This window comes from Glycine soja, chromosome 17 (assembly GCF_004193775.1).
Source record: "Glycine soja cultivar W05 chromosome 17, ASM419377v2, whole genome shotgun sequence".
Taxonomy (NCBI): Eukaryota; Viridiplantae; Streptophyta; class Magnoliopsida; order Fabales; family Fabaceae; genus Glycine; species Glycine soja.
In genome coordinates, this window is record NC_041018.1 from 27,286,207 (window position 1) to 27,358,295 (window position 72,089).

Here is a 72,089-nt window from a genome sequence, read left to right on the forward strand (position 1 = left end):
ATGTACATGCTTTAATCAATCGCAATACACACACACATATGTATGCATACATGTTCCTTCTTTCCCAAAGAAAAAATATATTGAGATATTTTATCAACTTAGAAACTAAATTTAATGACACATATTCCACAATATTTATTATTTAAATCCCTCGGGGGGGGGGGGGGGTTCATTTGTCATGCCTAGGAGGGAGTAAGGATACTCTCTCTAATATCTATAATAATTGGTTAATATTGACGGGAAATCAACATTGGTGGACTTTTGACTTCTTATTTTATGATTCTCTTTCTTTATTTAGATTTGATACCTATCAAATTGTGATTTTCAATAAAGCTTTTGAAATTGTGGAGAATATCAGAGAAAGATACTCCCTCTGTTTCATTACAATTGTCGTCTTAAGTTATTTTCATAGACAAAAAAACTAATAAATTGATAAAGAGAATAATAATTTACAAATTACCCTTATCATTATTAATTAATTTTTAACTTTTGTAGCTCATATGATTAATATTTTTTTAAGTGAAAAATTAATTGTTACATTGAAAAACTAAAATGACAATTTTTTTGGGATATTTTTTTGTCTTACATGATGATTGTTACGGGATGAAGGGAGTATCAAATAGAGTATCACAACAATATTGTATTGACATCTTTTTTTGGTCAACAATTGTTGACATAAGTGATAGTGACTTGTGTTGTTTAACCAAGTGGTCTAGGGTTTGATTTCTATTTGATTTTTGGATATGCAATAAATCTTGTTTGGAGGAAAGTATTACATTGTTTGCGCTCATGGTTCTCGATGAAAATTTGTCACTGTTTCGACAGAGACAATTTCATATCAATATCATGCTAAAAAAAAGATAATGAAGAAAAATATTGTTTTGACATATCTTATAGTTTATTTTAAAGATTTTTAATTGTTTAAAAAATATTACATCATAACAAATAGAAAATATTTTGTGATAAATAATTAGAAGATATAACTAGTTTTTAATTTTTTTTACTAACTGAAAAATCTTTTTAACTATTCGATAAACAAATTCTTTTAGTAACTTCATAACAATTTTTAGTGTTTTTTTTACGCTACTTGAACTAATATTTTTTAAAATGTTATTTTTTAATTTTATATTTTATTTCATTTTTATTCTAAATATATTTATTTATTTTTCTTATTATCTTTTTTAAATAAATTATATTTTTTTATTTTTTTATTATTTTGCACTTTTCAATTATTTTAATAATTATTTTTACATAATACCTATAATTAATAAATTAATTTTTTAATTTTACTACTAATTAATTTTGCCAGGATAATCTTACTTTTTTTTTTTGGTTGTTGTCGGGTTGATTAATTTTTGTAAGGCAGGTGGGTCTGCTAGGCTGGCCTATGCAACCTCAGGTGCAGCATCGTTGATTCAAAAGTGGTCGGCAAAAGAACGGCATCAGGGTGCGAATCGCACCTCAGCGGACACGTGGTACCTTCTCATAAGCTCAGTGCTTATATTCCTCTTTCGTCTTTTCCAACTTCAAACTTCCAATTCTAACCCCATTCCAAACCTTTCCCTCAGCAACGGAATCCACCAAACTCTCGCATCAATCTTCGTTTCTTTAGAGAGAGAGAGAGAGAGAGAGAGCGCGGTGTCGGAATCGTGTTCTCCGATTGCACCGGTGGTTCGATTTATGGTCGTCGGAGAATCGCCGATCTCGCTGAGAGTTTCGAATCGCACCGGTGACCGGAGGAGATGGTGAATTCCATGGTGGAACGCGCCACGAGCGACATGCTCATAGGGCCTGATTGGGCCATGAACATCGAGATCTGCGACATGCTCAATCATGACCCTGGGTGCGTTTTCCTTTTTTGCACTCTTTCCTCCAAAACGCACCGTTTTTCTCTAATCCGCCAAACGCGAATCATCTTTTTTTGTTTTTTTATCGTTTTTTCGCTCTTTTGGCGAACCGAAAATTTAAGGTTGCAATTGCGCTTGTTATGGTGGTGTGAATGGATTCCGATCGATGCGTGAGCTGTTGTAGGTTGGAATGGAACAGGAGATTGTAACCGTTTACCGTATGATATGTGCGTGTTTCAAAGTTGGTTTGAGTGATAGTGTTCTTGTTGTATAGAATTTTTTCTGAAACTTTTTGAATTGAGCAACCAGTGATGTTGATGGCTACTGTGGGTTCTCCTCGATTGTGTGTGATTCAGACGTGTGTGCATATGCTAGGTGGCATCTAATTTCCTTGTGATATTCTATGTGGAGTTATATAAATTATAAGCCTTCAGTGATATTTTTTCCTGCTCTGTTATGATTTTAGTTGATACTATAAAAGTTGATTCAGAAAGTGGCATCTTGTGTTGCTTTGGTTATGAAAGTTTTCATTTATACAAATTATTGGTCATTCTAGGGATGAAATTGTTTGCTAGTTGACAAAATGGTAGTGTGAATTTGTTAAAAAGTTGACACTTTTGGGGACTATAACAGTGTTTTATTGTAATGTTGTGTGTCTTGAATCTCATCTTTATTTATAATGGAGAAATCAGAATCAATACTGGTTACATATCAATCAATTACTGATTATTAGGTAATTACATATCAATCAGAATCATATGTTTCTATGTAATAATAAATACAAGATAATGTAAAGATAAATGTAATCTAACACTCCCCCTCAAGCTTAAGCATATATGTCATATGAACCGAACTTGTTACAAATTTGTGGTCAATTAGATAGAAATGAAAGATGGTTTGCTGGAGATGGGTCACGCTTCGTGTGCATGAACTTCACGCGCTAGGGCCCTACGTGGGGTTGTGTGTGGTGGTGTTTTGAGTTGGTTGTGCACATGGACAGCATGTCGGTCTTTGGCAGTTTGGCGATGGGCGACAATGGTTGAAGGTAAGTGCCAACGAAAAGGCGTCCGGAAGTCTGCCAAACAAGGCCATAGCAGCCTTGCGGTACTGTTTACTGCGAAGAGGGCCTGCATGAGAATGTAAAAACAAAGGAAAAACAGATAAAGTGTGAAAAATAAGGCCCGACAAACAAAAATAGTCCCGGAACGACTCAAAGGGATTGGGCTTTGTGCGCCACTCAGTGTGGGGAGCCTGTCACCAGAAATCAGAGGCTGGAAATGTGGCCGGACGAGCCGTCACGTGCCGGTTTGAAGTGCGGACTGGTGGTGTTGGCACAACAAAGATCATACGCGTGGGTGCGCTTGAAAGGAGGCGGTGGCCTGAGAAACGGACAGATCGGCCTTTGAGAAGTTGAATGGCGGGGTCTCTGACTGGAAAGGTCGCTAGAGCTCTGACCACGGACGGCGGCAGTGGCAGCGGTTGCCGGAAACTGTGCCGGAAAAGGTAAAAAAAGTTGCCGAAATGCAAAGCAGATGAAAAGGATTGCCGAAAGAGGAGAAAGGGCCATCATTGGGTAAAAGGGCTCATAGAAATGCTGAAATAGGTTGCCGGAAAGCAGAAAGGTCCTCTGGATGTGGAAATAGGTTGCTGGATAGGATGACTAGCAGAGAGGTCCATCTGGGACAGTAGGTTGTGGAGGACGAATTTTGTTATTCCTCTGTCAAGAATAACCTAAGCTTTGATACCATATAGCAGTGTTTTAGTTTTACTGTAATTTTGTGTCTTAGATGACCACATCTCATCTTTATTTATAATGGAGAAATCAGAATCAATATTGATTACATATCAATCAATTACTGATTATTAGGTAATTACATATCAATCAGAATCATAAGTTTTTGTGTAATAATATATACAAGATCATGTAAAGATAAATGTAATCTAACAGGGACTAATTATACATTGTTAGGGATCATAGCAACATAAATTATCACTTTCAGGTATCTGATTGTATATTAGCTCTTATTGTTTCAAAATTTACACTTCTTTCAAAATTTTGTCTTACATCTTTGGTGTTCTACAAGCTTGTGTCTACACCGTTTTGCACTGGATAACTTTTTCTTTAATTATTTTTTTTATATAGAAGTGTTTAACTGGAATTAGAATATTTGATGTATAATGTTTGGATTTTCTTTGTATAAGTATTGAGAACTCTGTTTGGTTATGATTATCAGGCAAGCAAAGGATGTTGTTAAAGGTATAAAGAAGCGGATTGGAAGTAAAAATTCAAAAGTTCAACTTCTTGCACTAACTGTAAGCAAGAGTGTTGTAATACAACCTTTTTTCTCTTAAACTCTGTTGTTGGCATTGTTCTAAATTCTTTTTGTATTTAAGCATGTTTGCTTCAATTGCACCATTTTGACCTTCTAAACTTTACATTCTTGACTGATTTTTGAATGATGATGGTGTTCATTTTTTTTTTTGGTGAAAGATGATGGTGTTCACTGCAGTAAGTTTTATGAATATTTTTAAGATGCTTTTCTTTCCTGTATAATATAAAAGTAGTAAAGTACCAAATAGTATAGAGAAAAGGACAATCCAACTAGGGAGAAGATATTCTCATACAACAACAGACCTAAAAATTAGAATAAATGTTTATTGTTTCTTCTTGTTTGAAATGGATATTTGGTTTAAACTACTGTGAGCTGATAGATAGTGGATACAAACATAATTCTGTCCCATTTCAAGCTCAAGGTAAAATGGATGCCTTTGAAAATATGGGAATTCCATTCCATCCAAATGTCATCAGATAAGCAAAATTTTGTTAGATGAGAAGGGAACTTAATGTTCGTCTGGTTCTTTGAATATAAAATTTCCAGGTTGATTGATAAATATGGTGGAAGCTTTTGTCAACTTTTATCTGGGGATGATATAATGGAATTCAAAATAGGCAACTGTGTGATATTTTACTTATGGAGTTATAGTAGTATGCAGTGAACTGTAGGAAAAGGTGTTTCCGAAAGAATGAAGAATATTCAAATTACCTTTGTCTTCCTTATGTTGTTTTCTTCTTGGGAAAGAAAGAGAAAGTATCAACTTCTGGATATGTATGTGATTAGCTGGGGTTATACTATTGTTAAAGATGTCCTCCAAATGGGTGAAATTTTTGTTTTATTTTAGACAATACTGCTCACTCCAAAATTTTGCTGTCTTCATTGCCATCAATTTTCTAATAATGGACGATGATATATGATTGATAGATACGCATTAGTTAGTTAGTTCAGTTTATTGGATGAAGAAATAAGGTATATTACTATTGGTTGAAGAAATATGTGCACAACTGAATATTATTAAGTTTAATTTTGAATATTAAGAAATCTGAACTATAATGTTTTATGACCATTAAGCCCATTTATTAAAACCCTTAATTGAAAACAAATCCTAATCCTCAGAAAATGTCCAATTCAAGAAGACAAATAAAATAGGGTTATTAAATTTGGACTATGTACAGTTTTGGCCCCACAAGTTTTTTTGAGCCAATTAAGTCCTATTTTTAAAATCAAATGTGGTCCCTTTGTCAATTTTTTCTATCTAAAACCTTCAAATTCTCATTTTGTATCCATATATTTGGGGGTTTATGATGAACTTAGGATATAAAATGATTTTAAAAGTTTAGAAGTAAAAAAGTTAGTGGGAATTTAATAAATTTGAAGGATTTTATGGGATGTGATCAAAATTAGAGTTTGAAGAGAAAGAATTTTGAGATTTCTTTTTTGGGTGAATTTTGATGTTTTGCTAGGTAAGTTCTGAGTAAATTCTTTTTAAACAATTTAATTGATTGAATTTGTGAGGATTTTGGGTAGGAAATGAGAACTTGAGGGTTTTATTTAGAAGAAAATAGAGGGATCAAAGTTGCTTAAGATTAAAAATAGAAGGATTGAATTGGCTAAATAATACTTGGGGGACCAAATTTGCACATAATCCAAACTAAATAAACTAAAAAAGCACTTAAATTTATAAAATATAAATAACATTGCTACAATACCTATGATTCAGAGTTTGAACAGTGGTTAATGCCACATTAGTGCGAACCATTGTATGCAGTAGCTGAAAGTTGAAACAGAAACCTGACAATTAAGCATAATTTACCCTTGTACCACTGCAGTCAATTTCACGTAGAATGTAATGCACATTTGTGCTGTTATTGTTTGCTAAGTTGCTTTGTGGCTTTTGGGTATTGCTTTCAAATGTAGGATTTCTAAATGAGTGGTTGATTGCAGTCCTTTACAATAGGATGTGCTATGGTGTTTGTGGATTTCATTATCAGGAACATTTGAAATAGTAATTTCCATTACAATTGATAGGCCTTAATTGTTTTTATAATTTTGCCTGATTTGACTTGCAATCAATTGAGACTATGTTTGCAATAAAGAAAAGAATGCAGAATGGTTCTTAAATGGAGTGGTGGAACGGTGTGGAGTAGAAAGGTTTATGTATACAACTCATTATTGGAAGTTTTGGAGGGGGGTTCCTCTCCATTGATTCGAAGTTACAATGTTTTTCTGAAAACATAGAATTGGAGGATGTTTCTCAGAATTTTCATTTTTCAAGCATGAGACTATTACTATACCAGTGCCTTACTGCTCTTAGCAAGCTCCACACAGACCGTATAGGGTTCAAATCAAAACCTTGGCATACTTATAGAGGGGATGTTGCTACTGGTTGGTTGAGTTGTTGGGGAGGGGGTCAATTGCTTCTTGAAATTAAAAGTCACTTTTAGTAATCAAATCACATTGGGCTTCTGTTTTCTTTCATGGCTTGAAATTGTATATACTATATAATCATATAAAAATAAAGAGGGAGAAGTGTTCCATTCCAATCCCCTAAACAATGCTGTTCCATTCCAATCTCCCAAACAATGGATTGAACACATTACTATGCTAATCCATTTATTACCACTCTAATCTGTCCATTCAGTCTTAAAATCTCACATCGTCAACCATTCCTTTTTTTGTATGGTAATAGGCTTCATGAGAAGCCTATCATTACATTTTTGGTGTTCAAATTGAAAGTCTTTTAACTATGCTGGCATGGAATACAAACTAATTTTTGAGTGATAGGAACTCCTATTAGAGAATTCTGTGATTATGTAATGTAAAAGATAAAAGCGGCAATACAATGATAAATATGAGAGCAAAGCTCCCTCAAGTCAGAGAATTAACTCTGGACTCCCAATTCTAGCCAATTTCCTTCGTACCCTCACATCGATCCATCCCCCTACTAATAACAAAACTCTTCCCTACCTTTTCTCTCTCCTCTAACTAACTTCCCTTTCCACTACTTCCTAGCAACGCTGAGGCTAATCTACTGTTTTGTCCTTGGGTCTTTTGGGCCTAGGAGTAAAAACTTTAAGGGGCCTCCCTCCATTGAATCATTTCTTATCAGAGAGTACCTTGGGTGCCTTTTTAAATGATGCTTGTTCAGCTAAGATGCATTCTCTCTGATCTGCATATAATTTACTTGTCTAGATCATTTGATGATTTGAAAAATTCATTTGGTTTTCTGTTGGTCCATTGTATTAAAGTTGTTGGAGACAATCATAAAGAACTGTGGAGATATTGTTCACATGCATGTTGCAGAAAGAGATGTGCTTCATGAGATGGTGAAAATAGTAAAGAAAAAGGTATACATAATTTCTTGAATATTTTTGCAGCTTTCTGATGTTTCTGTTTTCTTCATGTAAAATATGTTGATGTGATTTGTCATGCCAATTGTAGCCTGATTTTCATGTCAAAGAAAAGATACTGGTTCTTGTAGATACTTGGCAAGAAGCTTTTGGAGGCCCAAGGGCAAGATATCCACAATATTATGCTGCATACCAGGAACTGTTGGTAATGTTTATTATAAAGTTTTAAACATAGAGATTTTTGTTGCCAAGTTTTCCTCTTGCCATTGTGAAAATGAAGGAAAGCTGTTCACTAGAGCAATCAATATCTAGCATTTTTGTTTTGGATGCAATGTTCTTATCTGATAGCTTAGGGACAGTTTGGGGTGGTTTCAAGTTTTTGGTTTTCAAATGCAATATTCAAAACAAAACATTTAGCAAAAATGGAGCTCAAATGGTTTTTAACTCAATTTCAAAACACTTTTATATTCATTTTCAAAACCAAGAAAAAAGGATGTGAATTTGGTTTAGTTTTAAATAAAAAAGAACACTCCCTACATTTGACAATGCCCTCCCGCTGCCACCACTACCGCCACCACCACTGTCACAGCCATGCCGCCATCATCGTTGGCACCACGACATCACCACCACTACTGCTGCCGCTGCCGACCACCACCACACCACCCACATCATCACTACTGTCACCGCTGCCACCACCACCACTATCGCCACCACCACCGGCACTGCTATTGTTGCCATTACCGTTATCGGCACTGTCGTTGTCGTTGTCGTTGTCATCACTACAAGAACACACCCTTAAACTCATTGTGATAAGATTAGAAACTTTCAAAATGAGTTTATTTTGAAACTAAAAATTAGAGAAAAAAAAACTACAAAATTTTAGAAAGTAGTTTTTAAAATTTTTGAAACTAAAACTAAAAATTGGTTGTTTTTAAAATTTTGGAAATTTACAACTAAAATCCACCCCAAACAAGCCCTTATATATAGGTTTTGGCATTTGAGTGTGAATTGTTACACTTCGAATATTTACACTAACCATTTTTGAATCTAGCTGTTTTTCCATTTAGTTTATTATATAAAGTATTTGTTTATTTCAGCGTGCTGGGGCAGTATTCCCTCAGAGGTCGGAACAATCTGCACCTGTATTCACACCTCCACAAACACAGCCATTGGCATCTTACCCTCAAAATATACGCGACACAAATGTTGACCAGGACGCAGCTCAGTCCTCTGCAGAGTCTGAGTTTCCAACACTCAAGTATGGATCTAATTCCTTTTCTTTTCTTTTTATATAAAAGGAGGTTAACGTAATTCTTATTGATTCATAAGTTTACTTATGGTTGTGACATGATTTTATACAGTGTGTGTGCATAGTCATAAGTATCGTAAGTACATTACCACATCTATAACAATGGCAGAATTTCTTTGCCCTACAGATTATCACATTTGAAACCATGTTCTTTTTTGTGACTGGCCTAGCCATGTTCTTTTTAATGGATGTTACATAATCTTTCTCCTTATGGAATCAAGCAAAGTTTGGTGGTGTTTGGGGAACCAATGAAAAGTAAAAGAAATATGCAAAATATAGCTTAGAGTAGGAATCAAGTTTTGATCTTAGAACCTTTTTCTTTATTCATCAGTGACTTTTTAACTGTTATGAAATAAGCTGTATGAGTTTCCATGGATTTAAATTTCATTCACTTGGTGCGATGAGCATGTTACATGTATGTATTTGTTTTTTTTTTTTGAAATGCAAAGATAATCTATATTAATAATAAGAAGTACCAGAGGTACTACAAGATATAAAGGGAAGGGATCCTGTACGAGCAGGAACTAAAACAAACAACAAACAACATGCCCCCACCCTGCCCTACAGTGAAAACATTAATTAAATAAAGACTAGAGGCATTGCTGAAGACCAACACTGGAAAGGAACCTTGAAGTCCCTTTCCCATCCCCTCAACCAAGTCCACATGAGGAAAAGAGATGAATCAGCCAGCTTAGGGATATCAAAGGGTTGATTATGAAAAATCAACTCATTTCTGAACTTCCAGATTGTATATGTAACTGCTATCCACCACATCTTCCATCTTCTATTAGACCCCTTTGATCCTGCTAAAGGATGATGTTGGAGGAAGTTATCGATGGGCCTGCAATGGATGACCCTGTCTTCCTTCACCCATGAGAAGAAATCCCACCAGAGAGGCAGAACCTTAGCACATGAGAAGAACAAATGAGAGGCGGATTCAGGTTGGCTATGGCAGAAGGGACAAAGGTCATTGTTAATATGGATTTGTCTCTTAATTAAATTATCCTTAGTAGGGAGGAGTCTATCCCATAGCAATCTCCAAGCAAAAGATAAGGCTCTAGGAGGAATTTTAATCTCCCAAAGTTGCTGGAAACCCAGGTGCTGGCCTTCATAAGACTGCTCAGATTTGATAACTTGGTATGCAGTTTTAGTAGAAAAATTCCCATTAGTTTCAGCTCTCCAGGTCCATGTGTCCTGCAGGTTGATGTTTAGCCTAATTGCTGATAGTTGATCAATAAATTTAGAAGCTGTCTCCATCTCATTATCAAATAGATGTCTTCTCCAAGAAAGGTTCCAGACCCACCCATTTTCAGAGCAAAACCCCACATCTGCCACCCTACAAAGTCTTTGGGAAGAAATTCTGAATAATTCAGGGAATTGGTCTTTTAAGGGAGTCCCCTCATCAACCCAAGGATCTTCCCAAAAGAGGAACTTATCTCCCCTACCCACCTTCCAGCAAATTTGGTTAAGAGCAACATTCATACTCTGGTGTTGGATGATGGCTCTTAGGTCAGCCCACCAAGTAGAGAAATAGTGCTTTTTAGGCCCTTGATCCAATCCCCTCCAACCTTTGTATTTGGAGACCAAAATCCTGTTCCAAAGATGATCAGGCTGGTGGAACAACATCCATTTCCATTTGAATAAAAGAGCCTTATTGAGGACTTTAATGTCTTTAATCCCCAAACCTCCCATATCTCTAGAAGAACAGCAGCGAGTCCAAGATACCCAAGCAATCTTCTTCCCTTCTCGATTACCCCCCCAAAGAAAATGTCTTTGGATGGTAGATAATCTATTGATCACAGCCGAGGGGGCCCTGAAAAAGGACAAGAAAAACAAAGGTAATGCTGTTAAGACAGCATTGATAAGGGTGATTCTACCAGCCATAGAAATATTTTTCTGATTCCATTTGCTTAATTTAGCCTCAAACTTCCTTATAATCGGATCCCAGACCGCTGTTCTCCTCGGGTTGACACCAATTGGAATTCCTAAATAGCAAAAAGGAAGCTGGAGCAGATCACAATTGAGGTATGCAGCAGCAGAGGTGCACCAGTCCCCAGACTGGCCTATGGCTCCAAATTGGCTCTTTGCGAAATTGATCTTCGAACCAGAGACCATCTCAAAGCTTCTAAGAATGACCTTCACAACTCTGACATTCTCCATGTTAGCTTCTCCGAAAAATACTGTATCATCAGCGTACTGGAGAACATTCACAGGCTCCATGCTATTCCCCACCAAGAAACTTCTGAAGCAATTTTTTGAAACTACTTCCCTCATCAAACCAGTCATACCTTCAGCCACTAAATCAAATAGAAGGGGTGCCAACGGGTCCCCTTGTCTCAACCCTCTTTGAGGCCTGAATTCAGAAGTTGGGCTTCCATTAACAAGAATGGATATGGAAGCTGAAGTGAGGCAAGCCCTAATCCACCCAATCCATCTTTCATGAAACCCCATTCTTCTCAGCATGTAGAAAAGAACATGCCAAGACACAGAATCATAGGCCTTCTCAAAATCCACTTTAAAGACCATGCAAGGCTTCTTTGATCTTCTAGTTTCTTCAATCACCTCATTAGCCACCAAAACTCCATGAAGTAGTTGTCTGCCTTTTATAAAGGCTGTCTGCCTTTCATCAATAAGGTAAGGCAAGACCTTTCTCAACCTGTTAGCCAGCAGTTTGGCAATAATTTTGTAGATAAAGCCTATGAGGGAGATTGGTCTGAAATCATTAATAGCTTGGGGGTCCTTTACTTTAGGAATAAGAGCAATGAAGGAAGAATTGCTTCCTTTAGGAAATGAGGCATTAACAAAGAATTCTGCAATGAATCTAAGGAAATCAGGTTTAAGCTCCTTCCAAAAGTGCTTAATAAACCTGAAATTAAATCCATCAGGCCCTGGACTTTTGTCATTTCCACAGCTCCACACAGTGCAAGTCACCTCCTCTTCCTTGAAAGGTTCAACCATGATGTCTCTCTGAGAAGGAGTTAAAGCACTGAAAGATATCCCATCTAGATTAGGTCTATGAGCATGAGGTTCTTGGAATCTGTTCTGAAAGTGCTGCAAAACCTCAGCCTTAACCAAGGAAGGGTCTTCAACCCAAGCTCCATCAATCATCAGACCCCTTAAAGCATTTCTCCTTCTGCTGTAATTGATTAGCTTATGGAAATACGAGCTATTTCTATCACCCTCTTTAATCCATTTACTTCTGGACTTTTGTCTCATGATAGATTCATGAAGATTAGCTTTTTCCCAAAGCTCAGATTGGACTTTCTTCAGCTGTTTAGCTTGCTGCTCCGAAGGCTGAGATGACATTGAATTTTCCAAGTCATTCAGATTCTGCTGAAGTTGCTTTACTTGAGAACATAAATCTGCTGTGTTATCTTTACTCCACACTTTCAGCCTGTGTTTAAGGAGCTTAAGCTTGTTTTTTAAAACGAAACCTCCCCACCCCATGGGCTGAAAGGCAGACCAGCAATCCTTCACCACCCTTTGATACTCCTTGATATTTAACCAACCATCAAAAACCTTAAAAGGCTTAGGACCCCAATCAATATTCTTTGATTTGAGGATGATAGGACAGTGGTCAGAATAGTTCCTCTCAAGGTTGTGTTGAGAGCTATCAGGCCATTTACCTAGCCACCCATCAGAAACCAGCACCCTGTCTAACTTGCTTTTGCAGGTTCCATTTGGCCTCACCCAAGTATAAGGCTTGCCCATGCAAGGAATGTCGTCCACCTCCATAACAGCAAGCCATTCATTGAAATCAGCAATGATGGAAGAGTCTGAGTCGGTTATTCCCCATTCTTTTTAAAGGATTCCTAATACAATTGAAATCCCCAACCAGGCACCAACAAGAGTCTTGAGACTGAGACTTTCTATTAATAAGGTTTTGCCACATCTGTCTTTTCCCAGCAGGATCACAGGAGGCATAAACATTAATCACAACCACCCTTTGCATTTGAGGCAGCCAAACCCCACCCAGCATAATGAAATCCTTATCAGAGAAACGAAAATCAACCTGAAAATTACTATTATTCCAGACACAAAGCAGACCCCCAGCTGCATTAACAGCAGGCTGCCATTCCCAAGCCACATCAGGTTGGCCCCACAGCAATTGACAAGCAGCTTTATCCAAGACTTCCTTTTTAGTTTCCTGAAGACACAGTAAGTCAATGTGAAATTTCCCCACCAAGTTTCTGATAGAAGCCCACTTGATGCCTCTACCCAACCCTCTTATGTTGTAGGACAGAATATTCATCTCTGAATATTCTTATTTCCCATCTTGAATGCTTCTTTCCTGTCCCGAGACTCCATTGTTGCAAAGCTCTGGATACAGTCATGTTGGTCTGCTGTAGATTGAAGGCCTATGATTTTTGCGAGTTGCCATTGTTGCTTGGCCTCTTCCATGACTTCTGAATTGTTATCTGAAGTATTCTTGAGCCCGTCAATTGCTTCTGGTATCATGTTGTTTGGGCCTTTACAAGGAGAATTATATAAAGCACCCGAGCCGCCGTCCTCCATTAACATGCTAGCTTCTTCTATTACAGGCTAAAGAGGGCCAACTTTGGATTTGCCAAATCTCTGCCTAACGTAGACTTTAGGAAGCATAATAGGGCTCCCTTTAAAAGATTGGGCCTGACTTGGGTAGTTTTCCTCTTTACTCCCCTCTGTCTTCATTATTGGGCCCGAGTTAGAGGTTGGCCCAGTAAGCTTTTGAGGCTGAGGAGAAGACATCCCAGGTTGGGATCTCATATCCGTTACGAGCCCGTGACTTTCCCCATAAAAGTTCTCATCCTCTAAAGCTCCTTCTTCACAATTCAAAAACTTTCCTTGCTGATCACTAGTATGCTGTCGAGACCCAGGAGTTACAGAGGCCGAAGTTACCCTTTCTGATGATACACTACTCTGAACCTTCTCTGCAAGGCCAGCCACAAGGTCAACCTTTGCCGAGAAAGGGCCCTGGGTATGCGCCCCTCTGTCGTCTGACTTCTCTGTGCATGCATCGTCAATTTGGTTATTATCCAGCGGACTTTAAAGGGTGGGTGTTTGGAATCGTTGTCCGCTGGGTTTATCGAGAGACCAATGGTTCGAACGACTCATGGTCTTTGTCGAGGATATCTCCGGCGAGTACGACTATGACGAGTCTTCGTCGTCGTGAACGGCGGCATCACCGTCTTCTACAGACGTGATTTCGTCTGTCCACCCTACTGACGAAGGGGTTCTCCTGTTCCTCATACCCACATCGTCTCCAATCTCCTCCACCATCCACACCTTGTGATCAACGTCCCCAGTACGCACAGTGATCTCCTTCGTGATCGCCGGCGGAAGGGGTGTCCGAACGAGCAGTCGAGCACGGTCCAAACGGCGGCGATCGTCTGTGTCTTCGTCGGGTTCAATAACATCACCGATAACAGATATAGCCTTCTTCATGTGGTCGACGTCCCACGCTTCAACCGGGAATCCCCAGAGTTGTATCCAGACAACCCGGTTGTTTGGTCTACACTCCGGCCGCCATTTCTCGAAGGAATAGAACAGAGAGTTTCCACCGTCAACCTCCGTTCTGATAATCTGTTGAGCTTTGTCCTCCGACAGGCCAGTTAGGAGGATCATATCGTCACCGAGGAATTTGGTACTGATATTGTACCCTAGTTCCCACGATATGTGATCCTCCAGTAACTCCATCGCCGTGTGTTTCTTTAGTCTGCCAACCCAGGCCCCCTTGCACCAGTAATCATGACCTTCATGGAGTGTGATCGTGATGACTGGTGTTTCTCCCTCGCAACTCGTCGTTCCAGCTGAAGCTCCTCCCTGAGCCGCGACCTCCGCATAGGATCTCTGCCGTGGTCTGCTGTTATCCTGTGGACTTCTGATAGTGTCTTTATCTGACACCCCTCCCTTACCAACCTTTGGCTGCGCCTCTAACTTCCAGACTGATCTTGCGAACCTAGGGAGGTTGACGAACAGTTTTTGATTATCGATGAAAATATTATCCAGCTTTATCTCCAAGTGCTTTATGTCTGAAACTCCCTTAAACCGCACAAACCCATATCTCCTACCATCCTTGTTACGGCGTTTGGCAATGTACACCTCACGAACGTCCCCCCATAACTTAAACTTCTCCCAGAGCCTCACCTCGTTGACCTCATCTGTGAAATGGGTGAAATAATAGGACGTGATGTCCTCCTTATTTCTCCAGTTATGATGATAGTTTGGAGGATTACCCCACGTATCACACTTATAGGATAATCTCTCCTCTAAGGTACTCTTCTTCCTTTCATTTGCTTTCCTCCTGTTGACCACCGTCGTCCACCCTTCCATGTTACCGTAGCTAGCATCCTTCTCATCATGTTTGTGCTCCCATTGGTCCCTGTTTCTCGTTCTGTTTGCAGTATCGAAAAGGTTCCTTCTGTTCATGTCTCCGTGCCTTCGCTGCCTCGATTTGCTGCCGCGTCTCAGGGAATGTTCTGTCACATATCTCCTGCGGTTGTCTCTCCATATCTCCCTTCCTCTCCCGGTGATTCGCACTCTCTCACTCTCTCTGTCTGTTGCTCTCTCTCTCTCACGAGGTCTCTCTCGCTCAGTCACTCTCTCACGAGGTCTCTCTCTCTCAGTCACTCTCTCTCTAAGTTGTTTCTCTCTCATCTCTCTTCTCTCAAACTCTCTATCCTTAAAAAGAAGATAGCATCAGAGAAATCACCAACACATGTGTGTATTTGTATTTGTATTAGGGTGATGATAATGAGAGTTAAGTTTTGGTACAGATTGTCATATATAGTTATGCAGTATTTTCTTCTAATATCTGATTGATCTTTCTTTTCTAGTTTGACTGAAATTCAGAATGCACGTGGCATCATGGATGTTCTTGCAGAAATGCTCAATGCCTTAGACCCTAGTAACAAAGAAGTAAGTTACTTAATTCAGACATTCAACTTATGATAAAATAAATGTATAAAAATAAATTATTTTGTAATGATTGTGAAGATTATAGGTGTGACATTAAATAAAATACATTCAAATTGTGTTATTGATCTGGTTGAATGTGTATTATATTGTTAATATTGAATTTCATATTCACCAAATTCCATTTTTGTTTGTCAAATATTTGTGTTTTTTCTTGGGATTTCTAAATTCTAAATGATTTATTGAGTAAATCTGATACTCAATTTATTGACTGCTTTTTGTGTTCCCTCTTCCTTCTTTGTCATTATGCTTAAACTGCTGATATGGGTGAGTTATTTATAGGGTGTTGAAAAATGTTTATGGGACAAGGCCAAATAGGTTTTCACTAGTGATGCCGCCGATTATAGGAATGTAAATAAACAAAAAAAATTGGCAGTAAACTAGTAATAATTGAAGTTGACTAAATGAAAATTTGGGGACAGAACTTAAAAATGAAATAAAAACTACAGGGATGAAAGTTGGCCAATTTTCGCTGCATCTTATGACTAATGACCTTTATGGTATTTTGGACATATTATCAGCTTGAAAATATTTACTTTTGTTTAATCATTTTTTGACAATACACTGCAGCGCATTATGTATTTTTAACTGATATACTTATGCAGTTAGTTGGGCGTTTCTTTGTTTCTTTAACCCAAAAGCATGATGTAGGTGTAGGTTATGGAAAGAACAAATTTGACTCACGAAGGTGCAATAAACGTTTTGATGACTGGAAAACAACCTTGTGATGACTTCTTTTGAATCCTTAGGCTATGTTTGACTATCTACTGATTGGTGGAATGAAATGGAAATAAAAGGGATGGAATGGAATAACATTATGTTACCAGTGTTTGGATATTTTGTGATGAAATGGATTAATGTTTCTATTTCATTGTTTGAGAAGAAAATGGAATCAAAAGTTATCGCTCTATTAGAATATCCCATAACCTCTAATTGAGGGAACAGGGTAGAAAATACAGGTATTGGATGCAATAAATTTTATTTGGTTCCATTTGGAATAAACAATCTAATAAATAGTGGCAACCTATAAAGCGCAGATACAAGAACATGAGTGTTAAAAATTCAGAACATGATGCGTCACATGGATTAAAAAACCATATACTTTAAACAAAAAACCATAGTTACAACTTACAACATATCTTTTCATTACCCTTATCAGAATGTATTTCTTCCCCTAGTTTATTACAAAAGTTACATATTTCCCCCCAACCTGTGTTAGCATGTCATAAAAAGCAGTAGCCCTGCCCTATCAATAGAAGTCTTGACTCTACATAATTGTGTATTATTTACTATATAGCTTTAACCTTTAAGGATGGAGGAAAAGATAGTTTATATGGTGACATTTGTTTCAAGGAATAATATTGCATTCTCAGAATGACATTCATAGGAATACTTTCCTAGAATGCTATTCTTGAGTAAATTTAAAAATATGTTCGGTTAGATTTTAATATTCTTAGGAATATTTTTTAAAACTCAAAATAATTAGAATAAAAAGTAAGAGTGAAAATGGAAGTTGCAATTGAGTTAGAAAATAAACTCTCATATTGCTATGGAAATATAACATTCTGACCCCTTACTATGAGGATAAAAATGAAGTATAACAAGGTATTACTACATTCCCGGGTATGAAGTATGAACAATACTTGGGAGTAAATTTTTAAAGCTTATAACAAACATGTGACATTGTAGATTACATTCCCAAGTTCATAGTTGTGGGAATAAATTTTTAAAACCTTGAAACAAACACACCATGTAATTTTCGTCCTATTCAAAGTATCTGAATTCTGAACTGTATGCTAAACGTATTAGTCAATAAAATAAAAAAAATGGGAGTATACTCCATGTATATGTATCTAAGAGTATCTTACATGTATTAGTATGTGGATGTGGATATGATACCAATACTTTGTCCTTTTTGGAGTGTATGGACTTTATAGATGGCAACTAGTGTCATTCCATTTCATTCCCTCCATTCCACCCGTTCCATCAAATCAAAACATAGCCTGCCTGTTGCGGTATATTTGTTTTTATACCCGTTGCCTAAGTCCAATATGTTTTTTCATTTCATTCCTCTCCATTCCATCCTTGCCATCAAATCCAAAATAGCCTCACTGTAGTAGATTTGATTTTAACCTTCTAAATGCCCTACTTATGTTTTGTTTCAACATTTAATTTCAAGTGATCATTGATTATCATGCCGTAAATAACAAACACCTACTTGACATCTCATGGATGACCTTGGTTATTACTTTCAGGGGATTAGACAGGAGGTTATTGTTGATTTGGTGGAGCAGTGTCGAACTTACAAGCAGAGAGTGGTTCACCTTGTCAACTCAACTTCGTAAGGCCTGGAATCCCTTTCCATGATATTATATAATGATGACTGAGTACAATATTTTACTCATTGTTTCGTGTTCATTGTATTTTTAGTAAAATGTATTATTTTTATCCAAACAATATAGTAGTTATTATTATGGTCTTTTCCGTCAATTTTTCCAGGGATGAATCACTGCTATGCCAAGGACTAGCCCTGAATGATGATCTTCAGCGTGTACTGGCCAAGCACGAATCTATTTCTTCTGGAATTTCTACCAAAAACGAAAATCACACTGAGAATTTGAATCCTTCACTTGCACCTGCTGGAGCTCTTGTAGACATTGATGCTCCTTTGGTTGATACTGGAGATACTAGCAAACAAACTGATGGGAGGTAAGCAAGTCTCTTGTTTCTTTCCATTATTGCTTTGCTCATGTATATCATCTGCATTCATTTTAGCATGTTACTAATTACTATTAGTTTTACCGTATTGGAGTCCATGCAATTTATTGTTGATGGCTAATTTTCATGTAAACAAGTTTACTATTAAAAATAATAACTTCCAATAAATGTGGACTCTAGCACCTTGTTATATTATTTCTATTGGAATGATATCTTTGATATTAGGAATATTTTATAAGATTTATAAATTAAAACTGAGTTCAAATTGTTTGCTTTCATTAGAGTTTGATGCTATGCTAAGTTCTTTGCTATTCTTTTTATTTTTGAATAGTTTAATTTTAGTCATTAAAATTTACCAAGTATGGAAGTGTTTTAAGATCTAGGGTATGATACTTGGGACGTGTTATATTAGACCATCAGAAGTCAATTTTTTTTATTTTTTTTGTTTAGTTCACTCATCATAATCAATTGATTGAGTTGTCATTCGTGAGCTAGGTCATAACCTTTGGTTTTGGCTGCAGACCTATATTTGTTATTTTACTCATAAACACTTAGGAATAGATTGATACTTTAAAGTTGATCTGAATCATCTGATGCCTTTGGCTACATTGCTCTCATATCTATTTACTCACATGTATGTGCAGATCCTCTTCTAATGTTGAAGCAGGGTCCCAAACATTGAATCAGTTACTACTTCCTGCACCTCCAACTTCTAATGGTTCAACAATTCCTGCCAAGGTTGATCCCAAATGGGACCTGCTCAGTGGCGATGACTATAACTCACCAAAAGCGGATTCATCAAATGCTCTTGTTCCTCTAGGAGAACAACCAACTGCCAGTCCTGTTTCTCAGCAGAATGCCCTTGTTCTTTTTGATATGTTTTCTAATGGAAATAATGCACCTACATCTGTCAATTCCCAGCCACCCCATCCAGCTAATGTTGCTGGCCAAACCAGTCCATATGCTCCCCAATTTCAACAACAGCAAACAGTCACATCTCAAGGTGGATTTTACCCCAATGGAAATGCCCCAAATGCAGGTTCACCTCAGCAGTATGAGCAATCATTGTATACACAAAATACAGGTCCTGCCTGGAATGGTCAGGTTGCCCAACAGCAACAGCAACAACCACCTTCACCTGTTTATGGTGCATTTAATGTTTTTTCATTGTATTTTATACGTATTTCTATTTGGTTGTAGTCCTTCACAATTACATTTTCTTTCTAGAAAATGGTTTTAAATTGGTTCATGGGGAATGTGTAAGTTGCAACATTTTTCTTTACCCACTGACTGACGGTGATATGCTGGGTACTTGGGTTGGTTCCTGGATGGATTGAGAATGTAAATGTATATAGGATTTGTGCCCTCATATTTTGGACTTCATTGCATAACACAATTTTTGTTTTTGTTTGACAGGCACACAAAGTGGATCATTGCCACCACCTCCTTGGGAAGCTCAACCAGCAGCAGATAATGGAAGTCCATTAGCGGGCGCTCAGTATCCACACATGCAGAATTCTGGACATCCTATGGGGCCTCAAACAATGGGCAATGACCAGGGTGTTGGTATGTATATGCAGCCAAATGCTAACAGCCATATGTCAGGAATGAATAACCATGTTGGGAGCAATCAAATGGGCTTGCAACCTCAGCATATGCAAGGTGTTGCAGGACCCTACATGGGCATGGCTCCACATCAAATGCAGGGTGGTCCTGTGATGTATCCTCAACAGATGTACGGAAACCAATTTATGGGATACGGCTATGATCAACGACAAGGAGTTCATTATCAGCAACAAGGAGTTCCATATATTGAACGGCAAATGTATGGTATGTCTGTTAGAGACGATAGTAGTTTGAGAAACCCTTACCAAGCTTCTACCACATCGTATGCTCCATCTGGGAAGCCTTCCAAGCCAGAGGATAAGTTATTTGGAGACCTTGTTGACATGGCAAAAGTGAAGCCAAAACCCACTCCAGGCCGAGCTGGTAGCATGTAAAAACTATATTATCGGGTTTGCACATTTCAGTTCTATTGCTAACTTTTGTCCCCGATTTTCCTTGATTTTTATTTTTATGTTTTTATATTATATATAATTTTTTTGGTTCTTGTTTCATATTGTTTGCTTGTCTGGGAATTAGCATTTGATTATGTACATTCGTTCTAGAGAAAACATTGAGAAGTAGGGGAAAAAGGGCTAAACCATTGGGTTGGATTGTAGTTTGTGGCAATTTTACCTTGTATTACATTCCCTTCGATTGTAGTTATGGTCTAATGGTTCTTCAAGCATAAACGCCGTCTAAACTATGGAGAAGGGATGTCCGACCTATGATGGTATCGAACATTAAGAACTATGGTTGTTTTTAGTAGGTTGTAGAAAGGAACAGGAAGATTTGATGGAGAAGTGGAGGATATGTATTTTCTCGTACTGTTTGTTTTTCTGCTTTGCCTTTTAATATGAACATGTGTCACTTTCTATGATATGAAGGGTGAAATAGAGGAAAGAAAAAAAATAAAAATGAAAGTGAAATGAAGTAAAAAAAACAGCGTTCGAATAAAGAAAAATAAGAAAGAAAAAAGTTGAGAAATTTTATTAACTTGGAAGAGAAAATGGAAAAAAAAGTTATTTATTGTGTAATTTGCCCTAAAATGTAAAATTTTCACTATATATTTTTAATATGAAAGTATTTATTATTTTTATTTATCATGTTTTGAAAGATTATCTAATTTTTGAAACAAATGAAAACAAAAAAGAAACCCTCCTTAACTTTTCCTTATTTAGGGGATTGCTTTTTGTATGTCTAGCATGACTTATGAGAGCAATGCATAATTAATTAGATGAATTGTTTATCTTAATTTTATAGGTCTTTCAATTCAACATAGCTTTAAGTACTCTATGAAAATTTATTCTAATGTTGAGATTGCTATAATGAGTACTTAACTTATTTTTATGGGTCTTGTAATGCTTGAAAAATATTATTTATGGTATAAATATTTTAAAGAGTGATTGATTGTATAAGTTACGGTGCTTATATTAACGTCATGTCATTTTCTCTATTGAAAAAAAAAAGTTAAACAATATTATTTGAAGTTAAGCAGTTCTAAACATCTCCCTTAGAGATGCTGTCATTGAGAAAATAATGAGTATTTGAAACTCATGGATGCGCTTTACTCCTGCTGGCAAGTTACCCGTGAGAGAAGTGTTAGTTAGCTCTTACAATGTTGAAGCCTTGATTAATGCCAATACTTACTGTCAATTGTCAAATCTAATTTGGTTCCGACAGCGCCAAATAAACCAGAACACAATTAAAATGAAAGCAAGGATCACATCTTTGAGTTGCTTGCTCCATCAATTGGGTTAATTTCTTTCGAATTTCTAATTTGTAAGCTAAATCCTATTTTTGTTGTCTTTTATCATAAATTTTTTAGTACAATAGGAGAGTTCAAATAAATGGACGCAGTCTTTAATGGTGGAACATGGTGACAATTTGATGAAGAGACACATTTTAAGTTCTTTCATTTTTGTTGATTATTAATTTGTGGTAATTGACTTCACACTTTACATTCACGTCATACTATTTATTTATTTAAGATTAAATATATTTTTTATTTATAAAATGTAGTAATTCTTTTTTGGGTTTTCATGTATTTAGCTAGCTTCTAGATTTTTATTGCCTATCTAAAGCAGGTTAAGTCCTAAGATATTTGAAGTATAATATGTTAAGTTTTGATGTAGCTCCAATATTTTTATAGGCCCCAATCCTCTTCAACTCTCTCTCTCTCTATATACTTTATCTTTCCTCTCTTTCTTCCTAATTTTAACTTCACATTTCTTTATTCTTTCTCCTCTTCCCTCTTTGTTTTTCCTTGTGCAGGCGCAGAAATTGGAGATCCATGCCATTTTCCTTCTTTCATCGAGTCATTAAGTGAGGTATTATTATGTACTAGCCGGACACATAAAGAACCTTAAGAGTGGAGGACAATAAGTAATAAAAGGAAAGATTTGGGGATATTGGTGATTAAGCTTGATTGGGAGATTGTTTGTGTTGTTTGAGGTTGGACTTTGTAATAGAAGTGATTATGAGTGATTGATAGTTATCTTCCTCCCCCAATCTCTTTGATTTTTGGGGGAATTGTTGTGGCCATGGATGGCTTTTATGGTTTAAGCCTCCCATGCTTTGAGATTTGTGAGTTGTGAGAGATTATGCTTATAATCCATGAATACTTGGTAGTTATTAATGTTTAACACTTGTTTAGGATCACCGAATGGGATTGGAATGGGTTGGAGCACCATTGGAACGTGACACACTAATGGCATGTATCACGAGCTGGTCATGGTAGATTCTTATGTGAGTTTGAGCCTTCTTGGGACACGCCACGCCTATGTCGTTTACCACGACCTGATTGTGGTGAATTCTGTTGATGATTAGTAGCTTTCTGGGAGTGTGTCATGCTTATGGCATTTATCACGGGTTGCCTATGGTGCATTCTAGTTGTTTAGTTTTGTCAAGTTCTCACTTTCTTTTGTATTTTCCAAGTTCCTTAACTCCTTCCTTACTTTCATGCTTAGCATGGGAGGGATTGAAAAGGTGTCTTAATGGGTTATGAAGTGCTAGGCTAAGTGTAAACCTCCATAATAGGATTTGAAGCTATGTGTGAGGTTACGTGTGGAGCCTATGCATATTTTTATTATTGCCTTCTGTGTATGATTCTTGAATACTTGTTATTGCTTGGTTTCCTCTTTGTACCTTGATGATTCATGGTATTGTGTTGGCATCCTTATTGCATTCATATGATTATTGCATATGCCTAGGGTTGCATGTAATGATAAACCCTTTTAATAAAAGATACATAAAACACTTTAGATTATACCCATGTCTCTTAGCAAAAGGTGGGGAGTTTCCCCTAATATTTCAATAAAGGTTTTTAAGAAAATGTTATGGTTTCAAGAAAGGTTTCTATTGAAAGGATATCCCCTTAGTGACATAAGGTGAAGCCTTTCCCGATACCAATCATGTTCGAGAGTCACATGCTTGTCATACCACGGTGTGCAAAAAGGCTAACAATCCCTTAGGTCACCAAGGAGTGATGAGTTTTCTAAAGGTTTACTAAAATAATTTTTATGGAAAGATTTTAGCAGGAGGAAAGGGAATGAGGTTACAAAAAGAGAAAAGGGGATAAAGGAAATGAGGCAACTCCAAGGAGTTGAAAGAGGGCTAAGAGGACCCCTAGAGATGACTTGACACTCGTGGAAGAAAGTAAGCTTTTTCATAAGGAATAAGAAGGGGTCCTTCGTAGAGAATGACAAACCAAGTGGCTCCTCCTCATAATGGAGATGAGTCTGTCCACTTGAAGCAATAGGTTAATAAAAGATCACAGCAAGAGAGATGCCTCTTGTTGGCTATAGCTTGGCCAAGTAATGAAATATGTGGTGGAAGAGATAAATTAAATAAAGAGATAATACAAAGCACATAACTGTAGAAACAAACTAGGATAAGTTGATGTGCATGATGTACATATGTTTTCTATGTTAAAGCATTTGAGGAGTCATGAGCCTAGTTGTTAGGTAAGTTTGTACATTAGATGAGGATGTTGTAGCTGGATACTACCTTTAAAGGTAGGAGAATGGTTATGCCCATAGAAAGTTAACGTAAGCTACCCTGAGAGGTATGCAAAATGTAACATCCCAAAAATAATTTAATAATTATTTAGATAAGGATATCTAAATATATTGTTTAGTAAGGGAAAAGATAGATTAATTTTTTTAAATATTATATAGTTATTTTTATTTGTAAAAGATGTTAGTGTAATAATATATTGAATTGGTTAAAGATAATTATAATTAAAGATAATAAAAATAATAGATAAAGAAAGATCGATTAAACAAATTTCAAGGACCGAGAAAAAGAAAGTGGAAAAATTCTTTCAACACAATTGGTAGAGGAGAAGAAGAATAATGAAAAACATAAATTTCTTGCTTCGAGAGGTGAGTAAAATAACTTTTTTTAAACCTCCATGGTGTGAATTCATGGTATGAATTCTTGAGAATGTGTTTTCCTTATATATATATATATATATATATATATATATAATTTAACCTTTAGGATCAAAATCAATGGTACATATGTGTGTTATGTTCTAGCCATTGCAAATATTATATGCCTTAGTTATTATATTGCTATATAATCGTTGTTATATATGTGGTTTCATATCATTAGTTGATTCTATTGTTGTGGTGTGATTTTGAGAATTATTATTGAATGCATGAAATTAAGGAGTTTGTTGGTAGTTTTTTTTTTAAAATGTTATTCTTGTAATTTTGTGAGTTAATGATCACCTTCTGGGAATGGATGATGATGTACATTTTATTATGAAATTATATGATAGATACCTCCATCTAGGATGGAGATGAAATTATTATAGATACCTCCATTTGGGATGAGGAAGAGAGTTTGGATATCTCCATCTATGATGGGGAAGATAGTGAGATGTCATTGCATAGAATATGAACTCAAACTCTTTGAAGAATCTGAGATCTACATTGGTTCCGAGAACCAAAGAATTGAGTCTTGTAATTCTGGGAATCACTAAGTTGTGTTTGTTATATTTTTTTTCTATGCGTTGAGGTGTTTCCGTTTATTTAAATATTTTATTTATTCAAAATTTCATGAATTGTGATTGTTTAATATGATTTTTATTGGTTTATAAATATATACATATATAATCTTATATTAAATTCATTGTGGATATCATGGTTGATTTTTCAGATTACCGCATTGGTTGAGCATAATACTATTTGCGAACTCCTGTTAGTTGTTTTATTCACTAGGATTATCATGATATTATAAGTGTTGTTTTCAGAGCACAAGAAAGAAGTTATTGAGTTTGAGGAGACTTGAAGACATAGTTTTCTTAGTTACATTTATTTTAGCTTGGTTAATATTTTAGAATAAGGCATCGGTTGTGGTCACTTTCGTTGTATTTTTAGTGTTCATTTAGTTTAGATGCCCATATTTTGAGGATAATATTTTTACTTATGCAAAGACTTATTTATTTGACTTTATTTATTATACAAGAGGTATTTTCAAATTATTATAATTTTGAAATTTTATATTCTTTCAGTATGGGTTTTTTTAATGAAGGGTGTTACGCAAAATGTTATGCCTCATAGAGAGGGGTGAAATAAGCCCAAGTTGGAAAATCAGAGGAAGAAAATGTTATGCATGTTCCCATCCAATGTTATAGTAAAGTGAGACCACAATGAGTGGGCATGAGTAAAAGAATGATATTTAGGTGCCTTAGTGCACTAGTGGCCTTAAATTTGACATAGAAAGCAACTCTAAGTGCCTCGGTAAAGGTTAAGGTATGATCTTAGTAAATAGTAGTATTGATGTGTTGGGGGTAATACTTGTGAGTGTGACTCTACCAAGAGTCTTTAGAACACTCACAGAGACATTATGTCTCATCCTTGTTAGTTTTCATGTTTTTACAGGTTAGCAAGTGGACACCTTGTGGGAGAAGCTTGGAGCACGGAGCTGTTCACTAGGAGGAAGGTGTTATTAGTGTAGCTTTGTATTGCCCTACGTATGGGAGCTAGTTTATGTTTCATGTACCTTGCTTATGTTTTGTAAAGCACATAAGTGCCAAGAGCTTTGTATAAGTTTTATGTATCTTTAAGTTTTAGTTTTCACATATATAACTTTGATTTTCTTATATGCTAAATTTTCATAATTTAGTAATATAAGAAGGAAAAAGATAATATCCTCTAGGTGTTACATATGAAATTTCTTTGTGTGTGGAAAAGTACTTGAATTGAAGTACCTTTGTGAATGAATAGTGTGCATGGAATGTGATTGTTTTTTGGAATGTTGAGTAGCATGAAAGTAAATATATGGAAATGACTGAATATTATAAGAGAGTGAAGTCATAAGAGTTATGACTAAATGAAAGAAAGGAAGAGATTCCTTCTTCATTGTAGAAAAGTCACTTAGTGACTTTGATCGTGTATGTTGATTTATGCCCTATCTCATGACACATGATATCAAAGGTGGGAGAGGAAGGTAACATAAGATATTGAGGAGTATTGAAGGGAGTGATTGGAAAAGAATGTAAGGAAGGCATAAGTCCATCCAACGTCTATGCAGGTTGGGACTATACAATTGAGATTGTGATGCAAATGCATTGCATTGCATTAGAGACTTGGTCCCAAAGAAAGAAAGTTTCTCGAGAAATGTATAAAGAGGATAAATCCTAAAGGTGATTTGTTGATCATAGAGCCTTAATGATAAAGTTAAAGTTGCACCAAAGAAAAGGACACAACACTGGAGGTAGAGATGCAAATCATTAATCCATATTTATTAATGCTGCGATTATGGTTTACAAAAAATTTCAAGACTTTGGAGATTCAAGTGAGTCCTTGAGGATGGCCAGACATTGAGCCTTCTAAATGCCCCAGGCGTTATGCATAATACCGCTTGATGATATCAGAATTCATAGGCGAAGGCAACTCTTCGTCATCCATGTTCATAAGCAGCAATGCCCCTCCTGAGAAAGCCTTCTTCATGGCAAACAACCCTTCATAATTCGGGGCCCATTTCCCCCTGTGGTCTTTTTGAGCTTGCAACACTTTGTTTAGAACAAGGTCCCCCTCGCTGAACTTGCACGGGCATACCCTCTTGTCGAAAGCATTTTTCACTCTGCTTTGATATAGTCGCCCATGGCTCATAGCGACCAATCTCTTACCCTTGATAAGATTCAACTGATCAAAGCGTGCTTGGGCCCATTCTGATTCTTCCAACCCCGACTCTACTAGGATTCTCAAAGAAGTAACCTCCACCTCAAATGGGAGCACAACCTCCATCCCGTACACCAAAGAGAAAGGGGTTGCCCCAATAGATGTGCGCACAGAAGTTCGATAACCATGCAATGCAAACGGGAGCATCTTGTGCCATATCGGTAGCATTATCGATGATGATATTCCTGGGCAACCCATATCGGCAAATTATCTCCTTTTTTTATGAATCTAATCACCACATTCCTAGTCACGATGGCGTATGAAGCTGCTTCGACCCATTTGGTGAAATAGTCAATGACGACTAAGATGAAGCGATGTCCATTTGAAGCCTTGGGCTCGATGGCTTAGATCACGTCTATGCCCCACATAGAGAATGACCAAAGTGCTGCCAAGACGTTCAATGGTATGGGAGGAGCATTAACGTTATCAGCGAAGGCCTGGCACTTATGGCATTTCCTCACATGAATGCAACAATCGCTCTCCATAGTGAGCCAGTAATACCCAACTCTTAGAATTTTTTGGGCCATGGCATGTGTTCCAAAGGATCCCTCATGCACCTCTATCAGTATTTGTTCAGCCTCTCTTACATCTACACACCGAAGCAGTACCATGTCATGGTTCCTCTTGTATAAGATATTCCCACTCAGGAAGAAACCGGTCGCCAATCTTCGCAACGTCCTCTTATCGTTGTTAGAGGCCTCAGGTGGGTATTTCATGTCTTCAATGTATCATTTGATATCAAAGTACCAAAAGGTTTACCATCCTTCTCTTCTTCTATTAAACAACAATGTGCGGGCTTACCATGACATCTGAATTCGATGTACGACAAATCTCTGTGCGGGCTTAGTTGGAACATGGACGCTAGTGGCAAGGGCATCGACCATTTGATTTTCCTCTCTAGGAATGTGATGAAAAGATATGTCATCAAAGAATTCTATTAACTTCCGGATGTAAGCCTGGTAGGCACCAATTTATGGTCTTTGGTCTCCCTATATACCTGGAGCAACTTGACCTTGAAGTCGATCTCCACTTGGATCCCAAGGGCACACACCTTATACTCAACTATGTTGTTTGTGCAGTCGAAACCCAACCTAGCCATGAAAGGTATATATTGTTCGTCCGAGGAAACCAATACTGCCCCAACTCCATGGCCTAGTGCATTAGACGCGCTGTCAAACCACACGATCCACTTGTCCTTGTCCTTATCCTCTACTTCCTCCTTAAACAAGGTCATGATGTCCTCATTAGGGAATTTTGGATGCATAGGCTGATAGTCATTGATGGGCTGTTGAGCTAGGTAATCTGCCAAGGCACTCCCATTTATTGACTTCTGAATGACATAAACAATATCAAACTCTGACAACAGAACCTACCACCGAGCTATTCGTCCAGTGAGAGCGGGCTTTTCAAAGATGTACTTGAAGAGATCCATTTTGGATACCAACCAAGTAGTGTAATTCAGCATGTACTGCCTCAAACAGTGAGCTGCCCACACCAAGGCACAACACGTCCTTTTTAGTAAAGAATAGTTCATTTCTCATGCCATGAACTTCTTACTCAAGTAATAGACAACCTGTTCCCTTCTTCCAAACTCGTCGTGCTGCCCCAGCACACACCCTATTGACTCATCTAACATAGTCATATACAGGATAAGGGGTCTTTCGGGCACTGTTGGCACAAGCACAGGAGGATTCATGAGGCATCGTTTAATCCTTTCGAACGCCACTTGACAATGGTCGTCCCATTGGATGGGCTAATTCTTACGTAATAACTTGAAAAAAGGCTCACAAGTGGCGGTCAGCTGTGATATGAACCTTGCTATGTAGTTCAATCTTCCCAAGAAACCTCGGACCTGTTTCTTGGTGCATGGCTCGGGCATTTTGAGGATGGCCTTCACCTTGTGTGGGTCTACCTCTATTCCTTTCTGACTCATGACAAAATCGAGCAACTTTTCGGATTTGACCCCGAAAGTACACTTTACAGGATTCATCCTTAATCAATATTTACGCAGCTACTCGAACAACTTCTGCAAATTGACAAGGTGTTCCTCCTTGGTCCTTGATTTAGTGATCATGTCATCCATGTAGACCTCGATCTCTTTATGCATCATGTTGTGGAATAACGCTACCATGGCCCGCTGGTAAGTTGCCCTAGTGTTCTTGAGCCCAAAGGACATCACCTTATAACAGAAAGTTCCCCACAAAGTGATGAAGGTTGTCTTTTCTATATCCTCTGGTGCCATCTTTATCTGATTATAGCCCGAGAACCCATCCATGAAAGAAAACAGGGAAAAATTGGTTGTGTTATCTACAAGGATATCGATGTGTGGAAAAGGAAAGTTATCCTTTGGACTGGCTTGGTTTAGATCCCGATAGTCCATGAACATTCACACCTTTCCATCTTTTTTAGGGACTGGCAAGATGTTGGCGACCCATTCTGGGTACCGAGCAACGGCCAAGAAGCTAGCTTTGAATTGCTTTTTCACTTCTTCTTTTATTTTTAGGGACATCTCGAGCTTCATTCTCCTCAGCTTTTGCTTTATCGGGGAACACTCAGGATTTAGATGTAGTTTGTGCTGCACGATATCCGAGCTCAAACCAGGCATATCCTGGTAGGACCAAGCAAAGATTTCTTGGTAGTCTCGCAATAGAGTCACCAATTCATCTTGGATGTTTGCGGACATGCAAGTGCCAACCTTAACCTCTTTTCTCTCTCCGTCTACCCCTAAGTTCACAACTTTTGTTTCCTCTTGGTGTGGCTTCACTTCCCTTTCTTCTTGCTCCACCATTCTTTTCAAATTTGGAGGAAGCCCCCAATCCTCATCTTCTCCTTTCTCGACTTGATTTATTAGTTTCTCAAAATCAACATCTGGGTCCTTGGTATCACTACTTTCACAGGACTCATTGTTGGATCTGCGTCAAATCATTTAATCGCAACAAAAATGAATATGCAGAAGAATGAAAATAGATGAAAGTGCGAGAGGGAACACACCAAATGAAAAAGGGTTGTGTATTTATAATTATGGGAACATTAAATAAAAAGATATGCCCAACAGGAAGAAAACCCTAAAGCCTAGGCCCAACAATAAGGTTGGAACTATTGGACTACATTGAATTTGTAATGGAAATCTCGGGTTGTTTGACGACTTGCCAATTCCCCAATTCAAACTCTAGAGGACACGACCGCACCCAAATTGGTTGGTCTTGAGGGGTTTCTTCGTTGATCATGGAAATCCGTCCCTCGCACATCCACCCTACACTGATGAAGCTTTCATCGATGTGACAAAAGGGGACTCTTTCCACTTACAGCCCTCGTGGCTGAGCCGAGCTTCTCTCCTTCCTTTCTAAGGCGATCCTCCTTTTTTCGGCACGTGTAGGCTCATAACCCAACCAAAACCTTCCGCGATTCTTCGCGAACTCCACCAATCTTGCTATGCCATTCCTGTTTCGGCCTAAACCCATTCCGGGCTCACATCCGTGCCCCAACATAACCCGAGCCACAATCAAAGTGGCACTAGATGAGTGTGGCTGTACCGGAGGAGACTTCACATAAGCGCTGCTCATAACTTCCAGTGCCTAGAAGGATGTTCCCAATGACTCCTCTGCAGCCTCAACCTAAGTCGTAGAAGACGAACAACTTACAAGTATATCTTCCTCTCCTTATACTATAATCAGCTGCCCCTCCACCACAAATTTTAACTTCTGGTGCAACATTGACGGGACCACCCCAACTGAATGAATCCAAGGTCGACCTAATAAGCGGTTGTAGGTAGGATTTATGTCCATTACTTGGAAGGTAATTTGACATATGTGGGGCATGATTTGAATTGGGAGATCGATCTCTCCCCTTATGGCGACTGTCGTCGAAAGCCCGCACCACCATGGAGCTCGGCCTTAGGTGCAACGCATTAAATGGCAGCTTGTCCAAAGTAGCTTTGGGCATGACATTGAGGGAAGAGCCATTGTCGATGAGCACTTTGGCCCCTATGTTGTCCAAACATTTGACAGACACGTGCATTGTGTCCCCTGCCCTCGACGAGTATCTCTTTGTCAGCGAAAGTGAGGTAATTGTTGGTCGTGATGTTATTGACTATACCCTCGAAACCCTCCATGGATATGTCTTGTGCTATGTTAGTCGGTGAATACGACGAACTTTTGTGTATAAAACTTGTGTAAATTGTATCAAACTCTTCCAATTTATGGTTATTTTGTAATGTTATAAGTATTTTCTATTAAATATAGATAATAAATACTTATACTTCCATTTTGTGTATTTAATAATCATTTTCTCTCAATTTCAGGTTAATTAGGCAAGCTTTGAAAAGTGTTGTTTTTCACCTTCTCGCTAAGCCAATCTGTTGGCTTAGCGAGCGTCCGCTAAGCGCAACACTCATGGGCTAAGTGTGGGGAAGACACTGGAAGAAGATGAGCTATACAGGTTCGCTAAGTGCACTGCTTCGTCTCACTAAGCGCACCGCTTCAGTCCATCCGCTAAGTGAGAAAGGCACGTGCTAAGCCAAAATTCACTAATGTTCGTTAAGTGGTCCATAATTGTGCTAAGCGGTCCATAATTGCGCTAAGTGCACGAGCACAAACAAGACCACCTATTTAAGCCTGAAATCAAATTTTAGAGAGAGAGTTTGGACTGGGATTCATAGCTTTGCATGTCTAGAGATTCTAGAGAGAGAAAGGTCCAAGTTCCAGAGTGTTTTGAGAGATTTTGCTATGTGAAGATCTGCAGAGACTGGAGCTTGAAGCAGGAGCCGGTTTGAGAGCTTGAGATGAGTTTGTGAGTGATTGTGAGATCCTAGAGGTGAAGGAGACATCCTCACCACTTGTATTTTTGTAATCTTTCATCTTGTTCTTCTCTTTGTTGTAAAGAAGGCTTCCTAGTTATGGAAAGCTAAATCCTCTATTGGATCTTCCCTGTAGGTACCTGATGTAAATATATTTCTATCTATTTAATGATATTTTGTGTGTTCTCTGTGCTATCTACTTTTCACTCCAGTATGCTTTTACCTTGATCACGTAGATGCATGCTTTGTTAGGGTCATTCAGTAGTGGAAACTGGTCTGATTCTAAAGTCCTTGATAGTACATGGCTACGTTGTCATACTATCACGAGGAATCGGGGTGCGATAATTTAGTTGTGTATGTGTATCTTAATGCGGTCTTGGTTGAGTTTAGTCCAAAAAGAGGAATCTGTGGACGATGCTTGATCAGGATTAGGCTAAGCTATCATGAGGAATCAGGGTTTAGTATCTCAGGAGACACCATAGGAACACATGAGCATTGTTAGATAGAGAATATCTTTTTAGCATCAGGCACTTATTAGGAAGGCCAACGTGTTTTCTACTTGTTTTGACACATCATTTCTCTCGCGTGATTTTCCTTTTTGCACAGATAGTTTACACACCTGTTCATATTCACACTTATCTTTACACACTAGACACCTATTTGTTGAAATAGTTTACCAAATAACACAAGTTCCTCGAGAGTTTGATACTCGGTTCTTACCATTTTATACTACTTGTGTGATCCGGTGCACTTGCCGAAAGCAAACAAGTTTTTGGCGCCGTTGCCGGGGAACTTCTTTTTATTTGGGAAGTTAGTTCGTTTTTAGGTGTCTAGTCTTTATTTGTTATTCTTTGATTTTTTTTTGTGAATATTTGTTCTTAATTCCTATTTGTCTTTTCTTGTTAAACTGGATAACCGTCGTTCTGTTAGTATTGTATATGCATAGATCTCCCACAGGCAATTTAGTTCCTCTGGACTTAGAAATTGAAGCTACATTGCGAAGGAACAGGGCCGAGAGGAGAAGGAAACTTCTGCAAGATAGAACAGTTGCATCCATTCATGAGGAGGAGACTCATTTCTTTGACTTATTATCACCTGATTCACCATCATCAAGGGAATCCACCACTCAAGTACCTAAAGTCATTACCATGGCAGAAGAGCATGACCTGAGGATTACCCTTGAGGATTACTCAAGTAGTTCAGTACCATAATTTTTCACTAGCATTGCACGTCCTGAAGTGAAAGCTAACAACATCAACTACCCACATTCCTTAATTCATTTAATACAGGGGAACTTATTTCATGGATTACCTAATGAAGACCCCTATGCACACTTGGCAACGTTCATTGAAATATGCAACACTGTTAAGATTGCCGGTGTACCAGACGAAGCTATTAGGCTCAACCTTTTCTCATTTTCATTGGCAGGAGAAGCCAAGAGGTGGCTCCACTCATTCAAGGGTAACAACCTAAAAACCTGGGAAGATGTTGTTGAAAAGTTCCTAAAGAAATACTTCCCAGAGTCCAAGACTGCGGAAGGGAAAGTTGCAATCTCTTCATTTCATCAGTTTCCTTATTAATCTCTGTGATCGAGGTTGTACCCGAATCAAATAAACATGAAAATGCAGTAACTAGGAAGTGATCCTAGGTCGTTTCCCAACGAGCAGTGACAAACCAAATGTTCATAATATACTTGCAGTAACAGCAACGATTGGGGGGGGGGGGTTTGTTTGTTTTGTGATTAAAGAGCAGAACAAGTAAACTGGAATACGAAATTACTAATATTAAAAACGGGTTGTTTCCTTTGATTCAGAAGCCATTCTCTTATCCTGGGTTATGGAGAATTCGTCCCTAACAGTCAACCACTTAATCCAACCCTATTTCAATTTACTAAGCGAAAATCAACTTAGGGTTGTCAATACGTGATTAGGCACCACATACACCAGTTAGCCCTTCGTCCATTAAGCATGAACGCAAGCTAGGCTCAGAGGCAATTAATCGAACACGAAGCGTGCACTGATTAATATTCACGAATTTGGGATAACTGGTGAAGGGAAAACTGCCAGGGAACCACATTTCAAGCGACACCTCAAAGAGATTTGGGCTTCGTCCTCAAAAGGAAACAACACCAGAAAATCTAGCCTTCCATGGATTCAAATAGAAAACGCAAATGAAACATGAAGCAGAAACGTAAATGAACAAAAACGTAAATGAACAGAAACGTAGATGAAACAGAAACGTAAATGAGAGTAGAAGAAGAAGCAAGAACGAAATTGTAATTAGAAACAGAAAACGTCAAATTGCATTACGTGAACAGTAGCATTAAGCAAAAAAAACGAAAACCCTAAAACAAAAGCTCTGAATAATGAATAGCATAACAAAATGCCTTGCACGAATCCCAAGGTTGCTATTTAAAAAGAGTCACTCAAAGTCACTGGGCCCTATTACAATACTCTGGCCCAAAACGAAATAAACACTGAACAACATAAAATAAAATTGCGAAATTTCCTAATTAGAAATTAACTAAGGAAGTGCTGCTTTATTTGCCCTCTTCAAGTCCATAACCAAAATCCGGATTAAGCCCAATGTTTCATTAATTCCTGAAATTAGATTAAAAACATCAAATTAGCTAAATGAGCCCAAATAATAAAACTGCCTGATTAATTGACAATTAAGACCAATCAATAATTAAAATGGTGCAAAAAGGGTTTAGAAAATAGAAGAAAATGATGGCACATCAAAACCCCCCATACTTAGCCTTTTGCACTCTTGGGCAAAATGAAACAAAGAACAAAATCCAAGGATATCAAAGAGAGACAAACAAACACATTCATATATTTCTCAATGAACATCAAGGAATGAAAGGAATGGGTAACATCTAACATAAGGAGATCCAAAAAGTCAAGACATTCATGAAAATCATCCAAGCAACCCAATCATGGCAAAATAGTTAATCAGCTCAAGAATGAAAAGTGATAAAGCCTCACAAGATATACACTCTATCTCTCAAGTGTCTAGGCTACTATTTACCCTCAAAGCACCCATGAAAGCAAACACCACATAGACTTGGCAAGATTCTAAAATTGACAATCAACCCACAAACACAAGCACATGAGGATCAAAAGGTCTTTTAAGGTTGTAATGGGGCCAAGGACAAGGTATGGATAAATATGGAATAAGTGGCTAAATCCCAAAGGAATAGAGGAGCAAAGGGGAATAAGTGCATATTAAGAAAAAAAAATAAGAAAATAAAAAGAAGTAAAGATAAAAATTAAACATGAAGAGTAGAACCAAGAGTTTCATCATTCTTGTGCCATTTAAGATCTTATTCACTCAACTTTATTGCTTTTCTTTTTCTTTTTTCGAATTTTTTTATTTTTTTATTTTTTCGAATATATTTTTTTTTTACTCTATAGCCTTTGAGAAACAACATTTCATTCAACATGTCCAACATTTAACCAATATACAATGTACATCAAGTATGGCCCAAAATACATCATGAAGCATAGCCAACAAAACAAGTTGTCCAATGAAACAAAAACCCCCCATACTTATTCCCAAAACAATTCCAAAGCTCCAAAATTCCTTAAGGATATGGTGATATCATGGTTTTTCACTTAAGGCTTGTAGTGAGCTTCAAAACAAGGAAAGGGAAACAAGGCTCAAAAGGGCTATCAAAGGAATTAATTCAAGGTAAGTCCATTTGGCTAGAAGCTTATAAGAACAAAATTGCCTCAATCATTTCCAAATATGCATGTGAATTAGGACGCATCAACAAGAATCAAGCCAAGGCTATTGTGCAAGCAATCAATGGGGCAAAACACACCAAATGATTATGATGATGGATGGCTCAAATTCTCACAAAGGTAAAATCATCACTTTCAAATTGAGCTTTCAAAACTATCATGACATGTAGAGAAGAATCAAGGATTTCAAATCACAAAATATCAAGAACTTTTATTTTCAAAACAATTACCCATTTCTTGAACATATCCTATAATTCAAAGAAAAACATGCAAAGTCGTACGTGCACACAAAATTGACCCAAAATATTAAACTAAAAATCCGACGAAACTAACAACATTAACAAATTAACACAACTAACAAATTAACAAAACCAACAAAACTAGCAAAACCAAAGAACACTCCCCCCCCATACTTAAACAACACATTGTCCTCAATGTAGCACAATTAAAAGATTAAAAACAATTAAATCATCAAAGAGAATCAGACAAGTGTAATAAAAGCAGAGAAGGAGATAGGAAAAGAAAAACTCCCTAAGTCATGGTGGAGGAAGAGTAGGGTGGAGTAAGGAAGTCTCTTCCACCACTACGTCCACTAAAGAAGGGTTCGTGAGGAATGGCTTAAGTCGATGTCCGTTGACCTTGAAGCTCTTGTTTGTGGAGTCGCTTTTGATCTCAACTGTACCATAAGGAAAAACATTAGAAACAACAAAAGGACCAATCCACTTAGACCTCAACTTACCACTCATGAGTCCAAGCCTAGAATTATACAATAACACTTTTTGCCCAACCACGAAGTCTTTTTTAACTATCATACTATCATGGAACTTCTTGGTCTTTTCTTTGTAGAACTTGGCATTCTCGTAGGCTTCTAGGCGGATTTCATCTAACTCACTCAGTTGCAACTTCCTTTCCTCGCCAGCTTGATCCATAGAGAAGTTACAAGTCTTCACTGCCCAGTATGCTTTGTGCTCAATTTCTACTGGAAGATGACATGCCTTTCCAAAGACAACCCGATAAGGAGACATTCCTATAGGTGCTTTGTAGGCAGTCCGATGTGCCCAGAGAGCATCATCAAGCCTGGTACTCCAATCTTTCCTGCTTGGCTGCACAATCTTCTCTAGAATTCTCTTGATTTCCCTGTTAGAAATTTCTGCCTGTCCATTAGTCTGGGGGTGGTATGGTGTGGATACCCTGTGTACCACCCCGTACTTTTTAAGCAGGGCATGCATTGTCCTATTGCAAAAATGGGTTCCTTGATCACTAACAATCGCTTTAGGTACTCCAAACCTGCAAAACAGATTAGACCTGACAAAGTCTGCGACAACTTTAGCATCATTAGTTCTAGTGGGCTTGGCTTCCACCCATTTTGAAACATAGTCAACTGCAAGGAGAATGTAAACATAACCAAAAAAGACAGGAAAAGGACCCATGAAATCTATACCCCAGACATCAAACACCTCACAAAATAGCATAGGTTGCCGAGGCATTTGTTGTCGCCATGTAAGTGTATTTCCTTCTCTTTGACACTGCTCACAAGTGCTGCAGATCTTCCACGCATCTTTAAAGATGGTGGGCCAATAAAAACCACAATCAAGCACTTTGCGAGCTGTCCTTTGAACACCCAGATGACCTCCCGGTGCGGAAGAATGACAGAACTGCAGGACTGAGTCAGTCTCATGATCTGGAATGCACCGTCTAATGACCTGATCACTGCACAATTTCCACAAGTAGGGGTCATCCCAAATAAAATGCTTAGCATCACTTTTAATTTTATCTTTTTGGGCCTTCGATGCTAAGGGAGGAAAAACAGAGGCAACTAAATAATTGACAATGTTAGCAAACCAGGGAGTAGAAAGAGAGTCAGAAATACTATACAATATATACAAATGATCATCCGGGAAATCATCCCGAATAGGTGAATCTGCATCAGAGACACGTTCGATCCGACTCAAATGATCAGCAACTAGATTTTGTGCTCCGCTCCTATCACAGATCTCCAAGTCAAACTCTTGGAGCCAGAGCATCCATCGGATCAACCTAGGCTTAGTATCAGCCTTCTTCAACAAGTACTTTAGAGCTGCATGGTCAGTATAAACAATAATGCGAGTACCAAGCAAATAAGATCGAAATTTTTCAAGAGCAAAAACTATGGCTAGAAGCTCTTTCTCAGTAGTAGTATAATTTGCTTGGGCAGCATCTAAAGTCCTAGAAGCATAATATATCACCCTGGGCAATTTATCAATTTTCTGAGCAAGGACAGCCCCCAATGCATAATTTGATGCATCACACATAAGCTCAAAAGGGGCTGTCCAGTCAGGTGCCTGGATGATGGGGGTGGTAGTCAGCGCTCTTTTGAGGCAATCAAAAGCCTCTTTGCATCTGTCATTAAAGTCAAACTCCACCTCCTTTTGCAACAAGTTGGACAATGGAAGGGCTACTTTGCTAAAATCCCTTATAAAGCGCCTGTAGAATCCTGCATGACCAAGAAAAGATCGCACCTCTCGCACACAAGAGGGGTAAGGCAATTGTGAAATAACAGAAATTTTTGCAGGATCTACTTCAATACCCTTATTGGAAATAATGTGGCCTAAAACTATACCTTGCTCAACCATAAAATGACATTTTTCAAAATTTAGAACAAGGTTAGTTTCAATGCATCTATTCAAAACTTTTTCCAAACTATTCAAACAACCATCAAAAGAGGATCCATATACAGTGAAATCATCCATGAACACCTCTATGCAATTTTCTAAAAAATCACTGAAAATACTAATCATGCACCGCTGGAAGGTACCAGGGGCATTGCACAGGCCGAAAGGCATCCTCCTATAGGCAAAAGTGCCGAAGGGGCAGGTGAATGTGGTCTTTTCCTGATCCTCAGGAGCAATAGTAATTTGCATATAACCAGAAAAACCATCAAGGAAACAATAGTGGGATTTACCTGCCAGGCGTTCAAGCATCTGGTCAATGAATGGCAGGGGAAAATGGTCCTTTTTGGTAACCTGGTTCAGCCTCCTATAATCAATGCAGACTCTCCAACTGTTATGCACCCGAGTAGGAATTAGCTTCTCCTTCTCGTTTTTTATCACTGTGAGGCCGGTCTTCTTCGGGACCACCTGGACGGGACTCACCCATCGGCTATCAGAGATAGGATAAATGATTCCAGCTTGCAAAAGCTTGGTTATCTCCTTCTTCACTACATCAAGAATCACCGGGTTGAGTCTTCTCTGTGGCTGTCTTACTGGTTTAGCTCCATCCTCTAAATTTATTCGATGCATACATGTGGATGGGCTAATACCAGGAATGTCCGCCAGGGTCCAGCCTATAGCCTTCTTATGCTTCTTGAGAACTGACAACAACTTCTCCTCTTGCTCATCAGCAAGGGAGGCAGATATAATCACTGGAAAACTCTTGCTATCATCCAAGTAAGCGCATTTTAAATTTGATGGCAGAGGCTTCAATTCTGGTGTGGTCGGCTGGACAGTGGTAGAAGGGGATGGTTTCTCAGCCTTTACCTCATAAAGAAAGTCAGAGGTATATGTACTTCCTGAAACATGGTTAGTCCTATCTGACTCTATAAAATCAATCTCAAGAGGTAAAACACCACCACCAGGCATGCAATCAATATCACTCTCAGATTCACTCTCAGCATCAAATTCAGACATATGATCAAGTACAATTTCAGACTCAATGCATGAAGAGTGAGAGGCATGTAGATTAGAATAAAGATCAGTCATGTATTCATCAACAACATGGTCAATTATTTCAGCACGAAATACAGAAAGATCTTCAGATGGGTATTTCATAGCATCCAAAATATTAAAATGAACAGTTATGTCACCAAATTCCATAGACAGTGTGCCTGCATAAACATCTATCTTAGTTCTAGCAGTTTTCATAAAGGGTCTGCCTAGAATGATGGGATCTGATCCTTGAGAAAATCCATCTTCCATATTCAAAATATAAAAATCAACAGGGAAAATCAGTTCACCAACTCTAACTAAGACATCTTCTATGAAACCAACAGGGTTGGCAACACTTCTATTAGCTAAATGAATTACCACATCAGTTGACTGCAAGGGGCCTAGAGATAGATAATTAAAAATAGACAGAGGCATAACACTAACAGAAGCTCCTAAATCTAGCATGGCATTGTCAAACTTACTATTCCCTATGATACAAGGTATGTTGAATGTACCTGGATCTTTGCATTTTTCAGGAATTTAAAGAACAAATTTACCAATCAATGCGGAGACATTTCTGCCCATGCTAATCCGTTCGCTTCCTTTAAGCTTCCGCTTATTAGTGCACAACTCCTTCAAGAATTTGGCATATCTTGGAATTTGCTTTATCGCATCCAACAGAGGTATGTTTACCTCTACTTTTCTAAACGTTTCCAAGATCTCTTTCTCTGCCTCTTCCATTTTTTTGTTGGAAACTGCTCTTGGAGGGAATGGAAGAGGGGGAATGTGCTGCTTCTGCAATTCAGAATTACATGTGGAAGAAGATTCACCTGCACAGAAATTGTTAGGTAAATTTTTGTCATCACCTTTTTCTGGAATAGAGTGAAGTTTGGCAGGTTCATTTGCAGATGAGGACGGTGCTACGGGTTGAGGTCCTTGACATTGCTTTCCCGACCTCAATGAAATGGCACTGACATTTTTGGGATTTTGGACAGCTTGAGAAGGCAGCTTGTCAGAATTCTGGGACTGTTGTTGATTCAATTGGGTAGCCCATTGTCCCATCTGATTGGTTAAGCTCTGAATGGAGGCTCTGGTCTCTTGCTGAAACTGCATGTTCTGCATAGTCATTTGCCTCACAAGTTCTTCGAGGGAAGGTTGTGGAGGGGCCTCAACTGTTGGTTGTTTCTGGGGTTGTTGCTGTTGTTGGATTGGTGGAGGAATGTATGGTCTGCTTGGGCCAGCAGCATTTTGGAAGGAAGGAGCAGGCTGCTGTTGTTGTTGCTGAGGGCTGGACCATCTGAGGTTAGGGTGATTCCTCCATCCAGGGTTGTATCTGTTGTTGGAGAGGTCATAATTGTTCTGCTGTGGTTGATTTTGCTGCTGAGGTTGAGGAGGTCTATTGTAAATATTTGCAGCATAAGCTTCAGGCTGCTCAATTGCTCCAGGTTGCTGCATGGAAGGGCAAAGGTCTGTATGGTGGTCAGCAGAGGAGCACAAACCACAAACCCTTGCAACAGGTACAGATTTCTGATTCAAGGCCAGCTGGGTTACCAAGTTAACCAATGCATCCAGTTTGCCTTCAAGCTTCTTAGTTTCAGATGATGCAGATGGGTTTGTAGCTACCTCATGCACTCCTCTAATGACTATGGCATCATTTCTGGCGCTAAACTGCTGGGAGTTGGAAGCCATCTTCTCAATTAAATTTCTGGCTTCAGCAGGAGTCATGTCTCCAAGGGCTCCACCACTGGCAGCATCTATCATACTTCTCTCCATATTACTGAGTCCTTCATAAAAATATTGGAGAAGAAGCTGTTCTGAAATCTGATGGTGGGGGCAACTGGCACATAGTTTCTTAAATCTCTCCCAGTACTCATACAGGCTCTCTCCACTGAGTTGTCTAATACCTGAGATATCCTTCCTGATGGCTGTGGTCCTGGAAGCAGGGAAAATTTTTTCTAAGAATACTCTCTTAAGGTCATCCTAGCTCGGGATGGACCTTGGAGCAAGGTAATACAGCCAGTCCTTTGCCACTCCCTCTAATGAATGAGGAAAAGCCTTCAGAAATATGTGATCCTCTTGGACATCTGGGGGTTTCATGGTTGAGCAGACAATGTGAAATTCTTTCAAATGTTTGTGCGGGTCTTCACCCGCAAGGCCATGAAACTTTGGAAGCAAATGAATCAGTCCAGTTTTAAGAACATATGGGACATCCTCATCAGAGTATTGGATGCACAAGCTTTCGTAGGTGAAATCAGGTGCAGCCATTTCCCTTAGAGTCCTCTCACGGGGTGGAGGTTGTGCCATGTTCTCAGAATGTGCAGAATCAGAATGCTCAAAATTATAATGCTCAAGATCAGGATGTTCAAAATCACCAATAACAGAATCTATGAAATGTCCTATCTATCTCAGGATCAAAGGGTTGTAAGTCAAATGGATTACCTCTAGTCATACACTACATTCAGCATGCACACAACTAGTTGCCTTATCATGTAAATAAAGGTGTAGGTTTGAACTACAGCTACCCTCAAATGATATCCAAATGACTTGAAATTTTGTGAGCAACCTTATAAAATGATGAGAAGATAGCACAAAAAATTTCAGACTAAAATTCAAAGTCTAACTATGAAAGCTAAAAATGGTAAGTTAAGAAAAATAAGTGAATAAAACTTGAAAAATAAAAAACTTTTGACAGAATCGCTTTTTTTGGACGATGGAGACCTTAGCCGGCCTACAGCCAATTGCCATGGCGTAGGAAATTTTTTTCTACCCCAAATGCATATATAATAATTGCGATTCTGATAACCGGAGCAAAAGTTATGGCCGTTTGAAGTTTTGACAAACACAAAATTTGCTAGTTTTTTGGAACTTTCAAATCTGACCAAACTAAAGGCTCTAGCTATTTTTCCCACAAAATATGGATTAAAAGAAGTTACCACAAAAAAATTCAGCCAAAAATAAAAACCCTAGCTACTAAAACAAAAAATCTCAAATAATTCAGCATGGGTGGTCGCTAAAATCCGTCTCTAATTGATTTCTACTACTACTCTGTTTTTGCCGCAAGCACAATCTTCACAGCAAAACACCCAAGACTGAAACAGGGGAAACACTTAATGGAAAAACTGAAACAGAACACACATTAAACAAAATACCAGGACACTAAACAACACTAACACACATACTAACACAATACTAACAATTTAAACATAAAACACGAAAGGATTAAACACACAACACTAGCTAGCTATTATGAACCTTTGGACACTGCTCCCTGGCAACGGCGCAAAATTTGATCGAGGCCGTACCCGAATCAAATAAACATGAAAATGCAGTAACTAGGAAGTGATCCTAGGTCGTTTCTCAACGAGCAGTGACAAACCAAATGTTCATAATATACTTGCAGTAACAACAACGATTGGGGGGGGGGGGGGGGTTTGTTTGTTTTGTGATTAAAGAGCAGAACAAGTAAACTGGAATACGAAATTACTAATATTAAAAACGGGTTGTTTCCTTTGATTCAGAAGCCATTCTCTTATCCTGGGTTATGGAGAATTCGTCCCTAACAGTCAACCACTTAATCCAATCCTATTTCAATTTACTAAGCGAAAATCAACTTAGGGTTGTCAATACGTGATTAGGCACCACATACACCAGTTAGCCCTTTGTCCATTAAGCATGAACGCAAGCTAGGCTCAGAGGCAATTAATCGAACACAAAGCGTGCACTGATTAATATTCACGAATTTGGGATAACTGGTGAAGGGAAAACTGCCAGGGAACCACATTTCAAGCGACACCTCAAAGAGAGTTGGGCTTCGTCCTCAAAAGGAAACAACACCAGAAAATCTAGCCTTCCATGGATTCAAATAGAAAACGCAAATGAAACATGAAGCATAAACATAAATGAACAAAAACGTAAATGAACAGAAACGTAGATGAAACAGAAACGTAAATGAGAGTAGAAGAAGAAGCAAGAACGAAATTGTAATTAGAAACAGAAAACGTCAAATTGCATTACGTGAACAGTAGCATTAAGCAAAAAAACGAAAACCCTAAAACAAAAGCTCTGAATAATGAATAGCATAACAGAATGCCTTGCACGAATCCCAAGGCTGCTATTTAAAAAGAGTCACTCAAAGTCACTGGGCCCTATTACAATACTCTGGCCCAAAACGAAATAAACACTGAACAACATAAAATAAAATTGTGAAATTTCCTAATTAGAAATTAACTAAGGAAGTGCTGCTTTATTTGCCCTCTTCAAGTCCATAACCAAAATCCGGATTAAGCCCAATGTTTCATTAATTCCTGAAATTAGATTAAAAACATCAAATTAGCTAAATGAGCCCAAATAATAAAACTGCCTGATTAATTGACAATTAAGACCAATCAGTAATTAAAATGGTGTAAAAAGGGTTTAGAAAATAGAAGAAAATGATGGCACATCACTCTGAGTGAAGCATTGGAGAGGTTCAGAGGCTTGTTGAGAAGAACTCCCACTCATGGGTTTTCCGAGCCAATCCAATTGAATATGTTTATAGATGGGCTGAGACCACAAACCAAGCAACTGTTAGATGCTTCTGGAGGGGGAAAGATAAAACTGAAGACCCCGGAACAAGCAATTGAGCTAATTGATAATATGTCAGCCAGTGATCATGCCATTCTACGAGACAAAACCCATCAACCCACGAAGAAAAGCTTGTTAGAGCTATCATCACATGACGCTTTATTGGCACAGAACAAGTTTTTTTCTAAGCAACTTGAGATTTTAACAGAAACACTCGCTAAGCTGCCAACTAAGTTGTCTATGGGTCAATCTATGCACTCTTCTGTTTTGCAGGTTACAGGTTGTACCATCTGTGGTGAGGCTCATGAAACAGGACAATGTATTCCCACTGAAGAAAACACTCAAGAAATTCATTATATGGGAAATCAATAGCGACAATGGTATACTTAAGGAGGATTTCCAGGCTTCCAGTAGGGTCCCTATAATCAACAAGGACAGTGGAGGACACACCCTGGCAACCAGTTCAACAAAGACCAGAGTGGGCCTTCAAATAGGCCAATCCAACAAGGACCTAACATATTCCAGAGGACTACTAAGCTGGAGGAGACCTTGACGCAGTTTATGCAGGTAACAATGTCAAACCATAAAAGCACTAAGTCAGCACTGAAGAACCTTGAAGTCCAGATGGGACAACTGGCCAAGCAGATAGCTGACAAGTCATCCAACAGTTTTGTGGCAAATACAGAACAGAATCCCAAGGAGGAATGCAAAGCTGTGATGACAAGGAGTAAAAGGTTTGTGGAGGCTGAGAATGAGGATAGTGTTGTGCATAAGAAGAAAATTGCTGACAAGAAAGGTACTGATGGCAAGAAAAATGAGGTGAGAGGTGAAAGTAATAAAAAAAAGAGGAACAAATAATGGTTAAGAATAAAGAATTGAAGGACCAAGAAAAAGAAAAGGAAGTAGAAAAAGAAATAGAAAATGAAAAAAATGAAAAAAGAAGAAAAAAAATAATAAGAATGCAAAGAAGAGTAGAATTGAAAAAGCTGTGGATGAAGGTGTGGAAGTACCATATCCTGTGGTACCTTCCAAGAAGGACAAAAATCGTCATCTGGCGAGATTTTTTATTTTCAGGAAACTGGAAATAACTAAGCCCTTTGGAGAAGCATTGCAGCAGATGCCACTCTACTCTAAATTCTTGAAAGACATGTTAACAAGGAAGCATAAATGTATTCATCAGGAAAACATCATAGTGGAAGGAAACTGTAGTGTTGTGATCCAAAAGATCCTTCCACCCAAGCATAAAGATCCTGGGAGTGTAACTATTCCTTGTTCAATTGGAGAAGTCAATGTGGGAAAAGCTCTTATTGACCTGGGAGCTAGTATCAATTTGATGCCACTCTCCATGTGCAGAAGATTAAAAGAGTTGGAAATAATGCCCACTTGAATGACTTTACAATTAGCTTACCGCTCCATTACTAGACCATATGGAGTAATTGAAGATGTGTTGGTCAGTGTAAAACATTTTATCTTCCCGGCAGACTTTGTGGTAATGGATATCTCTGAAGATACTGACATTCCTGTAATATTGGGAACGCCATTCATGTTGACCGCAAGCTGCATAGTTGATATGGGGAAGAGGAAGCTGGAGCTAGGTTTTGAAGATCAGAAAATTGATTTTGATTTGTTTGTTGAAAACAAGCCTGCTCCAGAACACAATGTCTGCTTACAGGTAATGGAAGGAGGTCAAGAGGTTCTGAAAGTAAGAACCAAAACATAAGATCGCCCAGTGAGGTAAAAGCGTCAAGCTAATGACGTTAAAGAAGCACTTCCTGGGAGGCAACCCAGTTTTAATTTTTGTAATTTTTGTTTTCATGCATTAGATCATTGGGAACTTGCTGCATAATATATACATAGGAGTATATCAGCCTATCTTTGAATGTTAGATATAAGGGTTTCAATTTGTTGAGGAAGGGACTGAAAAATAACTTAGAAAATATTTTCTGAAAAATCAGTCCTTTCGCTAAGTGCAAGCCTCGCGTTAAGCTCATATTTGTTCATGCGCTAAGCCGCGAGTCTCAAGTGCTTAGCTCCCAACCCTTGCATCTGAGGCTGATTTAGTCCGTTAAGCTGGCCAAGGATGAGCTAAGCCAACTTCAATTCGATTTGAATTCAGCTAAGCTTCAGCCGGATTGATAAGCGACAACTTATCCTTGGCTAAGCACGACCTATTTTCGCCAAGCTAAATTCCTTACGGCCATAACTGAGGTTCATGAAGCTAAGCGCCAGTCATGGCAGCTAAGCTGAATTCCTTGCGACAATGTGAGCGCTAAGCGAGTCCTTATCAGCTAAGCGCATGCTCCTCTATACTTAAGATGCATCATTTTAGCTAAGCTGACCAGAGCCTGGCTAAGCGAGAGTTGCAGCTTTTCGGATCTGCAAACCTCGCTAAGTGGTCTTATCCTCGTGCTAAGCCAAGCCTATGTTTAAAAAAAAAAAAACTGATTTTGAATTTGAAACGTCGGCTAAGCGTGTGGGTCCGCTAAGCTAGCCTTATTGAGAAACTAAACGTCTCTCTGGCTCGCTTAGCGCAGCAGTCCGCTAAGTGAAAGTATCAAAAAACTGCGTAAGTGAGTGTAACAACAATTACACTTACACTTGCCAGATTTCGGAAACTTCGTCTCTGCATTCTCTCTCTCCAAAAATTTGCACATTTTGCATCTGTGCTTTCTTTTTGCATTATCAACTTCGAAGCAACAACCATACACCATCCAAGTAAGTTCCTTGATTCCTTTTCTCTGTTTTCTTGTCCAAACTCTAGGATTGAAGACTTCACTCTAGTTTTAGATTTTTAGGGTTTTAATGTTTTGTTAGAATTAGTTTAAGATTAGGACTATATACGCTTGTATACTGTATTGAGTATGATGCACACATTGCATGTCTGATATGCCTTTGTGAGGCTTGAAAAGTGCAAGAAAATGAACTGTTTTCTGCGTTTTCTGGAAAATGCGATGAACTCGCTAAGCGAGCATGCTGCACTAAGTGAGTTCATCAGTACTCATTGTATATAGGCGTTCTCTGAAGAACTAGCTAAGCACGCTTACCGTGCTAAGCGAGGTCATCCTTTGAGGATGAATACTCATCCTCTTGCTGAACTACCTGTGGCTAAGTGAGGCTGAATCGCTAAGCCCAGGTAACTTAGACAATTTTTTGCTGTTAGCCACGCGCTAAGTCGAGCTTTCTTGGGCCAAGCGCAATTTTTTACGGCATCCGCTGAGCTAAGCGAGCATCGCTCGCTAAGCTCCCAATACTTAGTGAAATTTTTGAAGAGTTAGTGCCGCTAAGCGCAACCTTTAAGGAGCTTAGCGCATATCCTTGCGACAGATGTTCAGCTTAGCGGGCACTGTCCAGTTAAGCCAATTCTACAGAAGCTGAATTTCTGCAACTTCCACTAGGCGGCTCCACATGTCGCTAAGCGGTAGTGTTTTTTTTTTTTTTTGCAAAAGGCCAGCTAAGCGGACCATGTCTCGCTAAGCAGCCAGTGTCTTTTTCAATTTTATTTTTTAGTTTTGATTTTTAATAAATTGAGTCCTGATCAACTTTTTGATTCCTTTGTCTGCAGATGGCTTCCAGAAAGAGAAAGAGTATTGGTACAAGGTCCACAACGCAGTATGACACAAGGAGATTCTCTTCCTTAGATGCTTGGACCAAATACACAGATAATGTTCTGGGGAGAAACATTTTACCAGAGAAGAAAGTTGAGATATATCATTCCGAGCTAGATGAGTTTAAGGCTGAGTTGGAGAGGCGTAATTTCCATAAATGCCTCACCAATTTAGTCGATGGGAGCATAAACCTAGCTTTGGTGAAAGAATTCTATGCAAATTTATACAGTTCTGAGGATAATCCACCAAAGCAGTCTAGTGTCAGAGGTCATTTGGTGAAGATTGATGCTGATAGTCTCAACACATCTTGGAGACACCTGTGGTATTAGCTGAGGGGGAGACCTTACCCACTTACTCCTGATACTGCAGGTTGCCTACAGACTACAAATAGATAGAGACTGCCTTATGCATACCTGGCCGAGGGTTCATCTTGAACTCAGAGGGCCATCCTGGGAAGATTCTCAGGAAGGATCTGACTACACTAGCTCAGGTGTGGAGTGTCCTTTCATACTCCAACTTGGCACCCACATCACACACTTTTGACTTGACAGTGGATAGAGATAGGCTGATATTTGGCCTAGTCTCTTGCATGGATATGAACATAGGAGCCCTAATCTCTGGCCAGATGACCTCTATAGCCTAGTCTAACACTTCCAGACTTGGGTTCCCTGCTCTAATCACTGCATTATGTAGAGCCAAAGGAGTTGTCTCTGATAGCCTCACTTTTGAGTGCCTGAGCCCGGTCATTAACTTGGCCTACATCAGGAAGAATTGTTGGAACCCCGAGGATCTAACAATTTCTATTCAAGGGGCTAGGAGGGCGAGGGCAAGGCCAGCTAAGCTTTCTGCAGCTTCTACTCCAGCATCCACTTCAGCAGCCCCTTCTGTCCCAGTTCTGATAGATTCTCAGCACTATGCTTTAGAGCATTCATCGAGGACAGATCATTTTACTACAAAGTTTACACAGATCGGTTAAATAAATTTCAAATTACGTACAATTCTTATATAAGAGTAGACAGTTCTTTCTCTATGAATCTCACACATAAACAATCTCTCTTGGTATTAGTGGGTTGCTCAAGGACTAAGAAAAAGAAAGAAAATGGGGAAATTCTTTCGATGCAATGGGTAGAGGAGAAGAAGAATAACAAAGAACACAAATTTCTTGCTTCAAGAGGTGAGTAAAATAACTTTTTCTAAATCTCCATGGTATGCATTCTTAAAAATGTGTTTTTGTTATATATATATTGACATTATAAAGAGCTTTATCATTGAGTTAATGAATATATAATTTAACATTTAGGATTAAGACCAATTTGTACCTATGTGTGTTATGTTCTAGCCATTTTAAATATTATATGCCTTAGTTATTATATTACATATATAATTTTTGTTATATATGTGATTTCATATTTTTAGTTTATTCTATTATTCTTTTGGTTTGATTTTGAGAATTGTTAGTGCTTAGCTTTACTTAGTTTTAAAAGATTGGCTAAAATTTTGTTAAAACATAAGCACTTAGACAATGAAGGAAAGCTGGAGTTGCTGTACATGATGTCTAACATTATGTCATGGAATCAGATCGGGCTGCACAATGCACAAGGCAAGATAAAATGTCAAATGAAGAATTGAAGCTGCAGGATCCACGATGTCGGATACAATGTCCAGGACATCCTGCCCGAAAATACTGGACACATAAATCTGTTATATCTTTAACAGATTAATGTGCAGTCAGCAACAAATTAGGAGCTCTATCTTTAGGAACGAATTAAAAGATAATTAAAGATCAAATTACAAACTTTGAATAGTTTCGTTCAGGGATTAGAGATTGAAGATAAAAACTAAAAGATAAAAATTTATCTTTTAGATCTTTAAGTGCAGATTTTTCAGGAGAATGATAGAGCTTATCCAGCGCAAGGTGTTGCAGCCCAGATACGCACATTGCTATATAAACATGAAGGTTGCACGGGTTTTTTACCAAGTCAGAGATTGAAGAGTTATTTTGTGAGTTTTGTGACTTGAGTGTTTTGTGAGCCACCTTGATGTTACCCTAACATCAAGTGTTGGACCTGAGTGTGTAGAGTTGATCTCTATTGTTCAGAGAGCAATCTCTGGTGTGTCTTTGATTTGTTTGTAAACACGGGTGAGTGATTGAAAGGGAGTGAGAGGGGTTCTCATATCTAAGAGTGGCTCTTAGGTAGAAGTTGCATGGGTAGTGGTTAGGTGAGAAGGTTGTATACAGTGGCTGTTAGATCTTCGAACTAATACTATTTTAGTGGATTTCCTCCCTGGCTTGGTAGCCCCCAGATGTAGGTGACGTTACACCGAACTGGGTTAACAATTCTCTTGTGTTATTTACTTGTTTAATCTGTTCATACTGTCATATATAATCTGCATGTTCTGAAGCGCGATGTCGTGACATCCTGTACGACATCTGTCCTCAGTATCAGAATTTCAATTGGTATCAGAGCGGGCACTCTAAATCACTGAGTGAGATCTAGGGAGATAAATTCTGATGAACATGGAGAAAGAAGGAGGACCAGTGAACAGACCACCAATTCTGGATGGAACCAACTATGAATACTGGAAAGCAAGGATGGTGGCCTTCCTCAAATCACTGGATAGCAGAACCTGGAAAGCTGTCATCAAAGGCTGGGAACATCCCAAGATGCTGGACACAGAAGGAAAGCCCACTGATGAATTGAAGCCAGAAGAAGACTGGACAAAAGAAGAAGACGAATTGGCACTTGGAAACTCCAAAGCCTTGAATGCCCTATTCAATGGAGTTGACAAGAATATCTTCAGATTGATCAACACATGCACAGTTGCCAAGGATGCATGGGAGATTCTGAAAACCACTCATGAAGGAACCTCCAAAGTGAAGATGTCCAGATTGCAACTATTGGCTACAAAATTCGAAAATCTGAAGATGAAGGAGGAAGAATGCATTCATGACTTCCACATGAACATTCTTGAAATTGCCAATGCTTTCACTGCCTTGGGAGAAAGGATGACAGATGAAAAGCTCGTGAGAAAGATCCTCAGATCTTTGCCTAAGAGATTTGACATGAAAGTCACTGCAATAGAGGAGGCCCAAGACATTTGCAACATGAGAGTAGATGAACTCATTGGTTCCCTTCAAACCTTTGAGCTAGGACTCTCGGATAGGACTGAAAAGAAGAGCAAGAACCTGGCGTTCGTTTCCAATGATGAAGGAGAAGAAGATGAGTATGACCTGGATACTGATGAAGGTCTGACTAACGCAGTTGTGCTCCTTGGAAAACAGTTCAACAAAGTGCTGAAAAGAATGGACAGGAGGCAGAAACCACATGTCCGGAACATCCCTTTTGACATCAGGAAAGGTAGTGAATACCAGAAGAAGTCAGATGAAAAGCCTAGTCACAGCAAAGGAATTCAATGCCATGGGTGTGAAGGCTATGGACACATCAAAGCTGAATGTCCCACCCATCTCAAGAAGCAGAGGAAAGGACTTTCTGTATGTAGGTCTGATGATACAGAGAGTGAACAAGAAAGTGATTCTGACAGAGATGTGAATGCACTCACTGGGAGATTTGAATCTGATGAAGATTCAAGTGATATTGATATTGAAATCACTTTTGATGAGCTTGCTATATCCTATAGAGAACTATGCATCAAAAGTGAGAAGATTCTTCAGCAAGAAGCTCAACTGAAGAAGATCATTGCAAATCTGGAGGCTGAGAAGGAGGCACATGAAGAGGAGATCTCTGAGCTAAAAGGAGAAATTGGTTTTCTGAACTCTAAACTGGAAAACATGACAAAATCAATAAAGATGCTGAATAAAGGCTCAGATATGCTTGATGAGGTGCTACAGCTTGGGAAGAATGTTGGAAACCAGAGAGGACTTGGATTTAATCATAAATCTGCTGGCAGAACAACCATGACAGAATTTGTTCCTGCCAAAAACAGCACTGGAGCCACGATGTCACAACATCGGTCTCGACATCATGGAACGCAGCAGAAAAAGAGCAAAAGAAAGAAGTGGAGGTGTCACTACTGTGGCAAGTATGGTCACATAAATCCCTTTTGCTATCATCTACATGGCCATCCACATCATGGAACTCAAAGTAGCAGCAACGGAAGGAAGATGATGTGGGTTCCAAAACACAAGATTGTTAGTCTTGTTGTTCATACTTCACTTAGAGCATCAGCTAAGGAAGATTGGTACCTAGATAGCGGCTGTTCCAGACACATGACAGGAGTTAAAGAATTCCTGGTGAACATTGAACCTTGCTCCACTAGCTATGTGACATTTGGAGATGGCTCTAAAGGAAAGATCACTGGAATGGGAAAGCTAGTCCATGATGGACTTCCTAGTCTGAACAAAGTACTGCTGGTGAAGGGACTGACTGCAAACTTGATCAGCATCAGTCAGTTGTGTGATGAAGGATTCAATGTAAACTTCACAAAGTCAGAATGCTTGGTGACAAATGAGAAGAGTGAAGTTCTAATGAAGGGCAGCAGATCAAAGGACAACTGTTACCTATGGACACCTCAAGAAACCAGTTACTCCTCCACATGTCTATCCTCCAAAGAAGATGAAGTCAAAATATGGCATCAAAGATTTGGACATCTGCACTTAAGAGGCATGAAGAAAATCATTGACAAAGGTGCTGTTAGAGGCATTCCCAATCTGAAAATAGAAGAAGGCAGAATCTGTGGTGAATGTCAGATTGGAAAGCAAGTCAAGATGTCCCACCAGAAGCTTCAACATCAGACCACTTCCAGGGTGCTGGAACTACTTCACATGGACTTGATGGGGCCTATGCAAGTTGAAAGCCTTGGAGGAAAGAGGTATGCCTATGTTGTTGTGGATGATTTCTCCAGATTTACCTGGGTCAACTTTATCAGAGAGAAATCAGACACCTTTGAAGTATTCAAAGAGTTGAGTCTAAGACTTCAAAGAGAAAAAGATTGTGTCATCAAGAGAATTAGGAGTGACCATGGCAGAGAGTTTGAAAACAGCAAGTTTACTGAATTCTGCACATCTGAAGGCATCACACATGAGTTCTCTGCAGCCATCACACCACAACAAAATGGCATAGTTGAAAGGAAAAACAGGACTTTGCAAGAAGCTGCTAGGGTCATGCTTCATGCCAAAGAACTTCCCTATAATCTCTGGGCTGAAGCCATGAACACAGCATGCTATATCCACAACAGAGTCACACTTAGAAGAGGGACTCCAACCACACTGTATGAAATCTGGAAAGGGAGGAAGCCAACTGTCAAGCACTTCCACATCTTTGGAAGTCCATGTTACATTTTGGCAGATAGAGAGCAAAGGAGAAAGATGGATCCCAAGAGTGATGCAGGAATATTCTTGGGATACTCTACAAACAGCAGAGCATATAGAGTATTCAATTCCAGAACCAGAACTGTGATGGAATCCATCAATGTGGTTTTTGATGATCTAACTCCAGCAAGAAAGAAGGATGTCGAAGACGATGTCAGAACATCGGGAGACAATGTAGCAGATACAGCTAAAAGTGCAGAAAATGCAGAAAATGCAGAAAACTCTGAGTCTGCTACAGATGAACCAAACATCAATCAACCTGACAAGAGTCCCTCCATTAGAATCCAGAAGATGCACCCCAAGGAGCTGATTATAGGAGATCCAAACAGAGGAGTCACTACAAGATCAAGGGAGATTGAGATTGTCTCCAATTCATGCTTTGTCTCCAAAACTGAGCCAAAGAATGTGAAAGAGGCACTGACTGATGAGTTCTGGATCAATGCTATGCAAGAAGAATTGGAGCAATTCAAAAGGAATGAAGTTTGGGAGCTAGTTCCTAGACCCGAGGGAACTAATGTGATTGGCACCAAGTGGATCTTCAAGAACAAAACCAATGAAGAAGGTGTTATAACCAGAAACAAGGCCAGACTTGTTGCTCAAGGCTACACTCAGATTGAAGGTGTAGACTTTGATGAAACTTTCGCCCCTGTTGCTAGACTTGAGTCCATCAGATTGTTACTTGGTGTAGCTTGCATCCTCAAATTCAAGTTGTACCAGATGGATGTGAAGAGCGCGTTTCTGAATGGATACCTGAATGAAGAAGTCTATGTGGAGCAGCCAAAGGGATTTGTAGATCCAACTCATCCAGATCATGTATACAGGCTCAAGAAGGCTCTCTATGGATTAAAGCAAGCTCCAAGAGCTTGGTATGAAAGGCTAACAGAGTTCCTTACTCAGCAAGGGTATAGGAAGGGAGGAATTGACAAGACTCTCTTTGTCAAACAAGATGCTGAAAACTTGATGATAGCACAGATATATGTTGATGACATTGTGTTTGGAGGGATGTCGAATGAGATGCTTCGACATTTTGTCCAACAGATGCAATCTGAATTTGAGATGAGTCTTGTTGGAGAGCTGACTTATTTTCTGGGACTCCAAGTGAAGCAGATGGAAGACTCCATATTCCTCTCACAAAGCAAGTATGCAAAGAACATTGTCAAGAAGTTTGGGATGGAAAATGCCAGCCATAAAAGAACACCTGCACCTACTCACTTGAAGCTGTCAAAGGATGAAGCTGGCACCAGTGTTGATCAAAGTCTGTACAGAAGCATGATTGGGAGCTTACTATATTTAACAGCAAGCAGACCTGACATCACCTTTGCAGTAGGTGTTTGTGCAAGATATCAAGCCAATCCTAAGATAAGTCACTTGAATCAAGTAAAGAGAATTCTGAAATATGTAAATGGCACCAGTGACTATGGGATTATGTATTGTCATTGGTCAGATTCAATGCTGGTTGGATATTGTGATGCTGATTGGGCTGGAAGTGCAGATGACAGAAAAAGCACTTCTGGTGGATGTTTCTATTTGGGAAACAATCTTATTTCATGGTTCAGCAAGAAGCAGAACTGTGTGTCCCTATCTACTGCAGAAGCAGAGTATATTGCAGCAGGAAGCAGCTGTTCACAACTAGTTTGGATGAAGCAGATGCTGAAGGAGTACAATGTCGAACAAGATGTCATGACATTGTACTGTGACAACATGAGTGCTATTAATATTTCTAAAAATCCTGTTCAACACAGCAGAACCAAGCACATTGACATTAGACATCACTATATTAGAGATCTTGTTGATGATAAAGTTATCACACTGGAGCATGTTGCCACTGAGGAACAAGTAGCAGATATTTTCACAAAGGCATTGGATGCAAATCAGTTTGAAAAACTGAGGGGCAAGCTGGGCATTTGTCTGCTAGAGGAGTTATAGCAATTACTTCTATCTGAACGTGCTCAAACGTTAATAGCACGTTCACTACTGGGCCAAAACAAATTCAACCTTCGTTTCACACGTCCCCCTACATTCCTCATTCAAACTTACATTTTCGTGGCAATCTCGTTTTCATCAGCATTCCCCAACACTTCTCAGATATTCACGAAACCACTCCAAAAGCTCTGCTTCTCCATGGCTACCTCACCAAAAGAAACCTCATCCCCTGTTTCACCCTCTGTACCATCATCTCCATCATCCACCAAAACTCCATCAAACCAGGAACAACCTGAATTCAATATCCAACCCATACAAATGATTCCTGGTCCAGGCCCTGTTCCTGAGAAACTGGTCCCTAAAAGACAACAGAGAGTGAAGATTTCTGAAAACCCTAGCTTTGCAACAAGCCCTAGGGAAGAAGACACTGAGATGGATAAGAAGATCCGCAGTCTTGTGAATAGCATTTTGAAAAATGCTTCTGTCCCTGATGCTGATAAAGTTGTCCCAACATCTTCCACCCCAAATGCTGAAGTCCTCTCTTCATCCAGTGAAGAGGAATCAACAGAGGAAGAGGATCAAACCACAGAGGAGACCCCTGCACCAAGGGCACCAGAACCTGCTCCAGGTGACCTCATTGACCTAGAAGAAGTAGAATCTGATGAGGAACCCATTGCCAAAAAGTTGGCACCTGGCATTGCAGAAAGATTACAAAGCAGAAAGGGAAAAACCCCCATTACTAGGTCTGGACGAATCAAAACTATTGCACAGAAGAAGAGCACACCAATCACTCCTACCACATCCAGATGGAGCAAAGTTGCAATCCCTTCCAAGAAGAGGAAAGAAATTTCCTTATCTGATTCTGATGATGATGTCGAACTAGATGTTCCCGACATCAAGAGAGCCAAGAAATCAAGGAAAAAGGTGCCTGGAAATGTCCCTGATGCCCCATTGGACAACATTTCATTCCACTCCATTGGCAATGTTGAAAGGTGGAAATTTGTATATCAACGCAGACTTGCTTTAGAAAGAGAACTGGGAAGAGATGCCTTGGATTGCAAGGAGATCATGGACCTCATCAAGGCTGCTGGACTGCTGAAAACTGTCACCAAGTTGGGAGATTGTTATGAAAGTCTAGTCAGGGAATTCATTGTCAACATTCCCTCTGACATAACAAACAGAAAGAGTGATGAGTATCAGAAAGTGTTTGTCAGAGGAAAATGTATTAGATTCTCCCCTGCTGTAATCAACAAGTACCTGGGCAGACCAACTGAAGGAGTGGTGGATATTGCTGTTTCTGAGCATCAAATTGCCAAGGAAATCACTGCCAAGCAAGTCCAGCATTGGCCAAAGAAAGGGAAGCTTTCTGCAGGGAAGCTAAGTGTGAAGTATGCAATCCTGCATAGGATTGGCACTGCCAACTGGGTACCCACCAATCATACTTCCACTGTTGCCACAGGTTTGGGTAAATTTCTGTATGCTGTTGGAACCAAGTCCAAATTTAATTTTGGAAACTATATCTTTGATCAAACTATTAAGCATTCAGAATCTTTTGCTGTCAAATTACCCATTGCCTTCCCAACTGTATTGTGTGGCATTATGTTGAGTCAACATCCCAATATTTTAAACAACATTGACTCTGTGAAGAAGAGAGAATCTCCTCTATCCCTGCATTACAAACTGTTTGAGGGGACACATGTCCCAGACATTGTCTCGACATCAGGGAAAGCTGCTGCTTCAGGTGCTGTGTCCAAGGATGATTTGATTGCTGAACTCAAGGACACATGCAAGGTGCTGGAGGCAACCATCAAAGCCAACACAGAGAAGAAAATGGAGCTGGAACGCCTGATCAAAAGACTCTCAGACAATGGCGTTGATGATGGAGAAGCAGCTGAGGAAGAAGAAGATGCAGCAGAGGATACAGAATCAGATGATGATGATTCTGATGCCACCCCATGACCATCAGACCTTTATTTTTTTACTCTTAACAATTGATTGTTATTGGTCTGTAATATTTGCACATTAATTTCATGCATTCTACTTTTGCCAAATTCTGTCTAAAAAGGGGGAGTAGGAGGATATTATGCATGATTTATGATTTTGAGGGGGAGTAGTATTTATACTGCTGCTGCTGATGATGATTGATGTAAGCTACTGAAACTAGTAGCTGATAGAAGATGCTGCAGTGAACTGCTGCCTAGCAGAATATTCACTTCACAGCAGCAAGAGCATGGAGACAGGGGGAGCAGAAAGCTGATGTCACGTGAGATGTCTTGACATCCTGGAAAAGACTTGTAGATTTGCAACTTGCAGAATTTTGCTGTCACCACTACAGATACTGCTGTGCTTGATTACTCTGATAATGAAAGTTGCTGATCCCACTTGCATGACTGCTCGTACCTGCTCAGGAAGTGTCTAAGTATGTTTTAGACAAAATTTTCCAAAGGGGGAGATTGTTAGTGCTTAGCTTTACTTAGTTTTAAAAGATTGGCTAAAATTTTGTTAAAACATAAGCACTTAGACAATGAAGGAAAGCTGGAGTTGCTGCACATGATGTCTAACATTATGTCATGGAATCAGATCGGGCTGCACAATGCACAAGGCAAGATAAAATGTCAAATGAAGAATTGAAGCTGCAGGATCCACGATGTCGGATACAATGTCCAGGACATCCTGCCCGAAAATACTGGACACATAAATCTGTTATATCTTTAACAGATTAATGTGCAGTCAGCAACAAATTAGGAGCTCTATCTTTAGGAACGAATTAAAAGATAATTAAAGATCAAATTACAAACTTTGAATAGTTTCGTTCAGGGATTAGAGATTGAAGATAAAAACTAAAAGATAAAAATTTATCTTTTAGATCTTTAAGTGCAGATTTTTCAGGAGAATGATAGAGCTTATCCAGCGCAAGGTGTTGCAGCCCAGATACGCACACTGCTATATAAACATGAAGGTTGCACGGGTTTTTTACCAAGTCAGAGATTGAAGAGTTATTTTGTGAGTTTTGTGACTTGAGTGTTTTGTGAGCCACCTTGATGTTACCCTAACATCAAGTGTTGGACCTGAGTGTGTAGAGTTGATCTCTATTGTTCAGAGAGCAATCTCTGGTGTGTCTTTGATTTGTTTGTAAACACGGGTGAGTGATTGAAAGGGAGTGAGAGGGGTTCTCATATCTAAGAGTGGCTCTTAGGTAGAAGTTGCATGGGTAGTGGTTAGGTGAGAAGGTTGTATACAGTGGCTGTTAGATCTTCGAACTAATACTATTTTAGTGGATTTCCTCCCTGGCTTGGTAGCCCCCAGATGTAGGTGACGTTACACCGAACTGGGTTAACAATTCTCTTGTGTTATTTACTTGTTTAATCTGTTCATACTGTCATATATAATCTGCATGTTCTGAAGCGCGATGTCGTGACATCCTGTACGACATCTGTCCTCAGTATCAGAATTTCAAGAATTATTATTGAATGTGTGAAATTAGGGATTTTGTTGGTAGTTTTGTTTTAGAATGATATTCTTGTAATTTTGTGAGATGATCATCACCTTCTTGATAGGGATGATGATGTACATTTTATTATAGGATCATATGATAGATAACTTCATCTTGGATGAGGATGAAATTATTATAGATACTTCTGTCTATGATGGGGAAGGCAGTGAGACGCCATTGCATGGAACATGAGCTCATAGACCTTTTAAAGAATTTGAGATCTACACTGGTTTCAGGAATTAAAGAATTGAGTTTTATGATTCTAAGAATCACTGTGTTGTATCTATTATATTTATTTGGATGCGATGAGGTGTTGCCGTTTATTTAGATTTTTTATTTATTCAGAATGTGATAAATTGTGATTGTTTTAATTTGATTTTATTGGAGTATATACATATATACATATATAATACCCTTTTAGTTGTTTATTCAACTTGATTATCATCTCATTATAAGTGTTTTTTTAGAGCAAGAGGAAGAAGTTGTTGAGTTTGAGGAGAATTGAAGACATAATTTTCTTATTTACATTTATTTTACCTTGGTTAGTACTTCAAAATAAGACGCTGGATGCGGCTACTTTCGTTATATTTTTAATGTTCATTTAGTTTAATGCCCGTGTTTTGAGGATAATGTTTTCTTTTGTAAAAACTCATTTATTTGACTTATTTTATTATACATAATGCATTTTCAGACTATTATAATTTTGATTTAGTATATTTTATTACGAGTTGTTATTGTAACAAAAGGTGTAACACCCTGAAATATCACTAATTATAAATCGATGTTTAATTGTATTTATTGTGTTATTGGATTATATGATTGACTTGAATGAGTTGAGGTATGGTTTGAATTAGTCATGTGTGATTTGCTTGATGTGGATGTTGAGTTATGTGGAGTTGTATTGATCTAAGTTGAAATTATGAAATTATGAGTTATATGATAAGCGAGAATTGTCGCGCTTAGCGCCAAAAGTGGACTCCTGCTTAGCGAGATGAGCTCGCTAAGCAATATCTACAAATTATAAATATGTTCTTCAGCATGAAAAACATGATTTTTTTCACTCTCCTCCTCTCCAAACGCCCATCCAAACCATAACACCTTCTCAAACCACCCACGACTACCGATGGCCACCATGAGCCGCCGTTGCTTGTCGTCGAACCACCACACCAAGAGGAATGTTTTAATCAGAGTGGAATCCTCAGAATCCACCTCAAGGATTCAGTGGAGAAAAATCCTTTAATCCTTTCTTTCGTAGCTCTCTGAGATAATCTTAACTTCTAAGCCTTTCTCTTAGTTAGTTTGAGTTTATCTTAGTGTCTCTTGTGTTTTGGGTACTATAATAAGGTGTTTTTACACTTCCTCTGAAAAACCCTTGTAAATAAGACGTTGTAAAATTTATCTTTTTATAAAATTGATATTATTTTCATGACTTTCACTGAACTCCGATCATATTGGCGTGATTGACATTTCAAAATGACGTCTCCTTTTAGTAGAATCCGAAACACCCCATTAGCCCTTTATGTTTTGACAAGGGTAATTAACCCTGAATGTTGTCATTAACCTTGTTTCTGAAATCTATACTAAATTTCCTTCAATTTGGTATATAGAACCTTGAGTTTGGACTGAAAAACGTGAATGAGAGAGGTCTCTGAGTGACGCAAAGAGGAACTGACATAGAGCTCATGATAGGTGAGGGGAGTTTATTATAATTTATGGCTTTTGATATCATAGTTGGGGTCAGGGAACCTAACTATGGGGATGTATGCATGTCCCTGTTGCATGCTGGTTTTCAAGAAAAACAATGTTTTGACTAATGGGATGCGATATGTCTGTTATTGATAAATGACATTATTATTTTATTAGACTTGTGTTGTCTGAAGACCTGGAGAGTGTGAATCTCAGGCATGAACTCTATATGTATGTATATGTGGAATGTGATTTACTGATGATATTGTTATTGATGATAATAACTGATATAAGATGATGTTGTTATTGATGATAATATTGACATGAGGTGATGTTGTTATTGATGATTATGTTGATATGAAATGATGTTGTTATTGTTGATAATGTCATTGAGATGAGATGATGATGATGTTGAGAATGATATTGAGATGATATGATGTTGATGTTGAGAATGACATTGAGATGAGACAATGTTGATGTTGATAATGACATTGAGATGAGATGTTGATGATGTTGAAAATTTCATTGTGATGATGTATGTTGTGTATGTACATCGGGGGTGCAGTGACCATGTTGGATATCCCTGGTGGGAGAAATAGAGTGGTTAAAGAGTTTTAAGCATCTCTGGAGGGGGATGACTTAGAATCATTAATTATACATGATCAGTGCATTGATGGTGCCCATGTTGCAAACTTTATATTGCATGGAAATAGTATAAACTTTTTCAATAAGTACTTGTATTTTCTCATGAGGAGGAATACTTGTACTTGGGGGCATATCACTCGGTTTGAAACTCCCTTGAGACTCAGGCTGATCACTGTAGGGGGGGAGTTGCCTATGCATGATAGGGTGACCTTGATACTTACTGCCTAGTTTTCCTAAGTGAGAGTGTCGTGTCGACATGCTTAGGCTATTTCCTTGATGAATGGTACCATATTACATTTGAGAGTTGAGGTTAGGTGCATGCATCATACTGAGCATGAGCGATTGGAATTATGGATGGATGATGACTACTTGTTGAGTGTATGTTGGACTAATGGATGTTTGTGTATGCTTATGGTGTTTGTTAATGTTTTCTTACTAATTATGGTTATTTGACTTTTTTGTGTTGGTTTTTTTTATAATAAACTCACCCTTGCAATTTGTGTACCGTGTGGTTGGTACCTGTGATGATAGCGAACCTTTGTTTGTGAGAGCAAAAGGACAACAATAAAGTACCTGAAGTGATATTCTTTTGTGGAGCCGCTAAGCCAACGTGATGATGTTAGGATTATTCTGGGAGAGTTGTGTTTTGTTAATCAACTCCTCCGTAGCGGGTTCTATAATTCCATTTTTTTTAATTAAGGATGTAAATCATAGATTTAGTTATATGTATAAGCTAATTTACTTTCATTATGTGGATGATGTGTACTGAGTTACTATATCTATATATGTATTCATTTAAATAATTGTGCATTGTTTGGTGAATGTATATCGTGAAAAATTTACTTGCATTTTTCATAAGCAAATTAATGGAGTTTTCAATTAAAAATTGAAATTTTCACGATTTAGAGTGGTGATATCGTAGCAACGAGGCGGGTCGTTACAAAAGGCATTACAAAACTAATAACCTAATTTCTATTATTCTGAAATGTTGCCAAAGTAAAATTAAACATTTCAAACCCTAATTATTTTCAAAAGCTAAAAAAAAGTAATTATTCCACATTTATCCAATTGCATCATCATATCATATCATACCATATATAGTATAAAAATAATAACACATGATCTCAAGAAATGAAAGGAAGAAAGAAGGAGGAAGGGGTTATCAAAAGAACACTACTGCAGAAAGGTCATTCAACGACCATTTTTAGTTACATTCAAAGACGGTTTGAAACTGATGCAATCCTATCCCGCAAGGCACTGGATAGAAGACTCCACGTAGATTTGGCCAGAGATCCAAGGGAAGGTCCTAGAGTTCTCATGAGCCTTAGGGTAGATTTCGAGCCCATGGGCTAAGTATGAGCCCGCTTATCTTTATAAATATTAGAATAGATTTTTCCTTCGTTTGAGCCTTGTATTTTGGCCATTCTAGTAGTATAGGGTTTTAGCCTTGTATTTCCAGGCATTTTGAGTAGTCTTTGTAGTAGGGATTTTTTTTTTGTATTTTCATGTATTTTTTCATGGGGGTGAGCTTAGCTATTATAGGGGGTGTGTAGCTAAGCTCTAGTTTCTCATCTCAAGGAGGTGAGCTTAGCTATTAGAGAGGTATGTGTAGCTAAGCTCTAGCTTCTTTAGGAATCTTCTTAAGGAAGCTTCTCAAGGAGGTGAGCTTAGTTATGAGAGGGGTGTGTGTAGCTAAGCTCTAGCTTCTCAAGGAAGTTTTCTCAAAGAAGCTTCTCAAGGAAGTTTTCTCAAGAAAGCTTCTCAAGGAAGCAACCTAGTCTATAAATAGAAGCATGTGTAACACTTGTTGTAACTTTGATGAATGAGAGTCTTGTGAGACACAACTCAAAGTTCAACTTTTCTTCAATTTTGTGCTCCCCCCCCCCCCCTCTCTCTTTCTCTCCCTCTTTCTTTTCCTCCATTGAAGCATCATCTCCCAGCTTCTTATCCAAGGCTCATCTTGGTGTTGAAACTCCTTTTCCATGGCTTATTCCCTAGTGGATGGTGCCTCCTCTCACCTCTTCTCCTTTGTCTTCCACTGCATCTCCATGGTAGAAAATCACCATTTGAGAACCTCATTGAAGCTCAAAGATCCAGCCTCCATAGAAGCCCCACAAGCAAGCTTCCATCAGAAACCATCTTTGAAGGCAACATCATGGAAAGTCTTCGCTTTCAACGATGGTTCTTTAAGATCCGTCTTAGAAAAGCCATCCTTCTAAGACAGTTGTCTTAGAATGCTACATTCTAAGACGGTTCTTAATTATGAACCGTCTTAGAAGAGTGGCATTCTAATATGGTTCTTAATTAAGAACCGTATTAGAAGGGTTTAATTAATAACATCACCTTTTATTATGTTGTTGTCTCACAAGCCATTTTGTCATATTTTTTTATCATGAATTTTATAGAAACAAGTTATAAAGAACTTAGTTCATAAAAAACCTTATTAAAATAAGAACAAATAAAAGGCTAATAGGAATGACTAAATAAGCTTTGCAAAAGTTCTTTCAAATGTCTTGACATTATTTTTCAAGATTTTAGCACCCAAATAAGTGATGATAATCAGGTGGTACAATAATTAGTAATAGCTCATGATCTCTTCATTTAAACTTTCATCTGCCCTTGGTTTTGAACCCAAATGACATATGAATTCGAATGCAAATGTGACTGATTCAACATTCAGCTTTAGATATAATGTGTAAATCTATATGATAGGACTTTGACTATGAAACTCATTTGTCATGTGTATGTAAAGACGTAAAGTAATAAATTCATATATTTTGCTGCTAGAATATGATTTGAAGTGAATGCTGAGAGTCCCCAATGGAAATCAAAACACCTATATTCTTCCTTCTAGCACTGTTTATTGTTTTAATGGAAGAGAAAGTTCCTACCACACTTTTTTATGTTCCTTCTCTCTTCATTTTTTAGGAGTTAGGGAATTGGCCTTTAATTGCACCCTTACCATCTTATGGAAGAGGGAGGGAGCTCCCTGAAGGAAGGTATATGAGTTTTATCCATGGAGATGGACTTAGTGATGTGGTAATCACAAACCACTGTGTATCTAAAAATAAATATTATAAGTTACTAAGGTATATAAGACATCTACATTATAGAGAAAACACACCTTAATGTTAAATAGAGAAAACAAATGCATCTTATCAAATGTTGTTTGAAATGTCAAACAGGAAAGGTGGTTTTTAATCTACATTAGGAGAACCCAATTTGCAAATAATTCAGTTAATTACCAATTTTGCAGATCACTTATTGAGATTTCATCCTTTTCTGGATTACTCAAATTATACTTTGGGGGGAAAAACACTTAATTTGACAAAATTTGATCACAAATTAAAACAAAAAAAATCATAGCAACACCTTAGGCATCATATCTGGAGAAGCAATTAGTTTATCAAATTCCATGAATCTTGCTTTTATCTGTTCTATCAGATGCTCTCCACCCACCAAATCAACTCCTGCATTTTTTGCTTCATCGATTTTTTCACCTATCAAAATGAACTATGAATTAGACTAGTCAAAACACGAAATAGATTAAGAATTATAAGTGGCAATCCAGGTTATGAATAAATTGTAAATAGTAGGAAGGAATAGTAATTGGTCTTTTGTCCAATTAATTCTCATTAGAGTCATTATAATCGACATCCAAATCCACCTCTTAGCCTTATATATGATGGGTATTGTGTCATCCAGTCCACACTTTTTTCGTTGTTAAACTTTAAAAGCTATTATCCATGTCTTTTAACAAGGAATATCAATGTGCAATAAACTTATTCTAGGCTTTCATTCAAAAGTTTTAGAATATCCCTTGAGAAGAAATATTATTAGATAGAAAGAGAGAAAGCACAACTATGGGGAGCATAAATATCTTCCAAAGAGATAGATAAAAACATCAACGAAATAAACCAATATCGAGAATGCAGCAAGCCAGTTCAGCTCCTCTACATCAGATAGCTGAAAATTCCCTTGAAATAGTGATAGCAGAGCACCAATATCAATCTAATCCCATAACAGATTTTCATGGTAATTAAAGAGAGCAACATAAGCCTCACCATCCCAAAAGGATTTGACTTTGGCTTCCTTACTGAAACTTTTGCATTTGAAACAAAGAGCTAGAAACTTGTCAAAAGTCAAGGAACCCACCTAAAATCCATCAAGCAGTCTAAACAGCTTAAACTATAGTTTAATGATTTTGGTATTGAAGACAAACACAAATAAAACATACACACTCAAAAAAAGGTTGAATCTGACCTACCCATTACAACCATGTCATATACACAAACAACTCAGCATTTAAACAAGTAGTCTAGTGTTTTTTACAGTAAGCCTAGCCACCTAATGACAATACTAAGGTGCAAAGCAACTAAGTTGTCATGGCATATACCTGTTCAAAACCAAATCACCACCAATAGAATAAACAACACAAAAAGAAGTTCCAAAAATATGCAACCAAGAGCGGCTAATAATGCATGTTCCTTTAATTGTTAATCTATTACTGCTATTTATGGTACAATACTCTTTTAAATTGGTGAAAGTTGACTTCTTAAACATTATCCATATAATGGGTGGACTTGGACATACAGAGTACTGCATAAAACTAATAGCAATCAATTAACCTGAACCCTTCCAAACCCCAATTGGGTGGGATGCACTAGGCCACCCTCTTTAACAATTATCTCTAAATGGTGCTACTCACTAAATCGCTTATTAATCATTTGGTTTATATGATAAAGCTCAATGGTAGTAGTTAATTCATGTAGCCATTAGCTAACCCCAATTATTAGGACATAGGTCGTGGTTGTTTTTGTGGATTAGTATCATCAAATTCAGCTATAGCCATTTCCTTTTTCAATTAATAGACTGTCCATAAGTTAGTGTACCCATTAAAATTTTGTAGATTTTTGTTGTATACTGTTAGCATTATCAAGCACGGATGCTAAAGAAATCTTCACATGTATCTATCATGCAAGCATAGTACATTCCCAATTTATGTTAATTATCATTGTCAAGGTACCAAAAAGAATTATAAAAGAAAGGTTTCACAATATGTTATTTAACAAAGATTATTGCTACATAAAGTTGTATTTCTCGTGGCATATGAACAATGATATTAAAAAACCAATGGGTGGATTATATCAAACGCATGCAAATACTTTACTCACTAGAAGTTGGTAGGCCTACCATTTTTGAGCATGTTGTGATCTTTCTTGAACCTCTCCAGAATAGTGCCCTTGACAGCATGATTCCTGTCTTGTGTCGCATCTTGTGTGACTCCCCAGCATTCTACTACTTCTAGCAATATACGGTTAGTCTTGGAGAGACAAAGGCTATGTTAGGTGCTCAAATAGCAGAACAAGGAATGTCTAGCTTCAAGGGCTAGGGCCTCCAGAAAACAAGGTAAGGAAAGGAAATTTGCTTCTATTCTTCATACCCCCCCTTCTAATAATACACCACCTATACATAGTTATATGCACTTGCTACAAGACAAAAGCTAATAATAGAATCTCTAAGGCACTAAATAATAGAATTATAAAAGCATAAGGCACTACTACTCCTAACAGAATTGAGCACTACTGCTCAAAACAGACTGAAGCGCTACAAAATAACGGAATTGGTACCAAAATCCCTTAAACATAATCCTTCAAGTACTGAGGTTGTTTGGTTTGCCTCTTGTTGAGTCCTTATCTTCCTCTTCCTATCATTCCCTGGCCCATCAAAAACACCTTGTCCTCAAGGTGTTGGGGCTTCAACGTAAGGCTTCCAAAAGTAATACCGAGATCCCAAGGTCTGTCTTGGAGAAAGGCACCATTTTAAGCACCTGTCCATAGTGCAAAGACAGCTGGTATGCACTTGCATGAGACCATGATAGTCCCAAAAAATCCAGGTCCCAGCTCAAACAGCACGATGTCTATATTTTCTCCATGCTTGGCATGAGGAGCTGTTGTATGGCCATAACGAAGGACAGTACTAAAGAGGTTGTCGAAAATGGGAATAGCAGCACAAACGTGATCGAGAGCGGGAAGATGCAGAGCTGGCATGGGAAGTGGAGCCGGTAATGATGCGGGACTTGGTTGCAAGGGTGCGGGGTGTGGAAACGGAGTTGGCATGGGCGGCAAAGTAGGCATGGGCAAAGAAGTCGGCATGGATAATTGGTGTTGTTGCACCGGCACGGGGCAAGGAGGCGCAACCAACCTAGAAAGCGGAGGCGGCGATGGTGACTGCACGGAGGAAAAAGATGGGTAGTGGTGGTTGGTTATCGGGATAGGCAATTTTAGAAGTAAGGCATCTAGTTTGGATTCCATGGAAGCTTGGGTCGTAGCGAAGCAGAGTTGAGCTGCATCAAGTTTGGCCATGGCGGCCTCGAGGCGGTCCATGCAATCGAGGTATGTGCTGAAATGAAAGGGACAGAGGTGGTTGCTGATGGAGGATAGTGTGAAGAGGATGCAATGAGAAGAGGTGGTTTGGCGGGTAGTGTGTGTTTGAGGTGGTTTGGGCTGGCATGGCAGCCATGGAAGGCAGCCATTTATGCTCTTTCTTTTCATAGGTTTCGCTGATTAAGCTAATGGTCGATCGGGTGGAAATGTTGTTCGAACGAAATTACTATCTTATCTTTACTTCCCTTTTATCTCCAATAAAAGATAAGTAAAGAGGGGCAACTATCATACCCTAATTTCGTCCGGGGACAATTTTTTGTCAACATGCAGACCTTTGCTGACCAAATTGAGGAGGTTAACACTCATCGCCATGTAATTCGTAAAATTTCACGACGTTTTGGAAGGAAATCAGCCAAAAACACAAAAAAAAGGGTGAACTAATCAGTTTAGGGGGGTTTGCCAAGCACTAGGCCCATTTGGAATATTCTAGAGGGGGGTTACTTCAAGTGGAAGCAACCCAGCTCGCTTGGGCGAGCTGGGCGGCAACCACCTCCCCCATTTTTCTATAAAATGGCGTGGATAGGGGTTGAGGAAGGGGTTCAGCACCCTGGATATTCAGAATTCACTTAAAATTAGTGAGAAAAAGAAGAAAGAAGGAGAAAATCAAAGCTGAGGCGCTTCCGTAGCACTTTCGTAACACTTCCGTGACGTTTTCGTGATCAATTTCATGGACGTTCTTCTCCGTTCTTCGTTTGTTCTTCATCATTTGTCGATCTTCAACCGGTTAGTTTTTTATTTTGAAGTTTTGAATTCATTCTATGCACCCTTAGGGGTCCATTCTTGCTTTGTATGCTTTCATCTTCATTCTTCTACTTTTGGTATTCTTTTCTTTCATTTTAAGCGAGTTTCGACCGAACGTTTAAGCCATAATCTCACTTAATCAATGTTTAAATGAATTTCAACCGATCATTTGTGTTGTAATCTCGTTTAATCACCTTTAAAATAAAATTCAACCGATCGTTCATGTCGTAACCTCGGTTAATCATCAAAAAGGCAAGTTTCAAACCGGACATTTGCTTTGAAAATGAGTTGGGAAATAACCAAGTGAAATTAAGGCTAAAATCAACTCACAAATCATGCTTTTGCCCGCAAAAAGGTCAATTGAAACCATTTCAAGGTCCAACGCCTTAACAATCCTTTTTTACTTTTATCAGTTAAAATGAGCCGTTTAAAAGTCTAAAATCAACACTCCGCATAGATTTATTGCTTTCGAAGAACTACGTAGGTCTGAGTTCCTCATCGCAATTAAGGATACGTAGAAGCAAAAGCCCCGCTTTTGTCGACCCCAAAAATCAAGAGATCGTTAAAGGTCCAACGCCTTAACGTTTCTCTCCTCCCAAAAATCAAAAGATCGTTAAAGATCCAACGCCTTAATGTTTCTCTCATCCCAGAAATCAAGATATCATTAAAGGTCCAATGCCTTAACGTTTCTCTCCTTTCAAAAAACAAGAGATTGTTAAAGGTCCAACGCCTTAACGTTTCTCTCCTTTAAAAAAAATCAAGAGATCGTTCAAAAGGGTCCAACACCTTAATGATTCTCTCTTTTCAAAAATCAAAAGATCGTTTCAAGGTCCAACGCCTTAAATGACTTTTGTTTGCAACTAAAATCAATCTTTCAAAAAAGATAAAAACAACTTAACCAACATTCAGTTCTAAAAGAACTACGTAGGTATGATTTCTTTATCGCAATTGAAGAATACGTAGGAGCGAGGAAACACCTTTGTCGACCACAAAAACATAAAAAACATAAAAAGGCACAAAAACATAAAAGGCACAAAAACATAAAAAAGCATAAAAATGGAAATACATAATTTTGAAGTCATGATTTGTACACTCGATTAGAGGCTACTGTCCCTTGTGACAGACGCGTGGGGTGCCAATACCTTCCCCGTGCGTAAAAACAACTCCTGAACCTTTCATACTTAAAGTTCATAGACCCACTTTTTTTTCTAACATTTTCCTCAAATAAACGTTGGTGGCGACTTTGCACATTTTCCTCCCTTGGAAGATGCACCCGTGAGCCTCGCGTCGCCCTCCCGCCAAAGGATAGGTTGCGACAAATATATAAAAGAAAGAAAAACCCCTAAGGTTCGCACTTGCACATCTAACAAGAAAACTTATTTGACCAAGGGCTCATGGAAAATGCCCAAAACATCTGATGGCCATATTGGTCTCTTTTGCCTTTTAGAGACAATCAAGTCCGTTGGCATGCAGAGACAAATTATGGTCATCTGCCCCCTTATCGAAGACTTCAATGTCTTTTGATCGAGACTATTACATTCTCCTTTACCATCCAGAGACAATCAAGTCTGATGGCACATGGAGACCATCATGGTCATCCACACCTTTTTTACCATCTAGAGACAATCAAGTATGATGGCACGCGGAGACCACATGGTCATCCGCACCTTTTTTACTATCTAGAGACAATTAAGTCCGATGGCATGCAGAGACCATCATGGTCATCCGCACCTTTTTTACTATCCAGAGACAATCAAGTCTGATGGTATGTGGAGACCATCATGGTCATCCGTGTTCTTTGTTTTCAGGACTATTACAATCTCCCTTACCATCCAGAGACAATCAAGTCTGATGGTATGTAGAGACAAATTATGGTCATCTGCCCCTATTCAAAGACGACAGTGTCTTTAGTCAATGCATGCTTTCAAAAGGTGACAATGACTTTCATTTACATTTTGAAGACGACAATGTCTTTAGTCATTGCATGCTTTCAAAAGGCGACAATGACCCTCATTTACATTTCAAAGACGACAATGTCTTCAGTCATTGCATGCTTTCAAAAGGCGACAATGACCCTCATTTACATTTCGAAGAGGACAATGTCTTTAGTCATTGCATGCTTTCAAAATGTGACAATGACCCTTATTTGCATTTTGAAGACGACAATGTCTTTAGTCATTACATGCTTTCAAAAGGCGACAATGACCCTCATTTACATTTCAAAGACGACAATGTCTTCAGTCATTGCATGCTTTTAAAAGGCAACAATGACCCTCATTTACATTTCAAAGACGACAAATGTCTTTAGTCATTGCATGCTTTCAAAAGGCGACAATGACCCTTATTTACATTTCGAAGACGACAATGTCTTCAGTCATTGCATGCTTTCAAAAGACGACAATGACCTTCATTTATGCTTTCAAAGACAACAATGTCTTCATCTCAAATACTTCAATGTCTTTTGTCCTTGTGCTTCATAGGACTCGACATCCTCTCTTTCTATGCTTTCAAAAAAAAGAAGAAAATGAAAAATAGATATATAGAAAATGAAAATGAAAAGAAAAAGAAGAAAACAAAAAAAGAAGAACTTTAATGTCTTCATGCTTTCACGGGTTTTACTGCTTGGATTTCTGCTAGTGGCTGGTTGGATGGTGAGATCCCTCGAATGAAATTAGTGTCTTTATCTTTACTTCCCTTTTATTTCCAATAAAAGATAAGTAAAGAGGGGCAACTTTCATACCCTAATTTTGTCCGGGGATGATCATTTGCAAACATTTGGATTCTTTCCAACCGAATTGAGTTGCTTAACACCAATTGCCACGCATTTTGTAAGATTTTTCGACATTTCAGAAGGAAATGTACAAATTACTCAAAAGGAGGGCAAAATGGTCACTTTAGGGGCATTTTTCAGCCCCTAAGCCACCTAGATAACTTCATGATGAAGTAACCAGCTCGCCTGGGCAAGCAAGTTGCTTCAGAATGAAGTTATCAGCTCGCCTGGGCGAGCTACCTTCAGCCTAAATGCTTTGTTTTGCTATAAATAGGCGTGGGAAGGCTGAAGTAAAGGGTCCCTGAGGTTCCTTGAGGTCCAATGGTCCAGGAAGAAGAAGAAAGAAGAGAAAGGAAGAAGAAAGAAGAGAAAACAAGTTGAAACGCTTCCGAATTGCATCTGTGATCGATTCCTACACCGTTCGTTGTTCGTTCTTCGGTCATTCTTTGTTCGTTCTTCATCCGTTCTTCGTTCTTCATTCGATTAGTGCTTGCTTTAAGGATTTGAATTTGACCTTTATTGTTTGTGCATCTTCATCTCCTTCTTTGATCATCGGTGATCTTTTTCTTTGTTTAAAGCGAGTTTCGATCGATCGTTCATACCGTAATCTCGTTTAATCACCGTTAAAATAAAATTCAACCAATCTTTTGTGTTGTAATCTCACTTAATCACTGTTTAAATGAATTTCAACCAGTCGTTTGTATTGTAATCTCACTTAATCACTATTTAAATAAATTTCGACTGATCGTTTGAGTCCTTAACTCTTTTCATCAAAGTAAAATAAGTTTTAACCGGTCATTAACGCTGCAAGTTATCTTTAAAAAAGGATTGAAGATTAATGAGCCAAAACCAAAAAAAACCAACTCATAAACTTCTTCATTTGATAAAAAAAATCAAGAGATCGTTTCAAAGGTCCAATGCCTCTCTCTTTTCACAAATCAAAAGATCGTTTCGAGGTCCAACGCCTTAAACGACTTTTGTCCGGTTTAAATCAATCTTTCAAAAAAGGATATAAACAATTTGACCAACGTTCAGTTCTTAAAGAACTACGTAGGTCTGATTTCCTCATCGCACCAAAGGATACGTAGGAGCGAGGGAAACACCCTTGTCGACCCAAAAAAAGTAAAAAACATAAAAAGGGAAAAAGATAAAAAAAAACATAAAAAAGGGAAAATAAAATAAATAGTGAAGTCATGTTTTGCACACTTGATTAGAGGTTATCGTCCCTTGGGATGGGCACGTGGGGTGCTAATACCTTCCCCGTGCGTAAACAACTCCCGAACCCTCATCTTTCAAAATACACAGACCCTCGACCTTTTCCATTTTAGGTTTTTCTAATGTTTTCCTCTAATAAA

The 72,089-nt window shown here is 38.5% G+C and overlaps 1 protein-coding gene, 1 long non-coding RNA gene and 1 other non-coding gene across 3 annotated transcripts; all 3 read left to right on the forward strand.

The window, feature by feature from the left end:
• Positions 1-1,509: 1,509 nt before the first annotated feature.
• On the forward strand, positions 1,510-20,954 carry LOC114394258 (TOM1-like protein 9). The gene is made up of 10 exons (XM_028355934.1): positions 1,510-1,843; positions 4,082-4,160; positions 7,432-7,530; positions 7,625-7,738; positions 8,631-8,791; positions 15,658-15,739; positions 18,052-18,137; positions 18,296-18,505; positions 19,159-19,661; positions 19,931-20,954. The coding sequence occupies exons 1-10, from the start codon at positions 1,743-1,745 to the stop codon at positions 20,512-20,514; spliced, it is 2,019 nt and encodes a 672-aa protein (XP_028211735.1). The 5' UTR covers positions 1,510-1,742; the 3' UTR covers positions 20,515-20,954.
• A 1,326-nt stretch (positions 20,955-22,280) lies between these two features.
• Positions 22,281-26,363, forward strand: LOC114393129. Its single transcript, XR_003662470.1, has 2 exons — positions 22,281-22,446; positions 22,773-26,363. It is a non-coding gene; the product is annotated as an uncharacterized LOC114393129 (long non-coding RNA).
• A 14,989-nt stretch (positions 26,364-41,352) lies between these two features.
• On the forward strand, positions 41,353-41,459 carry LOC114394367. The gene has a single exon (XR_003662766.1). It is a non-coding gene; the product is annotated as a small nucleolar RNA R71 (small nucleolar RNA).
• The last annotated feature ends 30,630 nt before the right edge of the window (positions 41,460-72,089 follow it).

Excerpts from the sequence above, each read along its gene's own strand:
- LOC114394258 (XM_028355934.1), top strand. The coding sequence starts at position 1,743 with ATGGTGAATTCCATGGTGGAACGCGCCACGAGCGACATGCTCATAGGG. Across the intron at positions 1,844-4,081 it reads ATGCTCAATCATGACCCTGG|GCAAGCAAAGGATGTTGTTA; the intron begins GTGCGTTTTCCT and ends TATGATTATCAG. Across the intron at positions 4,161-7,431 it reads TTCAACTTCTTGCACTAACT|TTGTTGGAGACAATCATAAA; the intron begins GTAAGCAAGAGT and ends ATTGTATTAAAG.